This window comes from Lycorma delicatula, chromosome 11 (genome assembly GCF_047948215.1).
Source record: "Lycorma delicatula isolate Av1 chromosome 11, ASM4794821v1, whole genome shotgun sequence".
Classification (NCBI taxonomy): Eukaryota; Metazoa; Arthropoda; class Insecta; order Hemiptera; family Fulgoridae; genus Lycorma; species Lycorma delicatula.
This window is the reverse complement of record NC_134465.1, coordinates 36,647,025-36,707,972: the sequence shown is the minus strand read 5'-3', so window position 1 is coordinate 36,707,972 and position 60,948 is coordinate 36,647,025. Positions and strand designations below refer to the sequence as shown.

The 60,948-nt window shown below is 29.4% G+C and overlaps 2 protein-coding genes across 4 annotated transcripts in view; one reads left to right on the top strand and one right to left on the bottom strand.

The window, feature by feature from the left end:
• Positions 1-1,938: 1,938 nt before the first annotated feature.
• On the top strand, positions 1,939-28,618 carry LOC142332068 (uncharacterized). Its single transcript, XM_075378250.1, has 4 exons — positions 1,939-2,192; positions 9,613-9,653; positions 19,564-19,742; positions 28,423-28,618. Exons 1-4 carry the CDS (start codon positions 2,096-2,098, stop codon positions 28,451-28,453), a joined length of 348 nt encoding a protein of 115 aa, XP_075234365.1. The 5' UTR covers positions 1,939-2,095; the 3' UTR covers positions 28,454-28,618.
• Positions 28,619-51,201: 22,583 nt separating this feature from the next.
• Ten-m (teneurin transmembrane protein Ten-m) overlaps positions 51,202-60,948 on the bottom strand; it is an 887,841-nt gene continuing 878,094 nt past the window's right edge. For all 3 annotated transcript variants that reach the window (XM_075378109.1, XM_075378112.1, XM_075378111.1), the window contains 5 exons: positions 59,083-59,277; positions 58,282-58,430; positions 56,404-56,564; positions 55,342-55,614; positions 51,202-54,655 (listed from right to left, as the gene is read on the bottom strand). In XM_075378109.1, coding sequence (XP_075234224.1) covers positions 54,215-54,655; positions 55,342-55,614; positions 56,404-56,564; positions 58,282-58,430; positions 59,083-59,277 — 1,219 coding nt within the window. In that variant the 3' untranslated portion in view covers positions 51,202-54,214. The remainder of the gene's footprint in view (positions 54,656-55,341; positions 55,615-56,403; positions 56,565-58,281; positions 58,431-59,082; positions 59,278-60,948) is intronic.

The following is a 60,948-nucleotide window of genomic DNA, read 5'->3' as shown; positions in this document are numbered from 1 at the left end:
GTATTAAAATTTACTGTCCTCGATTTTTTAAACACTACGTCATGGATTTCAAATTATTGTTAACTGGTGTTTGTTTTAATTTGCATTGAGGTATATTGGCATCACTGATAGTGTTTTCATTACTGTGACAGTTCATGTTTAAGTATATCGTTATGTGTTTATTTTCAACTGGTTTTTTTGTACAACGAGTGCATTGTCATTAATTTGTAATTTTTTATTTGCGGGTTATCCTTTAACTTATTAGATTACGTTTGTAAGTATTTATGTTAAAATTTTTGTATTGATGATATCAACCAGACAAGGTATGAACTACCTATTTGTCATGAGATAAGTCAGGCCCGTTAGAATAACCGTGCTATGTCAGTCTTATTTATATACAGGTATTAATTTAACCCAGAAATGTAGGAGATAGCAAGTCCAAGGATAGCAGATTATTCTCTTCTTCCTCTTAAAATAAGTGTATTACTAAAACATTAAAAAATAAGTTAGTGAATGTAAAAATTGTAGATTTTTTAATTGAAATTTGGCAATCCCTGTAACAGGATGTATATATACATCACAAAAATTTTTTTAAAGATATTGGAGTAATTAGTGCGAGGAATTCATTATGGATTAGAATAGAATTACTGTCAACCACGTTTTGATTTTATGACGTTTAGAAAAGAACTTTCAATTTTTTGCTTTTCATTGTAATTTTTATGCCAGTTTGTAACTTTGTATTAATAAAATAAATTGTCGAGTTACTTATACTCTTTTTTAATTGCGATGGTGTTATTGATTACACATTATTTTGGTACATACATCTTCAAAATGCATCAATCATCTTTTTATTACAGATTTCATAAAAAAATTAAAGCAACTATAAGTTTAATGAATTTGCTAATTAAAACCAATTTACCATTGATAAAGTTATTTATATATTTTTTAGATTTATTATTTGTACTATTTATTTCAGTAGGCAGTATATGTTAGTAAGTCTGTATGCATCAACAGGTAATTTTGTAAAATTTTTAGCTATTAGTTTTTTTTTTATTTTGATATTAATCCCACTTTTAATATCCATCCATATAATCTTCCAATTCAAAACTTCTCATTTACAGATTCTTTGATTTGTAAAAATTAAGATAAACATTTTTTATACATCATTACATTTAAGTTTTAATGAAAATAAAAATTAGTTTAATACATTGTGCAATATTTTCTTGTTTTGTAAATGAAACAACTTCAGTAGTGCTTTGTTTTCTTTTTTTTACAATTTTATCATTTCTAGGAACATAAAAATACAAAAATAAATAAAATCTCATTAAATATTATTTGTAATATATTATTTAATATTCTTCCTAGAAATATTCTAGGATTCTGTTTGAATAAATAAAAATATTTGTTGATGTATAAATAGACTGTAACCATTTTATTTACTTGAATTATAAAATATAATACTGCATGATGATAGAATTAGTGTGTGAAATTACTTATGAATATACGCTGATGTGATTGTATTAAGATATAAAAGATGTTCACCTTGCGAGTTAGTAACAACGAATGAAAATTATTGCATGCTACAATAATGTGAAAAGAATAATCAACTCAACTGATTAATAGTTTTTAACACATACTGTATTATATTATGTAAGTGTATAAATAACTTTTTAACAATATAGTGTCGTATATGATCAGTCAGCACTTTGTTGAATTATTGTAGTTTATTGTGTAGTACACAAGGGTACTTACGTATTAACGCCACCGCAGCTACAGCTTTATTTAAAAAGAAAGTAATCAATCGGATTTCGGTGGAAAATGAACAGTCTCTTTATTAATTATAATAAATGGTTTTATTTATTTTATAAATATAATTTAACCAAACTTAATTTATGCTCGCTTCGCTCGCTAACCTTGACTAATTAACACCGTAATTTTTGGAGTATTTATTTAATAATTTCAGTTATTATTGCAATTATTTATTATTTAAATAATCAAAACACTCCTGTTAATTAGTCAAGGGTTAGCGAGCGTAGATTAAGTTTGGTTAAATTATATTTATAAATGGTTATAAATAACCATTTATTAAAATTAATAAAGAGACTGTTTTGAATCTATGTTAAACTCTATATCGGCCCATTTTCCACCGAAATCCGATTGCCTACTTGTCAATCAGATATTAAATAAAACTGTAGCTGCGATGGCGTTAATACGTAAGTATCTATACAAGTCAACTGTAAAATCTAAACCAATGCAGAAGTTTTGTTTATTTATGTCTATTCATAAAAAAAAATTTATGTATATGTGGTAGAATTCCTGTTCTTTTTAAATTTGTATTCCGTTGTAACTATATTTATTAATTAACATTAAGTAATATTTATTTTGTTAACTGAAAGAGAAAAATTATTAATACTGATCAATTGATTGAATTATGTTTAATAATTTAGTTAGGTATTGATTTTTTTTTATGCTACTACATAATTTTCACATGTTCTCTCATACTTATGCTCAGGTTAACATCTGTCATCTTAGTAAATTGCTTTGTATATGAAATATGTAGCCATTTTAAATTGGACTGATGATTTTTAAATTACTCGAAAAATTAAACCAATTTATGTTATTAGGATAGACCATATATTTCTTATATTAGCAATCCTAATGTTAAAGGAAGCAAACAAAACTACCAAATAGATTTACATTTTACATTTACTTATGGACTATTGTATATAGCCATTTAAATGTGATGAATTATATATTATTGTTATTTTTTTTGTGGTTTTTGTTTCTTCATTTTATTAGAAAAATAGAATTTTATAGAGTCTATCATACCTTTTAAAAGTAAAATAATTAAGGTAAAAAAGAAGGCTACTGTGTTAAAAGCTCAAAACCTGTGGAAAAGTTGTATTCAGCGTAGCTATTGTTTGTATTTTTCAGGTTTAAGTGAATAAAAATTTGGTTGTTATTTTATTTTTTCATTTTTTACAGAAAATGAATGCATCCATTAATAATACATTTTTTGATGAAGTTCCATTAAACACTTCTATTGATGTTAAAACAGAATTAGAAGAAAGCATACCTGATGCAACAGAATGTTTATTTTCAAGATACTTTATTAATATAAATTTTTTTCTATAAATTGGTTTTTTATTTTTTTTTATTCAAATATGAAACATACCTATGCTAAGCAAATCGTAATATTCTGGGAAATGTGTGCTAATAGGTGTAGTCAAATTTATTTTCCCAATGCTTAGTGTAGGATGAAATATGTGAAAATTATCGAACAAATAAAAAATTTTTGGCTGTAAATTTTGTCTTATAGTAGCGGAATAGACTAAATTTAAATTAATTTAAGACATTATCAAAGATAGTTTTTTTTTACAGTTTAAAAAAATAAGTCAAAGATAATTTTTCGACTTCGTTTTTGATTTAATCATAAAATAAAGATAATGTTTTTATCTAAATTGGTCAGAGAATATAGTAATTTCAGACTAATTTAGACAAAATTTTATAACTTTATTAAAAATGGTTTTACTACAGGTACGTAGATGTACATGAGTTAATCGATTCCTGAAAATAGAATATACAAACCAATTTGGGCTTCCTGATTACACTCTTCCTTTTTATTTTGTATTTTTATTGATTTTTAGGTTTTATTATCCAGTTATAATGATTTATAAACAAACTTTGAGCCACATACTACAGTATTATGCAATGGACAATGATAATCATTGACTGTTGTTCAGGTTTTAATAACGGTTCACCTGAGTAATTTTTGAACTATTGAAAAATTATGTAAAAATATACTTCTAAATTTTTTACCGGTAGGTTTAAATTTTATCCCAAAATTGAAATTTGATAATTAAAAATGTTTATATTATAGGTAATATTTTATACATTATATGTACGAGACATATTTTTATGTATTTCAAATAAATATTTCTGTGATGGTTGTTGAAAAAAATAAATACAATGTCACTCTTCCAAAACTTTATTTTTCTTAATGAATATAATGATTAATATTTTTATATAACTCGTTTAACTATGATTAAAAATATACATAATGAAATCTATTTTATATACTAATAAACAGTAGAATTGTAGAAATAGTTGGTGAATAAAAAAAAAAGGTAATTTTATGTGTTGAATTTTTTTTTTTTAATACAGGACACCTATTTGTTTAGATTATTATTATTGTTATATTTAAGAATGTTGATATAACAGATTTATGAAATCAGTTAGCATTATATTTAATGTGTTTGTTGTGATATGTATGTTGTTGTCAAATAAAAAAGAAATTACATTTTTTCTGTTTTTTACAATTTATCATTTATATTGAGTGTTTACACTTGTTTTATATTTATTTAAAATTACCTGTGATCGTAACTGCATGTATGTGTTCTTTCAAAGAGAAATCTTATTACAAGATTGTGAAAAGATAAATTTTGACAGTAATATGATTAAGTTTGTGTGTAATTTTAAATTATTACCAGTTAATTGATATGCATTTAAAACTATCACATCAAGATTTCAAGTCATTTACATTTCAAGATCTCTAGGCCACCATTTTGGGTTTTTCTTGTACAATAAGTTGTAACTAACTGATATTTTTTTTCATCGATAAACAAACCAGACTATTTAGAAGTTATACTTTATTTTATAAAGTATCTAGTTAAAAATGACAGGCACATCAGGGAAAGTCATGTAATACTTTACCAGCTTTTATGATATTCTGTCAAGTCTTCAGAAATCATTGTTGAATTTGAACTGGTCAGCGGTTTTTATCATCCTTGGTTCATGAAGTAAATACACATATAGCTTTTTTCATTTTTGGATCACCATACCATAATTTTTTATAAATTAAAATCCACCAGATTTGTAGCTGAGAGGCACTCTAGGATGAGTCACAAGAATCTAACAATTTTTAAACCAAAATAAGTTGGCAACCCTGATGTGTTGACAGGAGTCAAAATGACTATGACCTTACATTGCAAATGCCATTTCAGTTACAATGTAGTAGTAAAGTGTTGTACATTGTACATTAATGATTAATAGTGGAGACATATTTAAAAATAGTTATTTGGTTGTGAATACACAGCAATTATTGCATCAGCATTTCAATTTTACATACAAATCATGTTGCTGATTATAGTTACTCTATGGTAAAGTGAATCCTGTGAGAATCTAGCTCCTGTGAGAACTTATCCAAACACTTTTTAATGTTTGTCAACCAAAATAGGTAAAAAAATTTGGTACTTAGGTATTAACGCCACCGCAGCTACAGCTGCTGTTTAGGTTATGTTGACTTCGTGTACTGACAAATCGTACGTATATCAAAATAACCCAAATAAATATAACCTACGCTCGCTAACCTCTTATAATTAACATTAAATATGCATAATATATATACAACTTATTAATAGTATAACCTTAACGTTATAGCACCGAAATCCGATTGACTACTTTGTTTTTAAATAAAGCTGTAGCTGCGGTTGCGTTAATACGTACGTACCAAAAATTCTTTCTTGCTGTTGACCGGTGTAAACATGCTGTTTTACAATTGGTCAAATATATTCATAATAGTAACTGGTGTGAAGATGTGGTATTTTGACTTTTTGAGAACCGTATAATCTCATTTTACTGGACGAATCAGAATTGCACTATCTGAAAGAGTTGTATGTCCGAGAGAGGTAGTTGTCTAACTTCAGTGATATGCTAGGAAAGAATGTGTGAATTGACATTAGTTAATGTCTATATGTTTCTTTTTATGACGATTAGAAACAATTATCATGGCCAAATCATATTTTATGTAATTTATGCTTTTTATTTTGTTGTTACAAATGAAAATAAATTCTGTACATTTTTATTCAATTTATATAATTTGGAGTATAGGTAATCTTAAATATTTTTTATTCATACATATATATATTATGCACAACTGATATAAATTTCAAAATTCAAAAATTAGTACAATTACATCTAAGTAAAATATAATTTATGTTTCTGATTTAAATATATCTGTTTCTGAAAAACAAGTTGTGCGTAAAAAAATTCATTCTTTTTAAGATTTAAGAAAGAATTAAGCTTGGCAATAATATTTCACATAATCTTAATGAAGATAAATAAGCGTTTGCCCAAGATACTGAAAATTAGTTGTCACATTTTTCAATTTGTGCTATTAGTGGTGATTGTTTTGTTTTTCCGCAACAAAAATGAAGTATTGTTGATGTAATTTATTCTTTCCTACATTCAGGAATTTCTGAATGATTATTCCCTACATTCCCAATGATTACCTTGGCTTGACTAAGGAAACAAGTATTTTTTTTAATATAGTAATTTTTGATATATTGAATCTCAGTGATTTTCCAACTTTGTAATATCTTCTGTTTAATGCAATTTGTCCAGCTCTGCAAAATTAGCTTTAAACTCATTTGAAATGAGTATTCGTCCTGGGAGCTATTTTTTCAGGTTTTGGAAAAGGCAGTAATCGTTGGGAGTCAAGTCAAAGGAATGCATTACATATGCAAGCACTTCAAAATGTAGTTCATAGAGTTTTGCAGAAACAACATGTGTGCAAATGCATTATCATGGTGAAAGAGAATTTTATTTTTGCCCAGATCTGGATGTTGAGTCTTCAGTCTGAATAGCACTCTTCAGTCAATTCAGTAGTGAAGCGATGATGGTTCTACCTTTTTCCAGATAGTGTACGAGCGAGCACTGTACTATAAGAATTCCATAAAAACGTACCCATGATTTTTTCCTGCTGTGATACTGTTTTCGCTGTTTGGTATACTTTCACCTGTTCCTACCCACTGTTTGGTCTTTGGCATATAATGGTGAACTTACTCGTATGTTTCATACACGTTAAAAATTTCGAAAAAACTCAGCGGAATCACATTTAAATAAATAAAAAGCTATCCAAAGACTTGGAACATGATTTATGGAATTTGGGATACGGGAGTGAATTTAATATATGATCTTAATTACCTAGTTCTATTGTGATACTATCTACACAACATACTGATCATTTTTTTATGTGCTTAACATAAAGCATACAGTGTTCCCAGATTGAAAATTTATCTTTTATGAAATTACTTAAATAAGTAATTTAATTAAGCGACTTTGTAATTAATTAGTTAGGCTTCTAATTAACCAAAATGAATAAATGTTATGACTTGTCAGTGCTCTGAAATTTCTGCAGTGTCTTGAGATTATTTTTATGCCGATGAAATATTGTATCGCAATAGAATAAAAATCTGTCACCAATGAACTACTCATTGGTGACAAATTAGTTCATTGGATTTTAGATACTAATGCAGCAAAACAGGAGTAATAAAGATTTTATATTTTCATTGCTTCTATCCCCTACATCATTAAGGAACAAAGTAAGGAAAATATTTTTTTCTAGAAAAAAAATTAAATTAATAATTTTACAGTTTAATCTTCTAAACATAATAATTATATATTTTTTCATTTTCAAATTTTTCTAAATTAAATTCCTTCAGTTATTATTAAATGTAAATGTAAATATTTAAGACTATATATGTAAATATTTGGTAGACTATATCTGTAGTCTACCAAAAAAATATTTATATTACTCACTAAAGTGCGAGAATACTTAATTAAATTTTGATAATCTCATATAAATGTTAGAGGTAATCTAAAATATACTTCTAATTGGTTGTAAATAAACTGCCATGACAACACAGTATTTTAAAAAGTAAATCATAATTTACCAAGGTCAATCAATGTTTGTATTAATATTGTTAAGAATGACAGTTACTATGACAGATTTGAGAAGGAGCCCAGCTGCGCTTTGCAGTTTTGGGAAAGGGTTTTACTCATTTGTGACCAATGAATTCATTAAATATGTTTTAGAAGTCAGTTGAAAAAAAAAACGTTTGTGAAGAAGTATTTTCTTGTCCATTATGTAAGCAGTTAAAGTTGGAAGGAAATTTTTTATGATTTTCCTTACAGTAAGCACTTGGAGTAAATCATCAACCAGGATGAAGATTTGATTGGCTTTCCCACACTTTGGAATCATTAAGGATCTGATAAATGATATTGCTAACTGGCTTGGTACTCTACATTGGTTAGTTATGTTCTTCAATGAGGGGTAACAATACCTGTTGCTATTCCAAGTGAAGGTGGAAAAAATGTGGAGAAATAGTTATATTTTACTTTCTTGTACAAAGTAAAGGAAGTATTGTGATCGCCAAAAATTTTGGTTTTCAGATTTCAACAGAAATATCCATTTTGACTAGTTTCGATGTGACATCTGTATGTATGTATGTACATATGTATCTCACATAACTCAGAAACAATTAGCCATAGGATATTGAAATTTTGGTGTTAGGACTATTGTAACATCTAGTTGTGCACCTCCCTTTTTAATTGCAATCGACTGAACAAAGTGTCCAAAAAAGCCCAAAATCCAAACAAAAATTGGATTTTGGACTTTTTCTTAACAGCATTAATAAGCCTTCATTATGATCTTTTCAAATATATATCATTCATTAGTGGTACTTATTTTCATTGGTTCCAGAGTTATAGCCAAATAAAATTTCAGTACTTACGTATTAACGCCACCGCAGCTACAGATTTATTTAAAAACAAACTAGTCAATCGGATTTCGGTGGAAAATGAACAGTTTCTTTATTAATTTTAATAAATGGTTATTTATTTTTATTTATTTTATAAATATAATTTAACCTACGCTCGCATCGCTTGCTAACCTTGACCAATTAACACCGTAATTTGTTGAGTATTCTTTTAATAAATTCAGTAATTATTGCAATTATTTATTATTTAAATAATCAAAACACTCCTGTTAATTAGTCAAGGTTAGCGAGCGTAGGTTAAGTTTGGTTAAATTATATTTATAAAATAAATAAATATAAATAACCATTTAAAATTAATAAAAAGACTGTTTTGAATCTATGTTAAACTCTATATCGGCCCATTTTCCACTAAAATCCGATTGACTACTTTGTTTTTAAATAATGCGGTGTTGTTAATACATAGGTACAAAAATTCTAATTAATGAAATATCTGGATCTTAGAAGAGGAAGGCACATCAGTTTGAATCAGACTTCATCTCCTTTTGTTTTTACGTTTTTTTTTCTATTTAAATATATTAATTTATTAATAATTGTTAACCTTTGATTGTAAAAAAAAATTTCCAATAAATAATTCAATAATAATAAAATAAAATATATGAAAAAATATCAGAAGTTATTAATGAAATAAAATTTTATGTACTTTTCATTTAAAAAAAAAAATGTGTATATGTAATTTAATAGGTGGTCAAGGAAGTCATGTGGTGCCCATATCAACTTTCTTTGTCACAATTTTCTGCTAAATTATTATTTACAACACTGCTTATATTCAATAATTTCTTTTTAAAATCAGAGGTAAAATGTTATAAACTAGCACAGTGCGTTGTAATATCTAATTCCACAATTATCACAAACTAGTTTTCAATTTATATTCAGTTAATAATTAAATATTTCCTTGTGATGATTATAGTTTATTTCCTATATCCCTTTTTTACTAATTTTTAAAATTTTAAAGATAGATTTATAATTTTATCACATATCATTAATTTTCTTTTGTTTGTTTTTCTTTTTTCTTTAGGTTTCAAAGGGTGCTGTTACAAGAAGCAGAAGTACAAATATGTAAATAATTATAACATAAACAAGGATAATAATTAGCAATGTAATTGGTATATTGTACTATATATATTTTACTTATTTACATTGTTACCCAATAAAATATTTTACAACCATTGTCAAAACAAAATATACCAAAAGCTACCTATTTTTGTGTAATAGCTGTGACTGCCAGTGTATAAGAATTCAAAGCTAAATATTTGTAAAAAAAAATCATTAAAATTTTAACTGAATTTTCTTTTTAATATTTGCTGGTTACTTTCATACTTTTCTTTGAATAAATTTTCTTTTATTTTAAATTGTTTTACCCAATTGGTTATTGGTTTGTAATTATCAGTCAAGGCATTTCACATTAAAATGAAATGTAATTTTTTTATTACGTTAAACAAATAGTTAGCATTAGATTTCCCTTGTAGGAAGAATTTGATAGTTTGAGGTCTGGCTGAAACAGTTGTATTATTATGTTAACAGCTCTTACGTACTTTATCAGGTCCCTGTTCTGTTTTTGAGGTTAATAAATATAATGTCCTGAGTTAGCATAGGTGTAAAAGGTTGTCAAGAACATTTTGCTTATATGAACAACATGCAGCTGCCTAATTAAGAAAGTTTTACTGGCTATCCATAAGTTTACATGGATATAAAGGGCAGTAGGAAAATTTCGCAAGACTAGTTTATTATTATAATTTTTCATAATTTTCACCACACATGGGTTTCTCCATACTTCAAAACCAGTCCTCAAAAAAACTCTGTCATGTTTTGTGATAGATCTGGGCACATTAATCGTCACAAGCCTGTCAGAGATCATAATCACTTGTAAATGCCTCCCTTTCAATCTGTTCTCCACAGGGGGAACAGCGTGAAGGCACATAGAACAAGGTCAGGACTGTAGGGTGGGTGCTTTTAACAGTTTTTTTTTTTGTAGTGGTGGCCAAATTCTTGGAGCAAACTGGACTGGTGTGCTGGGAGGTTATCATGGTGAAGAAACCATACGCTCATTCTTGATTTGGGCACAGCTAATTGGACAGATTTGATAACTTTACAAAGGCATTCCTCAGTAAACCACTTCCTTGGAACTGTCTTTTGAGTTTCCAACACAGCTCAGTCTAAAATTCCCTTTCCTTTAATTATGGTTTTCATTCTCTTCTTCACTGGTTTGAATTTTCGAACAGCCATGAGGGTCTTCTCATTTTCAAACATCCATACTTTGTTCTGAGCCTTGGTTGGAACATTATAATAGTACAACTAAGTTTTGTCACTAGAATACTGTTCACATAGAGTTCAGTTCAGTTCCCATCTTCAGCATTTCATGGCACTATGAAAAATAATGTGCCATCTAATGGTTAGTGTTTTGCATCACCCAAAAAGTACAAAACTTTCAATCTTGAATGTGATCTTGCAAAATAGTATGAACTGCTGATGCATTAATGCCCAAGGACCTCTATTTGGTGGTAGGTCACACATATGTTTATTTTAAACAATTTTCATTCTACAGCAATGTTTTCTATTAGTCACAAATCAAGATGGTCAACCTGACTTAGAGTGCATCCTCACGGGCAATATTTCTTCTTTCAAAGTTGCGATACTATCTAAATATTGTTATACAAGAAGGACAATCCTCTTCAAGCACACAAGACATTTCCGCTAAACACTGATCAACAATTAAACCACATGCAAAATTGTCCGGTATTCAGTTTTTGATCATGATAATATCACTACTTCATTTAATTAACACAGCTAAAAAGCAAATGGTACTGAGACAATGACTAGGGCAGTTATAGTATAGGTTAGGACTTCTCTTAACAAGTGCTTACTTGTAGCCTGTGATTATCCTTTCTGTCATTTCAAAACTCCTAGTGCCCCTTGTATACTATTACTATCCATAAGTGTACATGTTTGTTTTTTTCTCTAGAGTATGACGATTTCTTTACGTATTTTAAATTGGGTACATTCCTGATCAGATCATGTGTTATGCCACATAGATCAGGTGATTTTTATTTCTCTTTGGTGGATCGCACAGACGACTACAACTGGCAGATATTGTTTTTGATTAGAACACTGGGGATCAGGTATGCAATAGGGTTTTTTATTTATTATTATAGTAGGCAGTTAGAAAAGTTGTGTTGAACATCATCATATAATGTCCAGTTTTTATATAGTTTTTGATGTCTGTATTTTTTTCCTTCCGAACTGATATAGGTTCAGAAAGGATGTCACAGAACTGATAATAGGAAGAAGAGATAACTAATTAGAAAAAGGTCTGAATGATAGGAAAGTACAGTCTTCCCAACAAAACCCATCAGGTTGGTCTAGTGGTTAACGCGTCTTCCCAAATCAGCTGATTTGGGAAGTCAAGAGTTACAGCGTTCAAGTCCTAGTAAAGCCAGTTATTTTTACATGGATTTGAATACTAGATCGTGGATACCGGTGTTCTTTGGTGGTTGGGTTTCAATTAACCACACATCTCAGGAATGGTCAAACTGAGAATGTACAAGACTACACTTCATTTACACACTCATACATATCATCCTCATTCATCCTCTGAAGAATTATCTAAACGGTAGTTACCAGAGGCTAAACAGGAAAAAAGAGAGAGAGTGAGAGAGTGAGTCTTCCCAACAGGTTAGTTTATTATTTTCTCTGGTTACCAAATTTGATAATTATTCTAATTTTCCATTTTAATAGTAATGTATTATTACATTTTAAAATTTATGAAAAATCTCCATCATCTGCTTCATATTGTTTATGAAACATGATCCTCATTTTGTAAATGAATTAAAAGTAATTCTTTTAATTTTGCTATTCATATAAACAAATTTTTCAGAATTATAGATTATCTCAAGAATTACTTACTATCACTTTAAAAACCAGTTATAAAATACGTTTTTTGCACATAATTGAAAATATATGAATCAGACTCTAAGAAAGTACACAATTTGGTAATTTTACAGAAAATGTATCTACATGAACTGGTTTTACAGTTGAATCTCGATAATGTGAACCTTGATAACTCAAAATCCTTTGTAAATGAATTTTTTTTCATTTCCCTTGAGAAAACTTGCTCGAAAAGAAACTATGGTTAATTCAAAAAAATTATTGTGGGAAATTGTAAATTATTGTTGAAATTAAGTTGAAGTTTTCTATTGATTACTTCTGTAATTTGAAAAAAAGATGTCTAAATTGAAACCTTTTACAGCGTTACCTTTATTATTGGAACATTACCTCTACATCTAAAAATTCTTGCCATGAAGCCTGGCTGACTTGAATCTATATTCTGATAAACAAGCATATTGTAACTTGATTTCTGTTGACAACTGTCAAAGTAGTAAGTTCTCACTTGTGCTTGATCATTATCCTAATGTTTGGCTTGTTACCTTTATTTATAACAGTTGTGGTGTAGTGTGCATGTAGTATACAACTTATTGAAATTAAGTACATTACAAAAGCCTACAAATCATTCATTTCATCCACTGAAGCAATACCTAATGGTAGTCTCAGAGGGTAAAAAAAAAAAACGTAGTGAATGCAGTGGAATGGTAATAAAGAAAATTGTTGCTGAGTTTATTATTGCATCTAACACTTGTCTACATTTTAATTTACCTAAACATACTTTTAGATATATTAATTTTCGCAAGTAATATTTGTTAAGTACTTAGTTTTTTATAATCATTTAATCACAATACAGTACTTGGAGATTTGTTGTTGCTATAAGAAAATACAGTACAGCACAAAAGTTTTACCTCTGTCTCTCAGGTTGGTTATTTAAATCTCTGAATCTTGAAATAATGTATAACTTCTTTTGTAACTAAAAAAATTAACCTCTGTAACTAAGTAATTTCTTGTTCCCTTGAGATTTGAATTATCAAGAGTCAACTATATTATAAACAATTTGTTTTTTGGATTTGTGAAAAATAAACAAGACTCGTATATACTTTCAGAAAATCAGTGGTTAATTTTTAGAGATTACAAGTTTATAAAGCTTTCCTTTAGACTTTGTCTACAAAAAACCAAAAAAGCAAGGTACTGTTCTAGAAATTTTAATTATCACTCATAGGATTAAATAACATAATCTGTAAATGGAACTTCTCAATAATGGTTTATAAAATTTTAATGAATTAATGTTTATGGAGATATTTTTTATTCGTTGTTTGCACCTGTAAGAAATTTTCAGAAAATTAATGAAAAATAATATATTTAAAGCATTAGATATTTACTTGCCATGAACTATTATTGGCAATACAATTTTTGGTTAAAAAAAATCTGTTAATCTAAATAAATATGCCTTTGACTGATGCATATACTGATACAGATGAATATTTAGTACTTTATATTACTTTGCATAGCAACTAAAACCATCCTTTTTTTTAAATTCGCACATTAAAAAATGTTTTGTTTGGTTGTTACAGTATCATGTGTTCTTATGTATTATATTTGGATTTATAGGACCTTTCTTTTCTGTTTAGCTTCTGGAACCACTGTAAGGTATTACTTCAGAGGATGAATGAGGATGATATATATGAATGTAAATGAAATGTAGTCTTGTACAGTCTCAGTTCGACCATTCCTGAGATGCGTGGTTAATTGAAATCCAACCACTAAGGAACACCAGTATCCACCATCTAGTATTTAAATCCCTATAAAAGTAAACTGCCTTTACTAAGATTTGAACTGTAGAACTCGACTTCGAAATCAGTTGATTTGGGATGATGAGTTCACCATTAGACTAACCTGGTGGATTTAAAGGAGATTTTTTTTCTTTTACCCAGGAATTTTTTCCTGGTTTTAGGAACCAGGATTAGAACCTGGGACCTCTGGATGAAAGGTCGAGACGTCTACCATGGAGGCCGGTGAATTGGAGGCTGGATTTAAATGTTTTTTTACTTTTTTCACTAGGTCCCTCTGGTTCAGTCCGACTTGCAGGTATAACTTAAACTTTCTATTTATTTTTTTGATGATCCTCTCCACTTACCAGCTGTACATCTGGCATGGCAAGTCAGCTTATCGATCAGATCCGTTATCATTTTGCTAATTTGATGCCATACCCAGACATAATTGCGCCAGACACGGCATCAGGTTTTTTCAATATTCATTTAAACCCTAACTGCTACCTTGGAGTCCCCAGCTGATCATCAAAACTGACACACTGGAGCATGCCAGCCCTCCCAGTATTTCAATATGTTCACCTTTTGAACCCTTTGTCCATCCACAGTCAAGTTGATGGGGCATATGTCTCTCCATTCTGTAATTCCTATATATTTTCACTTTTGTTGTGCAAGACAACGGCCATGTCCTCTCATCCACTAACTAACTAACTCTACTAACCTCTAATCACTAACCATCATTAAGGATTGACTTCCTCTTTGTTCCACCTCTTCTTCATCACAACCTCACCATAATGCCATGATCATCAGCGTAAGCTGTTAACTCAACAGCTTGGAGTATGTAAATAAATTATTAACAAATCAATATAATTAAATTAAAAAAAAAAGTTAAAAAAGAGATGAAGTCTGATTTGAACCGTTGTGACTTCCCCTTGTAAGATCCAAATATTTGATTAATTAAAATTCTATTTGGCTATAACTCTGGAACCATGAAAATAAGTACCACTTATAATATATCGTTGAAAAGCTCTCAATGAGGGCTTATTACTGCAGTTAATAAAAAGTCCAAAATCCAAATGTCTTTGGATTTTGGGCACGAATCCTTACCACGATCATTAATCCTTACCACGAATCCAAAGACATTTGGATTTTGGGCTTTTTTGGACACTTTTGGTTCATTCGATTGCAATCAAAAGGGGATGTGCACAACTAGATGTTACAGCAGTCCTAAATCCAAAATTTCAACAGCCTACAGCTAATCGTTTTTGTTATGCAAGACACATATGTATTTACATAAAGACATCGCTGAAACTAGTCAAAATGGATATTTCTGTTGAAATCTGTAAACCAAAATTTTTCGCCATCACATACTTCCTTTACTCCGTACGAGGAAGTAAATATTATTATTTTAGATATGGCTGCATTACTAAGTTGATTTTCATTTAAATGAAAGTAAGAGTGTAACTATTCAAATTTTTAAAAAATAAGTACTCTTAATTATTAAAACAAAGAAAGCATGGCCTGAAGAATTACTAGATCGATAAAAAACAATTTTTAAAAAGTTATTTAATAATATATATATATGTATATATATATATATATATACCTACCACCTTTTGTATTCAACCATCATCCATTTAAAAATTTAAAAATTGTTTTTTGAAAAACCACATATATTTAATTTTTTTTTTAAAGAGTGTTATAACTTCAAAGCTATATTTTAATTTTTGTTGCATTTATGTTTAAAAATTTTAATTCTCAAAATATTTTCTTTAAACAGTATCTTATACAATCTTATACAAATTTGTATGATCTCTCTTTTTTGTTTACATTTGTGAATAAGATTATTTAGTTTAATGGATTAAATTCATATCATGAATGTGTGAAATAATACAGAAAGAGTGATTGCAAAATTGGGTTATATTTAGTGAACTTGTTGTTTGCCTGCCAATAGGAAACAGTATATTTTTAACATCAGTTCCAAACATGAGTAATGATCTTGATTTTTCAGATTTCATTCTTGGTGTAAAACCTTCCCAGTATTTTTTAGACATGATCATGAGAAGTACTTTGTAATCTTGAGATCACAAAAAATTAGAATTATCTTGAAAATGGTTGATTAATTTATAAAACCTATGATTTTGGATGATTCAGAACATTTTTTTTTGGGGGGGTACTCTATGGAAAACCTTTTTCTCCATAACACAAATATTCTAAAACAACATACGCACGCATGTGTTTTGTCAAGATTATGATATAGTATATTGCTTCTTAAAATAAATTGCAGTAACAAAATATTTAAGCAAATTCTTAATTATTTATTCTCCTGTATTTTTTTCAGAGTTTTGATCCAATTAATTTTTTAAGAAATGTTTCATTGCAACAGGTAAATACACCATACATGTTCTTAACTGATATTGACTTTTTGCCTATGTTTGATCTTTATTCATATCTGAAAAAATCAATCCAGTTACTGGATCTTGAAACTACAAAGAAGATAAGTTTTCATTTATAAAATTTATTTATTTTTGTTAAAATTATTATTTAATAATTGACCATTCAATTAGTATATAAAATTGTTTGAAATGATGATGGAGAGATGGATTCTGGTAGGAGTGGAAGGAAGACTCAGAAGAAACAATATTGGTTTCTGATACATTGACTGGGTGACCTTATATTAATAATGATAGAATTAGAAAGGGGCTATGAATACGGGAAGGATTTGCTGATGGCTTTCTGGATACTGAAAAGGCATATGACATGATAGCTTGGACAAAAGAAAAGCATGGAAGGCATTAAAAAGAAAGAGATTAGAGAGTGAGATTTTAGAAAAGGTAAAAGAGAATTAAGAGAATTGTTGGTTTTGTAAAGATAGAAAAAAGGCAGCTTGGCTAGAACCCTCACCTATGCTATTTATTGTTATGATGGGCAATTTACAAGGTCTGTTCGGAAAATAACTGAACATTTTTAATTTGGTGCTGACAGAGAAATTTAGTGACGTACAGTTGGCAGCATTGTGTTCCGCCTAACTTCCTCTGTAACCACTTGTTCTTGGATTGTTATCTCATGTAGTTTTTATGTTATTGTTATTTAGTTTCTAAGTGTTTGTAGCGATTTTGTGTAATTTTCAGAAGTGACAGTACAACATAAAGTTTTGCATGAAACTGGGGAAAACTTCCACAGAAACATTTCAACTTTTGAAACAGGTTTATGGAGATGCCAGGTTTATGGAGAGTACCTCTGCGTCGTACGCAATGTTAGGTGTGGTTTTCACAATTTAAAGTGGTCATCAGTCAATTGAAGATGACTCTTGACCAGGAAGGCCTTTGACTTCAACTGATGACACCTACGTTCAGAAAATCAATGATCTGGTGTGTGCAAATCGCTGATTGACTGTCAGAAAACTTGCACAAGAGATTAGCATCTTAACTGGATCATGCCATGACATTCCGACTGAAAAATTTAACATGCATAGAGTTGCAGCAAAGTTTGTTCCTTGTTTGAAGACCACACAACAGAAAGAACATCGAGTGGACATTTGTCTGCAACTTCTTGAACTAGCCAATGACGATGAAACATTCATGCAAAGGATCATAACGGGAAAGTTGGGTTTATGGCTACGACATAGAGACGAAAGTTCAATCATCACAATGGATTGGCAAAGGATCTTTACCCCCAAGAAAGCACGTCAAAGGACCTTAAAGGCTGTTTCAAATGAAGCTATTTAGGACTGGTTCGTGAACTGGAAACACTGCTGGGTAAAGTGTGTGAGTAGGGGAGGAGTACTTTGAAGGAAATTGACATGACATGCACTGAAGAAGTTGATAGAAAAGATTGGAGTGAGAATAATGAGAGCATTTTTTTTTTGAAGATAAACTGCTGATATGGATAATATAGAACAAAAAGTTCTGAATATATGGACAGAAATTGGAATATGTTATGATAATTATGTAGATGGTATGAGATGGTAATCAAAACCAGAAAATATAGACCTATTTCTGTTATAGTGATTGAAGTTTCAGGAAGAAAACTGGTTGAAGGAAATGGAAGCGTTTATACAAAAGAAGGAAAAAGACTGAAGAAGAGAGATTGTGGAACAGTGATGTTAGCTGTACAGGAAAAGATAGAAGCTTTTTTATAAGTAAACCTGACTAGTGGCTGGAAACTGTACTTATGATTTTTAGAGTGAATTTTCTCACATTAATCATTAACTTCATAGGAGTTACCTTTTATCTCTAGATTGTGTAATATTGCAATAATTTTTTATGGTAAAATCTTTCCTCAGTTATATTATTATTTTGATTTTTCTGATTATTCTTTTGTTTTAGAATATTTAAAATTTTCATTTCACTTTTATTTCATGTTTTAATCATTCTTTTAGTATAGTATCTAATGAGTTATTTCTTTGTTCATTGAATGATATTTATCCTCATCTGCAATAAGAAACCTCCAAAATTAAATTTTTATTATTTTTATATCATATTATTTTAGTGATTTCATCTATAATGGAGCTACTACCGTTTTTCATATTTTTAGTGGTAAATCTCTCTTTTGACAAGTTTCAACTTCATATATTTCATTGTTTGCAATCTTGAGTCTCTTTTCTTCTTACTATTTGTAAGCATCCAAAATCCTTCTTCTTCCTCTCCTTCCTTCCAATTTTTCTTCTACGAGTTTTCACAGAACATTTTTTGTAGAATGTGAAGCACCATGTTTTCCCCTTATTACCTTAACCGCTTCATCTTATCACCTTAACCTAATTCTGATCTTCCCCTATTCCTCTCATTAATCTTTCATTACTTTGTTGATTTGTCCATTATTTTTCACATAAAATTTCATAAGTATCATTCTACTTCTCTTCAGCTTTCTGATTGCTTATGATTCAAAATCATTATATTGCACACAGTGTTTGATAACCTTTTTGTCAGTTATTGGGCTGTTATCATTTTTACTTTCTAAACCTCATTTTCTTATAAATATACTATTTGTTACTCTTTTCCATGCATCTTGCAAAGTCATCTTCAACTAGGAGCTTTTATAGTGGAATTCTATGATTTCAAATCTTGATTTTTTTCTTTTCTATAATAATTGCAACATTTTTAATGTTTATTATTATATAAACTTTGCTTGCTATCATAATTTATGATCTAAATTAAACCTTAGAATCTTAGTTGTATCTATGTTTTTAATTAAATATACATGTATGATGTGTGTGTGTGTGTGTGTGTGTGTGTGTGTGTGTGTGTGTGTACATGCGTGTGCGCGATATTCATTTATTTAAAACTTAATATTTTACCTGATTAGTGTTAATGTTACAGGTTCTAGTTGTACCAGCATTTGAAACTCAGAGATACAGGACTCATTTCCTCATAGTAAAGCAGAACTTTTACGTATGCTTGATATGGGTACATTGTTTACATTTCGTTATCATGTATGGACTAAAGGTCATGCTCCAACTAATTATGCTAAATGGCGATCTGCCACTACACCATACAGGGTAAGTTTTTGATTTTTAACATTTTGAACTTAGATACAAATGTGATACATACAAGGCATACACATACATACACACTCTCTCTCGCTCGCTCTCTCTCTCTCTCTCTCCACGTGTGTGTGTGTGTGTGTATGAGAGAGAGAGGGGTGGATGAAAGTCATTAAATACTTTTTTTGCCAACTGTTGATAAATTAGTTTCCTAAGAACATCAAGCAAAACTATTTTCCCTTAATTAAGTGCTGATTTAAAAAAGTAAAAATTTACAGAACTGAAAACATCACTTTTTACTTTTTAGGGTAGTTAATTTGAACCTTACTCTATAAAAGTAACTCTACAGTTACTTTTATACAGATTTGAATACTAGAGTCTAGATATGAGACTCTAGACTCTAGATAGTGTTCTTTGGTGGTTGGGTTTCAATTAACCACACACATCACACAAAAAGGACAAAACTTGCCCCTTTTTGGGTTTTTATTTATTTTTAAAGTTTCTTGATAAAAATTGATAAAAGTTTCTTGAAATATTTCATGGAAGATTTTGGGTTTAAATTTTGGTCAGGTTTTGAATTTTTTTACACGTTACAATACAATTTTAGTTCAATATTTTAGATACAATTTTAGTATCTTCATCATTGATAACTTTAAATGGGTTTCACACCTACAGCTACTTAAAATAATAAGTACATACATTTTATTTAAAATTATTTAGTTACGTCTGATATCTGGAAAGTAAGTACAGTTTTGTTATTAAAAAATACTAAAAACTTCAAAGAGGATAGTTTTATTATTACATGGAAAACATACCTTTTCCAGTTTTCTGCATAATCTTCACCATTATTAAGGCACATTTCATATCTTGTAATCAGTTTTTTCATTGCATTTTCAAAGAATGGTGGTGCCAGTGAAAATAACCTCTATTGTAGAGCATTTTTCTTATCAGCATTGTCGTCATAACACTGACCAGCAAGGGCTCACTTGAGATAGAGAAACAAGTGACAATCATTCAGCGTCGAGTCAGGATAAGCTGGGTGGTTCCAATTGATTCCAACCAAATTGTTCATTCAGACTTGAGTTTCCTTGGCAACATGTGGATGAGCATTGTCATGAAGCAATATTGAGCATGTCTCTCCTTCTGTTTTACATTCAAGATGCAGTATTTTTAGTATCAATACAAAATGAAGTATTTATAGTCTCTTCTCTTGGCAAAAAAACCAACCAACAAAACCCCTATCTTATCCCAGAAGTTGATTCCTACATGATTTTTTGTCTTGAAGTGGTTGTTTTGAATTTCTGTTTTTATGGAGATTTTTGTCATCATTTCATAAAACGCTGTTTGAATTTTGCAGTTGTGTGAGAGACCCAAATCTTGTTACTTGTCACCATTTGGCTCAAAAAAATAATCTCCATTATTTTCATATCAAGTAAAAAAGACTGATATGCCATCCATTATCCTTATATGCCATAAATTTGCCTGTGAATTTCTGCTGCAGAATTGTTTTTTGCCGTCAAAAATCATATTATACCTCATACTTAATACTTGGCAGGATCTGAATTGTAGCACTCATTATATATATATATATATATATATATATATAAAACTAATAACAAAAATAATAAATTGTTTCTAATATCTGGCTATTGTTTAAAGTAATTGAGGTATGCAAGCACCGTCTGTTTACATCACATATATAAGTGGTAAATTTAAGACAGATCGTACTTTAAAAACACTTCTCGTTACTACAGAAGAATTATGTCTCTTCATCGTGGATTCATGGCAGTCATGTAGTTCAAAGCACAGAGAAATGTAACATTAGTGAAAGTGGAACATCTCAATTTGAAAACTCAAATTGAAAAAAATTCAACTTGAGCAACAGGCTTCCCAGTAATTTTTTGACTGTGCAGTATACAAAAGCCCGTGGATGATCCGAACTAATAAAAATTCGTATCTGTTCAGATAACGAAAAGTTTGGATTATCGAGAGTTCAATTGAAAGATACAGGATAAGGTATCGAGGAGAGTTTTGGAACTCGAAATAAGTGTCGAAACTCTTTCTTTTAGTATTTAAACACGCTTTTATTATTGTATTAATATTTACTTTCTAAAAATGGATTATATTACTGTTTGTTTAAAATGTCGGTGATTTCTGCCTGTTTCATTGAAGTTAGTGATTTTTCTACTGCATCTTTTCGTATATGAGCCAATACTAGTATAATTTTTTTTTTTTCAAGGGTGAAAAACGTCTTCACGTTATCATCGCCCAGATTTTTTTTAATGAAAAAAAATAAAATAAAATAAAAATAATTAAAACTAGTAGGTAAAAGTAAAACTTAAAACAATCAAACTAATAATAAAAAAAAAACAAAAAAGAAAAGCAGAAACAATTTAACAAAGTCCGAGATGGGTATAAAGGCCCATTCTCGGGTAACAAAAGCACTAAAATAATAAATTTACAATGCAACGCCGCATAACATATGCAGTCCACGAGTATGTGGCGCACAGTCATGCGGCAGTTGCATCATGCGGATAGGGGATCACATGCGGATAGGGGATAGACATCATGCGGATATTATCCTCTTGTCATCAGGTACTCGTCTGTCCTATCCGCAACCGACAGAGGACTACTTCTTCACGCTGAGATTTTGAATATGAGGAGTCACATGGCAACACAGAATCTTTAATCTTCCGGAGTTTATTATCTACAGTAGCCATCCAGTCACCTTGCCACCTTGATCTTAAAGATTGTTTTACATAATTAGTAAAATCAGAAGTAGCAACTCGGGTGGTTAAAGGAGGTTGATTGCATGCATCTTTGGCAGCGGAATCTGCATGTTCATTACCTGGAATCCCTACATGGCTAGGGACAAAGCAAAAACTTACTTCTGTGTTACGATTATTCAACTCGGAGATTGTGTTGTAAATTTCAATGACGATAGGATGTTTGGAATAAAAGTTTTTTAAGGCTTGGAGAGCACTACACGAGTCACTGCAAATAAGAATTTTTCTATATTTAGGGTTAATGATGTTTAGAGCCTTATTTATAGCGTATAGTTCAGCGGTAAACACACTCGTAATACCGGGTAGACCAAACATATAAGTTCTTTCATTGACAACAAATGCACAACCAACGGTATCATTTTGTTTCGATCCATCAGTGTATACAACTGCATCTGGTTTCATCTTGGAGAGAATACACTGAAAGATTTGCTGGAAGATAATAGGTAGTGTTGATTGTTTATTGTATGTCGTAAGGTCAAAAGTAAAATTTATAAGGTTTATTCTCCACGGAGGATATGAGCAAGGATAAGTAGGAAAGAATGACGGTGTGTCAACATTTATATGCTGCAGCAGATGCCGGGTACGGTCACCTACAGGTGCAGTACGACGTGGATGGTCCTCATCCTTTCCTAGATTAGGATTTCTAAATACTGAGTCAAGAACCGGGTGATTTGGCTGTCCTCTGAGACGAGCAAAATAAGATAATAAAAGCTGGTCTCGTCTTTCCCAAAGTGATGGTTCATCACAGTCTACAAGTAACCTTGCGACAGGACTTGATCTAAACGCGCCTGTCGCAAGCCGAAGGAAAGCACGATGTACACTATCCAGCATTTTAAGCACGGTTTGATGAGCTGAAGAGTAGGTGACACAACCATAATCTAAATGGGAGCGAACAAAGGAATAGTAAAAACGTATCATACATGACCTATCGGCTCCCCAGTTGGTGTTAGTAAGGACTCGCATCATATCTAGAAGTTTGGAACATTTTGTTTTTAATTCTTTTATATGTCTGACCCAAGTAAGACGGCTATCAAAATATAAACCTAAAAACTTGACGTAAGTAGAGATAGTAATAATCTCTCCATTCAGGAAAACTTGTGGCATAGAAGGGTTTTGTAACCGAGAAAAGACTACACATTTTGTTTTTTCGGATGAAAAAGTGAAACCAGTAATCCTGGATCAAGCTTCAAGGTGAGATATAATGTTCTGCAGTAGTCTCTCTGCTGTGGGTGTTGAATGGCTTGCAATGTAAATAGCAAAATCATCAGCAAATAGAGAACATGAGATAGGAGCCTGCACACATTTGGGTAATACTGTTTATGGCTGCTGAAAATAAGGTGGCACTTAATACACTACCTTGAGGCACTCCATTCTCCAAGATGACACTACCTGAGAGCGAATCGTCAACACGAACACGAGCCGTTCGGTGATTTAAGAATCCCCGGATAAAAGCAAGCATATTGCCCTTGATTCCCCATTCTTTGAGAGTGTTAAGAATACCACGTCGCCAGGCTGTGTCATATGCCTTTTTTATATCGAAGAAGATAGCAACGAGATGCTGGCGATTGAGGAAAGCGTTTTGTATGGCTGTTTGTAGTGACACTAGATGGTCAATGGAAGATCGTCCTTGTCGGAAACCACACTATTCTGGAGATAGAAAGCCATGTTTCTCCAAGTACCATTTAAGCCTGCAGTTTACCATTCTCTCCATTATTTTACACAAAATGCTTGTTAATGAAATAGGGCGGTAGCTTGAGGGATTGGTTTGGTCTTTATCAGGTTTTAGTACTGGTATAATAAATGCTTCTGACCAGCCGGGTGGGAAGACTTGTTTGGAGAATAAATCGTTGAAAATATTCAAAAGTTGTTGTAGTGCCGAATTAGGAAGGTGTGAAAGCATGGAAAGGCGAATGTTGTCCGGTCCAGGGGAAGTGTCCTGTGAGTTTTTAAGGGCATGTAACAATTCCTTAAATACGAATGGGGTGTTTAATTCACCAACCAAATCACCAATGTTTAACGATAATACTTCTATCTGTATCTTGTACCTTTGAAAATCATTATTATACGATGAGGTGAGAGACACCGAGCGGAAAGATTTTGCTAGACTATTTGCCACTGCTGAAGGTGATGAAAGGAGTTCTCCTTCATCAATAAGATCGAGAATAGATTGTTTCGGTGATCCGAAAATTGCACTAATTTTTTTCCACACAGTAGACGTGGGAGTAGTGCGTGAGATAGTGCTCACGTATTTCGTCCATGAATTCCTCTTAGAATTCAAGAATACCCGACGGCACACTGCTCTAGCCCTGCGGTATAAATTTAGATGTTCAGCTGTAGGCCTATGATTAAATTTGCGTAGTGCCTGCCGTCGATTCCTAATAGCATATTTGTAATCATCGTTCCACCATGGAACGAAAGGACGTCTAGGATTACCTGATGTTTGTGGAATACATCTGTTGGCATTCTCAAGTATCATGGACATAAAAGAGGAATATTGGTCAAGGATGTTCGCATCATCGTCATACTGCAATTGGAATGCTTTATGGTATCCATTCCAATCCGCCTTTTCAACAATCCATCTCCGTGGCCTTCTTTTAATCTCGCAGTCTACATCGAAACCAATAATAATTGGTCTGTGATCACTACCGTGAAAGTCATCACAAACAGACCAATTAAAATGAGGGAGTAAATTCGGTGAGCATATGGAGAGATCAATGTTAGATACAGTACTAGATGATAAGGACATGAATGTGTGTGATCCATTATTCAGTAGACAAAGGTCCAAGTCTTGTCTCACTCTGTTTATCATATTTCCTCGAGCGGAGCAGAAGATTGAGCCCCAGGAAATATGATGGGCATTGAAATCTCCTACTATTAACAATGGAGATGGTATTTGCGTGAGGAGATTTGAGACATCTAGAGCACTGAACTCAGTGTTCAATGAGAGATACAGATTGCAGATATGCAATTTGAAGGGGATAGAGAGCTTTACTGCAATAGCAGGAATGACAGTGGTTAGTTGAATTCTTGTAACCGACACCCTATTCTTCATGAAGATAGCCACTCCACCACTCTCCCTACTGTCTACTAGGCAATCGTATCTCTCACAGAACTATCCTCTGAGTGTAATTGGGTCATGTTGTAGAAGGTGAGTTTCTTGAAAACACATGATTAGTGGATCATGTGCATGCGCCAGTACTCTAATATCTTCAATGCGGGACCGAATACCTCTAACATTCCACAGAATAATGTTCATAAGCGTAAAAAAAATAAATAAAAAAAAATTAAATAATTAAATTTTGGAAATTATATAAAAATTAGCTGTACGTGATCTGGTTTTTATTTTTTGTATTTTTTATTTTAAAGAACTCTGATGCCCTAGGGTCGGGTGGTTCTTCAACCATATCCTCAAGTATATGAGGTGATGGTGGAGGAGATTTATTTGAATGGGATGCTGCAGTTGACATCCCAGAGGGGGTGGTTATGTGGGTTCCCTTTACGGGGAGCTTATTAGGTGGCTTACTGCCAGCTGTGATAGTCGCTACTCGTGCCGGTACGACTTTGGGAACAGGGACTTTTGTATGTATCACACTGTTGGATTCACTAACTGCGATGGAGGACTTTTTATTCATTTTTGTCAGCTCTGAGATAGTGGCTGTAAGTGAAGCTACTTGTTCAGAAAGCATCTGAACAAGTTGTTTAAGCTCATTGCACGATCCACACTGCTGATTATTAACATTTGTAGGAAGTTAGATGTAGAGGTTAGATGTAACGGTGGCAAAAGATACATCTGGTTTAACCAGGTTCCGTGAATTGTTTATCTTTTTATATTCTCTGCGTGCAGCCGGGAAAGATAGTTTTTGCTCCGTACAGATTTTGAGAATTGCCTTTTCTTCTTTAAAAGTTGGGCAATCTCAGGAGCTGTATGTGGACCACTCCAGTTTGCACATTTTTCACTTTCTTCGCAGTTAGTGTCATTGTGACCTTCAGCACATCGAGCACAGATCTCAGTTTTCATGCAAGATGTTGTAGTGTGACCAAAACCTTGGCATCTGAAACATCGCCGTGGGTTGAGTATGAATGGTCGTACCCGAACCGAGAGGTAACCCACTTTAATCTTCTCTGGTGGAACAGGGAGATTGAATGTTAGTATAAGAGACGGTGTCGGTTCTTCTGTTCCGTTCTGTCGTTTCATTATACGTTTCACTTCAACAACATCTTGGTGGCAAAGCTCATCAACTATTTCAGAGATATCTATATCTAAGAGGTCTCGACAAAAAATTACACCCCGGCTCGTATTTAATGTTTTGTGGCTTTCTGCACTTATATTTATACCACCCATATTACGGAGATGTAAGATAGATCGACTCTGTTCATCATTGAATGTTTCAATCACAATCGATCCGTCACGTAATTTCCTGATATTCTTTGGGGAGCCACTTGCACCTGTTATGGTTTTGTTTATTAAGAAAGGTGAAACCTTTTGAAGGGAGTCACCTTCCTGACTATTTCTGACAACAACAAATGTAATAATTATAATAATAATCTAATTTTTAGAATTCAATTCTAATAATTTGCGGTTCTCTTTGGTAGGACTTTTATCCTCATCAGACAAAGCTGACCGAGGTCTCTTCACAAGACTAGATTTGGTGGTTTTTTCAGATGGACCACCAAACCATCATTGTGTTTGTTATTGGAACTGAAATTTTGGTCCCACGAGTACCGGAGAAAAATGGACCACTCCAGCAGAGCGCATGCGTACTGGAGCTAGAGCTAAATACAACTAGGTTCGCCCTGGTGCCCAGTGGACATCGTTCGAGACTCACTACGTAGAGCCATTCACCCATCGGCACGATTTGTTCCCACCTTGGGTTACGGTTGCGTTTCATAAGATGTCCCAACACCACCGAGTGTAGATGTAAGAAATATAAGTATAGGTTGTTGTGTAATTGTGTTAAGTGTGTATGTTGTAATTTATGTAGTGTTCTTGGTGTAGTATATGTGTATTATGTAAAGTGTTCTGCAGCTCATTGTATAGTGGGAAGAAAAGCTGCAGAGGTCAAGAAAAAATTGCATCTTTATTCTGGACTACATTGGAGCATTCTCCATACAGTCTGGACTTATCGTCCAGCGATTATCATTTGTTTGGACCACTAAAAGTAGCACTTGGAGGACAGAAATTTGAAGAGGATGCTGCTGTTGAAGTGTTTGTGAGCAATTAGTTGACATCATGCTCACCTTCATTTTACGATAGTGGGCTCAAATGTTACCTTTGTGCTGGGAAAAATGTGTTTTCAAAAGAGGAAATTATGTAGAAAAATAATATTGTGCGTATATTTTTATTATCCAATTATAAAACAAAAATTCTGGTTTATATTTGATTCACCGTCGTATTAAAAAATAATGAATATATTTATTTTCTATATTGTTAATAGTCATACAATAGTTTGCGGTAAAGTGAGTGCAAGTTAATTTTTTTTTCAGATATAAGTAGCTTTTTTTGTTTTTCTTTTGTGAACAGTCAATCATTATGTATGAATTAAATAATAAGTGAATTAAACAGAAGTACATGAATAATTTTTCAAGTTTAATTATTCACCCCAATATTATTAAGTTTTAGATAAAGGCCCAAAAATTAATACCTCTAAGGTTATATTAAAAATGTAACTTTAAAATTTTACAATGGACAATTAAGTTAAAGTAAATGTGTTGCATAGAATAAATACTAAAAAATACAAGTCAAATATTGCATTTCACATATTATAAGGACCAAAACCATATTATTGTTTGTTAATGTTCAGTTGGGTCATTTAAGTTGTAATCTGTGAACAAATATGGTAACTGATAATTTGATGTGTCTTTAAATTAATTTTTTTGTTAAATCACCTTTTATTTTTATTATTTTGCAGTTGGTTATTAGTAAGAATGATGAGCTGTTAAGTGAAAAAATTACCTTGCTGGAAACTGAAGACAATTTGATAAACAAGGAGTCGGTTCCTTATTCTCTTCAAACTCATTATAAGTAAAATTAATTACATAATGAAAATACATCAGATAAAATAAATTATCCAAATAAATGTAATCTCATAACATTTTTAATAAAGTGTTTTCTAAAAATCTGTTTTTATTTATTAACTTAAATCAATTTTTGTAGAATTTTCTGGTATTATTATAAAACATTTACAAAAATATTGTTTGTTTTTTAAATAATACTAACATTTTAATTTTTATTTTAGAAAAAAAAATTAGACAAGAAAAATACATATTAATGGCTTTAACCAAATTAATCACATAAGAGAAGATATTAATCTTATTGACTGAAAGAGTATTGATAAATTAATAAAAAAAAATCATACTTGCAACTAACAGCAGACATTCTCTCTCGACTTCTTCAGCAGAACCAGAAAATTCAGTTGTTGAACTAGATAAATTCAACGCCTTACTAGCCTGTGATATTACTACCTGCTGACAAGATATCTGTAATAAATAAAAAGATATTTTTGTTAAACGTTACCATAAGATTTAAATTTATTTTCAATAATATTAACTAATATGGTAAAACTCATTTTTAGTGTTACCATTTCTATCAATTTACTGTTCGTAACTCTTACAACAGGTAAGACCTGTCCAGGCCTGAAAAGAACAATATTAATATTTCACACCTCTAATTGACATAATTGTACATATTAACCTAATGACAAAAAGTTATAAAGCATTTTTTGATGTTCCTTAATGCTTTGTTTCAGATTTAAGTAGCAGTTTCTGTTTTTCTCTTGTGAATCATTACATGTGTGAATTTTTCATAATTAAATTACATTTTTCAAGTCTTTTCCCTAATATTAAGTTTTAGACCAAATTTAATTTTTTGTTTCTAGAAAGAAAAATGAGTACTGAAAAGGCAGAGGTAAATTACACATCTTTGTAAGTTGTTTAACCTCTTCAAGTTGATTAACAATGGTAATTAATTAGCAGCAGCAGCAGGTGCTTTAACATCTGGCTCAGTGAAATTATACAATGAATACATAGTAATAAAGATAGTTTTGCTTTTTATCTTTCATGTTTATTGATATTTAATTTAATCAATCAGTGTCGAATAAATATCACTGGTAGAGATGTGCTCAACCTACAGTATGATTACAATAGGTACATAAGTACGTAAAATGTTGGTGTTTTTTATGGCAAAGAAATTATGTAATTATGCAACAATGTTATTATTAGATTTCCAAATTTATAAACATGCAATTAATGATTGCAATTACTGTAGATACTAAAAAAACAAAGCTTTCTTTTAAATGCCGTATAATGTAAACAGGTCCAAGGGTAAGACACATAATTCAATATTGTGTAGAATAATAGATAATAAAATTAGGTTGTTCTTGAAAAATCATTTTATTGAATGTACAAATCATAACATCTGACAATTTCTACTGACTTAATTTGTTATGCATTTTTAGTACAGCAATTACAGAAAGAAATAGATAAATGTATTAACTTGATTTATATATTGGAATAATAAGAATAATCATACTAAATTCAAACAAATAGAATATTTTACTTTATAACAAAATCACTTAATCCCCCACTAACTTCATGAGAGGGGGTCAAATCCCATCTACAGACACTTTCACTCTGTCTCTCTCTCTCTCTCTATTCTCAAGGTCTTAATTGCACTTAATATTCTGCGTATTAAGTGTAAAATTTCGCAATTTGTTAAATGCTAATGAGTCAGTATATACAGTAAAACATCTATCACTTCTACTAATAACTTAACTTTAAGATTAATCTGTTTCCTTTGAGAAAACCTCTAAGCATCTTTTAATTTAAGTTTACAAGCATCTACTAATTAGCATAGCTTTACAATTAATAACAAATTTTCAAGAGGAAAAAATACATTTCAACATTATGGTAACACCCAAGAATTAATTAGAAACAGCAAACCTCCTGTTGAAGTTCAGCTATGCTTCTTTCCACTGCCTCCTGTTGCTGACAAATATCTTCATCTGAAGATTCTTCACATTCTTCTCTGAATCCATGATGTACAACATGATGTTTTGGTGACAAAGGCTTGTGGCTCTGGAACAAAATAAAATATTTGCACATTCATTCTGGTTTAAAAAATAAATTATCAATTACAAGGTGAAATATAGATATAAGAAGAATTAAATACCACACAATCCTTAATTTCTATTAGATCATCACTAAAGGAATAGAGATACAAATGAGTGAGTAGTGCTTGGCGCTTCTCATTTTCATTGTATTATGAAACTCAAGAACCATTTTGTGATATTAAAAACAAACACATTATTTTTATGAGTACTTCAGCAATATTGAGACTGATAAAGTGAGTTCTAGAAGAATTTTTATAGTGATATAATTGTAAATCAGATTTTTATAATTAGTATACCTGATTCAAAATCTGTTGTTTTCCCATTACCTAGTAAGCACTTTATATGTTCACAACTAATACACACACACACACACACTATATATGTATATATATATTTTTTAATAACAAAATATTAAGGAACGTGGTGAAAGTAAAGAACTATATGGTCTGACAAAGGAGATAATTTAAAATATTTTTAGTTTATGAAAAAAGTGTGCAAAAGAGTAGCAAATGAAATTTTCCCCTGGGAGTCTTTAGAAAAAAGGAGCAAAGAATTTTAAAGGAAGCATTGCTTAAGGCAATTAAGAACATTACTTCCTGTAACCACACAAAAAGCAACCACAAGAAATAAAAACATGGCATGAACGATTTTGTTAAGAGTATCATACCAAGTTTCTCCTTACCAAAGATAAAAATTACAACTTTTCTTCCTGTATTAAATTTCATAACCAGAGAATACTCTATATAGAATATTAAATTTAGCAGGAAAAATCTAGCGTTTACCAAAAAATTGAAAAGCCTAATACCTACAAAGATAACTTCTCATCTTTGGGAATTAAAATGTAAAAATGAAAATTTTATCCATGTTTACATAGATAAAATTTGCATTTTAATAATAAATTCTGAGCTCTAAATATAACATATAATAATTGAATTTTTTGTTCCTAGCAGTAATAAGAATGGTTTTGTTAAAATGATGTGTCTCATCTTCAAAATGGTTCAAAAGCCTGGAAATTACCATGACGTAGAGGAGCTTCTTAGATGAAAATAAAAGTTGATAATGATGATAGATTTGGTAGTCAAAAATCAAGTATGTTGAGGAAACCAAAAATTATTAATATAACCATCAATCAATCCATTTATGTAAGGCATATTATCTTCGAATCAATCTATTGAAAGATATAGTAGAAGCTCAATGATAAAGTTGGTGATGATTGTACAACTGATAAACTGAGGGTATGGAAATCAAATTAAATAGCATTTAACTTGCAACATTAAAATGTTTCTATATGAGATTATAAAAACTCCATTCCATAAACTTACACAATTAGCACTTACAATAATTAACACTGATTCTATTGTTTTTGCTATAGTTTTTTTTTCAAGGGATGAGGTATTTAGAATCAATTTTTAATGAATATGCAACAACCTATATTCTGATTTTTTAATTAGTCCTTTACATGTAAACACTATTGGCGACAAATAATTCCTGTTATTTCCTTTGTATATTCATCTCCAAAATAAAATCATAAATTAAAGCGGTCACATTTTTCACACTGTAATATTAAGCAAAAAAATAAAATCTTCCTGTTAAGGCTAACATGTACTTCTTTGTTTACATTTTTTTTATTATTATTTTACTGAACCAGCAATCCAAAATTATTAACAGTATTGTGAATTAGCATTTTAGTTATTTAGTAATGGATGATGTATGTTTTTTGAGAACTACAATCTCTCCAAATTCATTCATAGAAAGCAGTAGTTGTTTTATAGAATTTGTTTTTACTTACAGCTTTGTGAGCTGTAAGTAAAAACAATGAGAACAAATAAATTTCAATATTACCTTCCATGGTAAAATAATATTAAGCATGTTGTGAAATAATAATTACTTGTTATTATGCACCTTCAATAAAAAATCTTTAAGGATATTAAAAAAAATTATCTTGTTCCTCTTTTAAAATAAAATGTTTATGAAATAAGTTATACTAATATTTTAAAATTAGTACGATTATTAAATGAAGAGTTAAATAAAGTTCGTAGGTACAAGTATGTATTAAGATATACAAGTTCAGAACCAATAAAAAAAAAGTAGTGTAACCAAACAGGTATAGGTTTAATTTTATTGCCAGTAAAATATTTTTGTCATTAGCAAAAGAGTATATAAAAAAATGAAAAAAGACTATGTCATTCATTTAACAGAAAATCAAGAGGTTTTTATAAACCATTGGCGAATCCATACACAAAATTCCTAACAAAGAAAAATTTTTAATTGATATACTTTATGAAAGAAAAAAAAATTGCATAAAAGATACATAACTTAATACCTATCAGAATACAAAAAATTTCCCATACAAATAAACTACTGTAGTTGTCAATTATCATTATCCTAATGGTTTAAAAAATTTAATTTTTCCACTGGCTGCATTACTTTTCCCCTCATTATTAAATACTTTTACGGAGATCTCTGCTTTATCATAACATTTATATGGAGACTTAAATTAAAAATATAGGTTTTTTTTTGTCTTCAGTCATTTGACTGGTTTAATGCAGCTCTCCAAGATTCCCTATCTAGTGCTAGTCGTTTCATTTCAGTATACCCTCTACATCCTACATCCCTAACAATTTGTTTTACATATTCCAAACGTGGCCTGCCTACACAAATTTTTCCTTCTACCTATCCTTCCAATATTAAAGCGACTATTCCAGGATGCCTTAGTATGTGGCCTATAAGTCTGTCTCTTCTTTTAACTATATTTTTCCAAATGCTTCTTTCTTCATCTATTTACCGCAATACCTCTTCATTTGTCACTTTATCCATCCATCTGATTTTTAACATTCTCCTATAGCACCACATTTCAAAAGCTTCTAATCTTTTCTTCTCAGATACTCCGATCGTCCAAGTTTCACTACCATATAAAGCGACACTCCAAACATACACTTTCAAAAATCTTTTCCTGACATTTAAATTAATTTTTGATGTAAACAAATTATATTTCTTACTGAAGAAATATTCGTTTAGCTTGTGCTAATGATATGCATCATTAACTGCTAGTTCCATGTAAAGATTAAAAAGTAACGGAGCTAGGGAACATCCTTGTCAGACTCCCTTTCTTATTACGGCTTCTTTCTTATGTTCTTTAATTGTTACTGTTGCTGTTTGGTTCCTGTACATGTTAGCAACTGTTCTTTTATCTCTGTATTTAAACCCTAATTTTTTTAAAATGCTGAACATTTTATTCCAGTCTACGTTATCGAATGCCTTTTCTAGGTCTATAAACGCCAAGTATGTTGGTTTTTTTTTCTTTAATCTTCCTTCTACTATTAATCTGAGGCCTAAAATTGCTTCCCTTGTCCCTATACTTTTCCTGAAACCAAATTGGTCTTCTAACACTTCTTCCACTCTCCTCTCAATTCTTCTGTATAGAATTCTAGTTAAGATTTTTAATGCATGACTAGTTAAACTAATTGTTCTGTATTCTTCACATTTATCTGCCCCTGCTTTCTTTGGTATCATGACTATAACACTTTTTTTGAAGTCTGATGGAAATTCCCCTTTTTCATAAATATTACACACCAGTTTGTATAATCTATCATCGCTTCCTCACCTGCACTGCGCAGTAATTCTACAGGTATTCCGTCTATTCCAGGAGCCTTTCTGCCATTTAAATCTTTTAATACTCTCTTAAATTCAGATCTCAGTATTGTTTCTCCCATTTCATCCTCGTCAACTTCCTCTTCTTCCTCTATAACACTATTTTCTAATTCATTTCCTCCGTATAACTCTTCAATATATTCCACCCACCTATCAACTTTATCTTTCGTATTACATATTGGTGTACCATCTTTGTTTAACACATTATTAGATTTTAATTTATATACCCCAAAATTTTCCTTAACTTTTCTGTATGCTCCGTCTATTTTACCAATGTTCATTTCTCTTTCCATTTCTGAACACTCTTCTTTAATCCACTCTTCTTTCGCCAGTTTGCACTTCCTGTTTGTAGCATTTCTTAATTGCCGATAGTTCCTTTTACTTTCTTCATCACTAGCATTCTTATATTTTCTACGTTCATCCATCAGCTGCAATATTTCGTCTACCGGTTCTCTTTATTCCGCCTAAGTTTGCTTCTGCTGATTTAAGAATTTCTTTTTTAACATTCTTCTTCTACATTTTCTACCTTATCTTTTTTACTCATACCTCTTGCGATGTCCTCCTGAAAAATCTTCTTTACCTCCTCTTCCTCAAGCTTCTTTAAATTCCACCGATTCATCTTACACCTTGTCTTCAGGTTTTTAAACCCCAATCTACATTTCATTATCACCAAATTATGGTCGCTATCAATGTCTGCTCCAGGGTAAGTTTTGCAGTCAACGAGTTGATTTCTAAATCTTTGCTTAACCATGATATAATCTATCTGATACCTTGCAGTATCGCCTGGCTTTTTCCAAGTGTATATTCTTCTATTATGATTTTTAAATTGGGTGTTGGCAATTACTAAATTATACTTCGTGCAAAACTCTATAAGTCGGTCCCCTCTTTCATTCCTTTTGCCCAGCCCGTATTCACCCACTATATTTCCTTCCTTGCCTTTTCCAATGCTTGCATTCCAATCTCCAACTATTATTATCATCTACATTTAACCTATCCATTTTCCTCTTTAAATTTTCTAACCTACCAATTTGTTTTAAGACTTCTAATATTCCATGTTTTGACTCATAGAATGTTATTTTTTAATTTTCTGGTGACCCCTTCCTTAGTAGCCTCCACTCTGAGATCCAAGTGGGAGACTAGTTTACCTCCGAAGTATTTTACCAAGGAAGGTGCCTCCAACTTTGTTACATGAAAATGGCGGGAGCTACATTTTCTTTGAAAAAAAAAGCTGTACTTTTCCATTGCTTTTGATATGGCCATTTAAGTCCTCCTGACCTACACCCTTAACAACTACTGAAAGAGCTACTGCCCTCTTTCAGGAATCATTCATTCATTAGTCTGGCTCTCAACAGATACCTCTCCGATATGGTTCCACCTTCGGAGAGGTGGAACCTCTACCTCATCATCATCATGGGCGCTTGTAGGCATATAGACGTTAACAATCGTTGTCGGTTTAGGTTTTGATTTTATCCTTATTACATTGAGGGTTGTAAGGTTCAGTTTATCCTGCATTCTTCCACAGTTTATTTTATTAACTCTCAAGAAAAATCTATCATTAAAAAAATGTTGTGGCACATTCTCATAAAGTCTTTGCCATGATCCTGCCTCTGTTCTGCCTACTTGATGCCAGTTAATAATAACATAAAATCAATGAATTCTAGATGAAAAGTTTGAATTTTAAGTGACAAAGCCTAGTGACAATATCATAACAAATTTTTTTTTTTTTTGTAACTTATTTAATGGAAAATTATAAGCAGAAGAAGCCATTTGCCATTCTCAGAGGTTAGACGTGGGAAAGGAGCACCTGATAATGTGGGAGTATATCTAAAGAACATTGCTGATGAATTTGTTGTAACAAATACATTCCAGACACTGTCACTCTTACTGCTTTGCTAACAAATCACTAAAAAAAAAAAATCATCAGTTCACCACTGATGATTGCAAGTTAGTAATATCAACAAAAAATTACCCCTGCTTGACGTATTGATTTCATTCAAAGAAATTCTGAATGTTCCTTTAACCCTACCGTTTGTTACTGAAGGAAGATGGTTAAGTTGTAGTGACTATAACAGCATTTAAAAATACGTTCACAATGAAATTTATCTATAATTGAGCTACCAACTAATAGAACAAAATCATTTATAGAGAATCAGAGGATGGATTTATTCTTTTAAACTACTAGAACATAAATTGAAAATGTTTTAAATAAAAAGTTTACAATTCTTAAGTTTATAATTTACTTAATTTATTTTTAGTTTTAGGGCCTGTTAACTTTAAGATCTTCTACAATTCATTTTTTTTAATTATGTAAATTAATTAAATATTTATTTAGAAACTTATATGATAAAGGTTTAATTATTTTTTTCACATCAAACAAGTTGTTTACTTTTATACAAATTACAGTAAATTTACCCTTGACACATTCATACATATCTACATCACCTCTTAGAAGACTATGTTTTTAAATTCATCATTATTAAAAACAAATGTATGCAAATTTACGCTTTACAATCACACGGAATATAATGTGATAAGCTAACAGCTTTATAATAAGCCACTTTTTTGTTACAAATAATTACTTCTTCTGAGAATGAGCCATGCGAGACACTTTTTGGCTTTGTACTGTCAATCATACTAGATTGTTTTACTTTCTCTTTATATTAGAAATATTAAAGTAAAAATTGTTTTTGCTATAGAATAGACTCCCATTCACAAAGAAGAGCAAAATTCAATTTCTGTTACCATCAGATGGGGATACTTTGGACACTGTATAATTTTTTTGTTAAATAATATTATTATTAAAGCCTCTGAAAACAGAGAGGACTCCAAAAGAAAGATCGAGCATTTCAGCCACCTGAAACATCCCAGCGAGCGTTACATCCAGTCTCTAGGATTGGATGCAATATTCTCGTTCCAGTTTAGCTTTTGTTATCTGGTTCCAGTATTAAAGCAAAAAAAATTAGAGCATGCTCTCCACCACCCTCAGTGGTATCAGAAGAAAAAGCTTTATCTCAAAGATCTCAGATACACTGTGCTTTGAGGTAGAGGCCGTAAGTTGTATGGATAAAAGGAGTATAAAAGGTTATCTTAGGATAAAATTAGGCAATAAACCTAGAGAATCATAATTTTAAATCAACAAGATTGTTTTTAATATTTATCTTTTTTTATACTTCAATAGGTTTTCTAATATATTTATTTGTAAGGATACTTTAAATAATGTCTAGTTCTTTCTATAATAGTGAGAATGTTTATATTTTTATTTTTTTTCATTTTCGTTTGGGAAAACGGCAAATGACCGTAGCAATTAATGTTTGTAAACCCAAAGAAAAAACTACAAGAAAAACAGTTAAAAAAAAAATTGTAATAATTCCTTAAAATTATAAAATATTTTATAATGTTTTTCAATGTATATGTATAGATAAATTTGAATTTATCCTTTATAAAACACGTTTACTTCTGTTTTGTAACATACACCATAAAATCAGACAGATATTATAACATAGTAAACTTAACAGACATGTACATTCTACTACTTGCAATTTTCAACTGTTAGTGCAATTGATATAATAGTATTTCAGAAATACAAACGTTTAATTACCTACAATTCTGGTGAAAATAGAATCAACATATTGCAAGTGATAAAGAGGTTTTAACAGTTATTAAGATTCTATACAATGCATATTTGTAAAGGCAAATCCAGATGCAAAATACTACGTTGTTCTCCCAGTTGTAATGCAGTTCCAATTTTGGGACTCGCTCGTGACTGCCGCGATATGGATTCCGTATCGCAGCAGAGCCCAAGTTCAGAGGCACAGCGCAAGTGAGGTGTTCGTTTGGGTCTGCTGTGATGAAGTGACAATTTTTAGTTGTTAGCTCACCCCAAATGACTTGATAGCGGATTTCAACCGGAAGTTTGACGCGCTGGAGGATGTTATCCTTGCTGCTGCTGGTGGATTAGTGGTAGCTGGGGACTTCAACTCCATAAAAATATCAAAACAACTCCATAAGGAAATACATTCTGAACATGGCGGCACATACTGGACTCGTGATACAGGGAACACGACGACGTTCCGCTGTCCAGGATATTTAGAGATTATTCCCGATATTTCTCTCGCTTCCAAAGAGGTGGTCACGCTGGAGAGTTCTTGAGGATTATACTAGCGACCCCCAATATATCTCGTTTAGACTGCTAGATGCTGCATGGGAGCGCCCGGGGCCCCCACGGCTGGTAAAAAGATACTACATCAATAAAATCGACGAGAAGAGATTTAAAGGAAAGATCTCCTCAAGGGTGGTAGGCTCTGAAAATATCACCACCGGAGGGGGAATGCTGGTGCTGAAGCCGTAGTTGCTTCGAACATGCGGCTGATCGCCTCTGCATGCAACGCCTTCGTGTCCCATGGGGGGGGGGGGGTCGAGGTACCGGAAGCGACACTATAATGTAGGTAACAATAGAGATAATACCAGACTAAGAAGTTAAAGAACAGGCACCTACAGAACCTGCAAAAGCCTAGAAGGCATCAAAGGACGGGCTTCAGTCGGGCCAAATATGTCACTAGAGATCGAGTCGAGTTTGGAATCAGTAAAATCCATGCTGACCGCTCTGTCTAAATTATCATCACCAGATGTCAGCCGTAAAACATTGTTGGTATCTGAAAGGAAAGAAGATGCCATGTCCAACCCTTCAGACACATTGTCATCTGAAGTAGAAGCTGTAAGGAGGATGGAGAAAAAATTCAAAAAAGGTTGGCCAAAAGGAAAGCCTAGGAGGTAAACTAAATAACATCAATTTGTATGTTAAAGAATCAAATTTTTTCGTAAACGTTTTCTTTATTTTGTTCGTGCAATTCAGGATTTAAATGCAGTGTTTAGTTTTGTGCAAATGTCACGATTAAAGATTACTTTTTTATTTTTTTTGTTTTTTCTTTTGATGTGGGAAGGGGCTAATGACCAACGTTGTCGATGCCCCTCAAAACCTCAATGTAAAAAAAAAAATTTTTTTTTGGGTGGAAGGAGGTGAAAATGAGTTAACGCATGCAGAGTTGAGTTCTCACTGATGGTATTATGTAATAACCATCAGCAGAATACCAACTAAAACCATCCCCCTTTCTATCAGGACTCGACCCAGAACCATTTAACACATTACTTAAGACCGAGTCCTCCTATACTAGCCTGAGAAAGCCGCTACCTAATTTTCACGATTATTTAGATCACCCTTCTTGGTCCTAAGAATGCTGCCGACGAATCAGGCCACACTCTCCCAGCTGCTCAGGTTACGGAGCATCATTCCAACAATGTTGTGGGTGCTCTGTGTTCCGAGATCCGCCTCTAGTGTCCCTTGATCTGCCGCCCATCAAGTTTTGCAATAAGATATTGACATAATTCATAAATGGTCAGTTGATAACAGAATGCCACTTAATTTTGAAAAAACAGTTCTTTTAACTTATTCTAGGAAAACCCTTGTGATGAAATATACTTACAAGATTGGTCAGCACTCTGTACAACGCGTTGAAGGCATTTCTGATCTTGGGGTTTACTTTGATTCAAAGTAATTTTCAGTGAGCAAGCAAGGAAGATAGTCTAAGTCCAGAAGGAATTTTGGTTTGCTTCTTTAGGCTAGTCAGCATTTCCAGTATTCAAATAACATCTTGCACTTATATAAGACTATGGTTAGACCTATTCTTGAATATTGTGCCATCATCTGGAATTGTGTAAGGGACTACACAATGTGAAATAGTATAGAAGCTACTAATCTAAATGGTGCATCTTTGCTGTAATATCTTTTCTTTTGAAAGCTACAAGGTTGAGTACTGTTTTTGGAAGATGCAGTTGCTCAAGGTCTGACACTATACAAAAGCTTGTCTTTACCCATAAAACAGTTAATGGGGTTACTGAGTGCGATTTGAGAAACAAAACCATATGTTTTTCTTTTATTCACTCTAACAGGCACTGCCTGTTGGCACAATAGCAGGTTGACACCTTTAGCTAGGTGTATTAGAAGGCTAACGAGTATGGTCGGGTGGTCGATGTGTTTTGTGTTAACCCTCTGATATAAATGAGTTTATTTGAGTAAGATTTCTTATTAGTGCTTTGTTATGTTAATATTATTTCTTTTGTATTGTTAGTTACATTTTTTATTTGATTATTTTTTGTTACTTGCATGCATGATACTGTCTTAGTATTTCTATCATACTGGCTAATGTAGGACTAGCCATACCTGGGCTACTACTGTCTGAAGAAAACAAGAAAAGGTAAATGACAATAGCCTTGACATTTCTCAATCGATATAAGCGAGAGGTGATACATTTCTTTATTATATTATTACTAATGAAATAAGGATTTATTATAAAACTATTAAAATTAATAATGTAGAATCAATCGTGCGGTAAGCTCATTCACACACGCTATTGTAACAAATGGAGTAGGATTTTGTGGATCTGAAAAATTTATTTCTTATTGATTTTATGTCAAGCAGAATAAATGCACTGACTTACTTTGAAAGTAGCAACAGGTTCCACTGAGTGATTACAATAAACAATACAAATTATTGTCAGGTGCCTTTTATTTCAATTTGGAATTTTTTACACTTATCTTTTGGTGCTAATATTCATAATATTATTACCTTAAAAGCAACATAATCATCAATGAATTTCTGTGTCCTTCTACTTGCAAAAGTAATCATATCACATACCTCACAGTCAGTAGTACAATGACAGTTTCCAGTTTTCAATGATCACTACTTAGTACCATCCTGATCGTGTAGTGGAAAACACCCACCATGTGATGTTTCTGGTCGCCACACCACCCCCTCCATATCTAGCCCTGACGACTTTACTAGAGGTCATCTTCAAAAACCTCAGCAATTGACAAAATTCAGTCTCCCCTCAACCAGGATGTCACTGATGTGAATGCCAAAAACTACATTCCCATTGGTGTACTACTATCTAAGGTGAACTCGTGGAAAACAAAACTCAATTGAAGTCTTCAACAAGACTGAATTACATAAATATTGAGTGAAGGAACTAAAATCTAACTACCCAAATAGATAAAAGCATGTTTGACACACAACTCTACAACAAAACAAAACAAAGAAACAAAAGCAGCCCACTCAGGACTCTACACCCCTTCTGCAATTCTTTCTTTAGCAAAGGAAAATCATAAATTCTTCCACTTAACCATTTTGCGTGGTTTCTCCAATTCTGCTGAATATCCAAAGTCAACCCAACAAATCACATCAGTGCACTTCTCATTGAGAAAACTTCTGACTGAGAAAATAGTTGTTCAGAGAAAACAAATTAATGCTTAAACACAATTATTAATTAATTTCTTGAATAAAAAATAAACAGCTAATAAAAATAATAAAAAGCTTGAATAAAATAAAAAAGCTAATGGTTCAAGTTTATTTGGATGAATCATGAACTTTAATTGCATATTCAATTTAAAAGACCAGTTAATAAGGATGATTGTTTAATAATAAACCAAGCCAGAGGAAGAGAGTGGTTTGTTCCAAATGTGATGTTTACTTGGAAAACCAGTTCAAATAGCTGCAACTATTGTGACAACATGAACCTAAACAATTTTGTGAAATGAGTATCTGAAAAATTAGTTTCTAATCTTTCTTCACAGTCAATGGTAATTCTTCATAATGCCTCACATCAAACTCATTACATAGTTGATAAGCTTTGAATTCTAACTTGAAGACACATGGGAGAACTGAATGGCTGAAAAAAACCATATCTCGTTTACTTTATCAAAACTAAAAACTACATCTATGTAAATCAATTAAACTTCATAAGACAAGTCAGTTCACTTTGGATGAAGTTGAAAAAAAAAGAACATACAGTTCTTAGAATTCGGCCTTTCCTTCTTGATTTGAATCTAATCAAGATGGAATGGTCGCTTGTAGGATGGTATGGTCGAAAAACATGTATATAATCATAATACAACATTTTTGATATCAGATGCTTTGAAATTAATTGAAAATAAAATCAACACAATGACTGAAGAGGATTGGAGATATTACTATAAAAAAGTAAAAAAAACAAAGTTTACTTAAAATCTGAACTGTCAATAGATGAAATGATGGAAAAAATGATTATATGTATAAAATGATGTATTTATTGCATTTGAATGAAATAATAAAAAAATCTGTTTAAATTTATTATTTCTTACGACATAATCAAAATTTTAAATAGGTTAATTGAAGAAGGCTTAACAGTGGTATCATTAATATGAGGGTTATCTTTTTCCAAGGTCCAATCGGTTGCGAAATAATAACCCGCAAAAAAAAAAATTGGATGAACCTTTGCGCATATGTGTTAAGCAGCGTCTCTAGTATGGCCTTCAATCACGCCAAGTCACTTCGTTTAGTTCTGAACACGCAGCTAGCACATAAACATGTTTACAACAATAGCATCTCCCGCCAAGTGTGAAGTGCGTGCGGTAATTTGATTTCTTCAGGCTGAGGGGTGTAATGAAGCTGAAATTCATCAACCAATAAGTAATGTGTATGGTGAAACTTCAATGAGTGACAGCAAAGTGCGACAATGGTGCAGGAACTTTAAAGCAGGACCTACAGATGTTCATGATGTAGGTGGTCAAGCCGCACACTGTAGCTGTAAGAAAGAAGCTCTTGCAGCGTTTTTATTGGGAAGTGTTTGATCACCCACCATACAGCCTGGACTTGGGTCCATCTGATTTTCACCTCTTTCCTCACATGAAACGCTGGCTAGGAGGACAACATTTTGGCACAGACATCGAGCTGCAGACCAACATAGAAACATGACTGAAAACACAGGCAGCTCCGTTCTATGACGAGGGTATTGGAAAGTTGGTACCACGCTACGACAAATGTCTAAATCGGAGTGGCGACTATGTAGAGAAATAGCGTAACTATGTAAGTACTTGTTACAAATAAAAATTTGTTTATTTTCACTGTGGTTTTAATTTTGTGACTGATCGGACCTTAAAAAAAAAACCCTTGTAGGATATTGGTACTATTATTATACTACCATTTAGTAAATAAAAATGAAACAAATTTTTGACATTTTTCATTTTTCTATCTTTTAAACATAAATAATTATTTATTTTTAAATTTAGAATGAAAAATATTATGTTCATTAAATTTTTTTTAAAAACTTACATTTTTCTTAGATGTTGCTTAACCATTTTGGTGAACTCTATGTAAAATATCTTATCTTTAAAAGATTAGCAATAGATGAATAGGACTGGGAAAAATAAAAATGTTGAGAACAAGTATAAATAAAAACAAACAAAGCTATTCTGTTATTTTTTTTATTCAATTTTCTATATATATTATATATATATGTATATATAATATATATTTATATATCATAACTGGTTTAAAATATACATTGCATACATTTCATATCTTTATTATTTTTTCTTTTTTAATTATCGTTTTAAAATCTAACTATTTGCTCCATTCTTATTTACAAGGTTTTTTTAATAATAATAATAAGAGTAATAATAATAATCATAATAACTATACAAAAAGTTATTAAAATACATCAAGTCTCAATTCTTTTCAGAGTGAAATATCAGAATTTCTGCTCAACTTTTATATTAAATAATTATATACTTTCTGTTTGGACTGTAAGAAGCACATTTTCATCATTTTATATAATATACATATGTTTTAACCTATATTTTTTATTCTACATGAAGAGAAAAAATTTCAACCGTTTTTTTAATTTTATTTTTTTAATAAGTGTCTCTTTTTTCCGTGCCAGTCTGTACTATAAAAATTAGTTTAAACAACAAATTCCTTAAATTTGAATAACAATTAATTAATTAAAAACAGTAATATTTAATTAATACATAAATAATGTACTATGTTATATAAACCATAAAGAAATTGCACAAATAAATAAATAAAGAAAAATATTAAAATTTTTTTTAATAGTTTACATATCATACAATATATTCGAATAGGACCTTATTTAACATTAAGTAAGTTATTGCTTTTTATAAGTGTTACACTTAGAAATTAATTTAAATATTATTAAATTATTAATTAATTTAACTAATAATAATAATAATAATTACAGTAATACAATTATATATTTACTAATAATAACATGGTTTTAAAAATATCTCATTGCATAAAAAAAATCTGTCATCTCATAAACAAACACACACTTTCTTTTTAATATTTATTCCCATAATTATAACTATAATTTATAATAATAAATAACCACTGACAAACAAAAGTATTAACAATATCATAATCATCAATCTCTTCTCTTTTTACCGTTTACACAAAGATTAACAGCTCATTATACAGCATTAGGATCAAAGGAATCCAGTATTTCAGTCAGTATGCACCATCACATACATATATTATATAATAATAATAATTTATAAAGAATTTATTTATACATAAAAACACAGTACTCACAAAATAGGTACTGTCATTGCATTCTCTTAACAAATAAACAAAAAACTAAACATACACATCTGATTATAATAATAATAATAATCAATAAATAAACAAAAGAACACATTAAAATGATTATAAACCTATATTAATAATTAACATTTGAAATGGCATATTTCTTTCTAAATTATCTAAATCTTTCCTTTTTTCAATAAGTATTATAATTACCAATAATAAATAATAACTTCATTATATTTAAAACAAGTAAACATTTAACTCAGGACAAGACTCATTTTTGATAACAAAATGAAGAAAAATAATCAGTTTTGTGAATTAAAGAATTCTCAGTACAGAGAATAAACTGATAAGTCTTAAAAAACAAAATAAATAAAAAAATAAAATATACTTTTTTAGACTATGAGCTGAAATGGAATTGAAAAAAAAATCTTAAAAATAATAAAACTTGCAAACAAAATTAACATTATATTTTGACATTTTTTTTTCATCAGTTCATCAGTACCTTTAAGCATCTACATAATTGTGCTTTTTTTTTTAGAAAAAAAATTCATTATGCTCTAATTAACTAATAATATGGTATTATTAATTATGCTAGATCAATGCTGATTGTAATTATGCTAGATCAAGTCGTAGATTAATATGTTAGATGTACAATATATTGAAGATATACTTGCTTTTGTGTAATTTACTTGAGGACAAAGGATATACAAATAATTATACTATTTATTAAATAATTTCAAAAGATTTAATAAAAAATGGTTGGTTTAATACTATTGATTATAAAATTTGGTAATTATCTAAGTATGATTTTAAAAACTACAATAAATTAAAATTTGTAATAAATTATTTTGAATAAGAAAATTTTTTATTCAAATACACGCATACCTGAGGTAATATTAACTGACTAGTATATGTATATATTTATTCGTAGTTTATGCATGTATAACATAAATAAATCAAATAGAAAAAATTATGACGACTTAAAAAAAATCTGTTTAATAACTGGATCTATATGAGATTTTCATTAATAATATATACATACTGAACAAAAAAAAAAAGCATTTTGAACAATAAGCAATTGTATATATATTCATTAATAGTGAACACAGTAAGGTTTTATACTGCAAATCTGTAACATAACAGATTATGTAAACAAAACAATTTTACTTTAAAATTTTTATAGACTGTAATAGAATAAAACTATATGAAATCTAAACTTTCTGAATATTTAAAAAAAATGTATTAAAATTACATAAATGGTAAATATTATATTTGGTTTATTAATATACAACAAGATTCATACCCACAATCATAAACATATGGTCATTCACACACAATTACGGGTTTAGGGTGAATATTATTTATATTACATATTTGCACTCAATCTAAAAATATAAAATGGGACATACACATTCATATTTTATATACATGCATACATGTTATGACACAACATAAAATTTAAATATTAACATTCACGCATAATATTTACAAGAGTCATTTTAACATAATTAATTATCAGTTTTGCATTGCAAAAAATAAAGAAATTAAAATTTGTTTCTAAAATGAATTGAGGCAAGTAGAAAAAACTGTATAATTGAAGTGTCAGTAAAAAAAATTTAAAAGTTTATAAAAATTAGGTGAGATTTTCTGTAAAATAGCAAACGTTAATAGTTTTTCAAACTTCCTTCAAAATTTTATATCCACGATCTATTGACCTACTGCCATTTTTCTATTAATTTGATAAATAATAATTATATTAATCAAATTAAAAAAATATCCCACATTACCTGATTTAAAAATATATATATATAACCAACATATGCCATTTCTACAGTTAATTAACATACAAAACTGAAAACTTAGTAAATTAAACAATAATATAAATTAGTAAATTGAATGCAATAAATATTATGTTCTATTATAACTTGTAAACAAATTAATAATAATAAAAGCAGTATACCATCTGTGTCAGGAATATCGGAAAGCACCAATAAGTAAATAAATACACATACATAATCACTAGTAACCATCTGAATAAAAAAAATTATATATGTATTCATGAAAAAAAAGAAAGAAAATTACCTGAAACTTAACCTTGGAAGAGTAACGGTGGCAATCGGGTATTTTGAGTCGCAAGGGAAATAATTAAATCTAATTGTATAACTTTTTTGTCTGTCCATAAGTTTATCATATATATGGACTGTAGGAAAACTGTAACCATCCATCTTTGGTAATAATATATAATCCATTGTAGTTTATATATCCATTAATTTATTCATGTGTTTGTGTGTGTGTTTGGTTTAAAACCATACCAAGATAAGAGATATTTTTGCCATAGTTTACAAAGCACAAAGGAAACTAGGTTGGCCTATATTATCAGTTCTTTTGCTCTAAGATGCATACTATTCGTCCATATATTTTTGTATGTTCATACTGTTTTTCAATTCAGCTTTCAGCTGCAATATAAAACTTTCAGCTGCAATTATAACTTTCAGATACCTTTAGACAATATTTACAGGGTAGATACCGGTTCCTTTCGTAACATCAGAAGCATCTATTATCAACTAATGACCAATATATTAAGTTTTATACTGTTATGAATAGTATTCATATATAAAAATTGTTTAATAACAAATCATTACCAACAACTGTATATGTTACAATCATGTAATACCTAATGCATAGTAGCCGATTAAGTTTAATGAAGATTAAATTTACTAAACTAATAACTTTTTCTATAATTCAATATATCTTGCCAGAGTTATAAATACAAGGTCAAGAATTAGGTAAATTAATACTGTTTTAATATATATTATGAAGAATATCAAGGTCATTAACAGGGTAACCAACTAGAGTAATAAAGTTTATCAGTAAATAACATTGAGGAATAATTTAAAAAATAATAATCAGTAATACATATATATATATATTTTTTTTAATTTTTAAAAAATAATAAAATTATTAATTGAAATTAATTCATTTTTTATTTTAATTTTAAACATTATTGTAAATATTAAATTAAATTTATGTAAGTAAAGTAGATAGATACAGGTAAAATTAAAAATATAATTCATTGAATAAAATATATATATTTAATTTTTTAAATAACTAATAAGTTTCTTATCAAGTATTTGTGTAGTCAGAAGTACTATAAACCATAAAAAATCTTTATAATCAGAACTGATAGAAGAGGATTCAATCAGCTTGTGATAAATACACTTGCTACATATGTTAGAACCATAGTTACAGTCATTACTCTCATTTTTACTACTAGCCTTTAAATTCTTAAATGTTGGGCGAGTCCAACAGAGAACCAGGGAGCACGTTAAGAAATATACTTTTAAAAAAATTGAAAATACGATGAAAGCTATTTAAGTCTAAATAACAATATAAAATGAAAAATTTATAATAACAAAATTGAAGTATCACAAAATTATAGCAAATAAATATATTACGATAGATGGATATACATAAATTTTAACTATAAGCAGAAAAACAGAGCACATTGAAAAAATTTGAGAGCTAAGGGTTAATATCATAACTTTCATTTAAAAATATGTCATTATTAACTCATAGGCAACAATCTAAGTATATTTTATCAATAAATAAGTTCAGTACATTAGATATTTTGCTACTCTAAAATTTTATTTTTAAAATCTGTACAATTTCTGTGAACAGATCACTAATTGTTATACTAAAAAGAAAATATTATCAATGTATACAATATTTGAAATGTGTAAGGAATTATTTCTGGTACAAAACAAAATAACTCAATTTTTTAGCTTTTGTGCGAGTTTTCAGTTTTTTAATAGAACTTTTGATATAAAGGTTATATATATAGTTTAGCAAGAAAAACAGATATTTCTGTATAAAGAAAGTTTTTCCTTGTCATTTGAAATGAGTTGGTTAAAATTTTTGTTCTGTTTTTTTACAAATTAAAATTTTTCACTATTCTTGTCTTTGTCTTTTTTCCAAGTTTACAAAATTAATGTGTTTTATCAACTGCTCATCATGTGCTTAAAGTTAGAAAAAAGTGTATATGATTTACTTTATAAATACAGTAAATCTTTTCTAACAGCACTGTAAGGAAAAAAAAGATGAAATTATATAATATAAAAACAATCACAATTACCTTCTAAAAACAAATGTATATTTGTTTATTTTAAAAAAATATTTATTTTTTATTTGCATTGATATCTTACCTCTGCGAGAGAAGTGGAGAAAATAAATATAGTGTGTTTTTTTTCATTAACTTTGTATGATTTTTGTATCTCATAATACACCTATCTACTGTGACAGAAAGTATAACTCATTTAATTTAGACTACAAAATTCTTTGTTCTATTAGGAAACCTCTATCAAATTATATATAATATACAACTTTCAGTGAATAAATCAAGAGGTTTTTTTAGTATTTTTTTTGAATAATTCAGAAAAAATTAATTTCTAAAAAATTAAACTTCAACAAAATAACAGGAATTTATAATTACACTAAATAAGCAAATAAAAGAATAAAATCGCTCAAATCAAAAGAGCAATGCAATACCATGCTGTTAATAACTATGAAAACATTTATGAAATTATGGAAAGAAGCTGTAAAAGATGTTCAAGAAGACAAAAGAACAATTAAAATTTAAAATGTTTTATGTGATAATTGCAGACAGTGACAATTTTGCATATGTTGATCTTTTTTACAATTCTGTACCCATCCCATTTGAACATACAGTTAATATATTTGTCTGACCAAGCTCTTTCAAAAAATATTATGTAAATATAACAAATGTAAAAGTAATTAAAAGAAAATACAAGCTGAAAAAATAAATCTTAAAAATATTCTTTTATGCTGGCTAGGTTAATTAAACTGTTAATACTTTTTGAAGATTTGTCACTGAGCATACAGTTTTATATATATATATATATATATATATATATATATATATAAATACATTTGCGTCATGAATTGAAATAATTGTGAAAATTTGGGAGGCAATTGTTCTGATGTGTAATATTGGAGATGGAGAAGTTATTTTATATTAATTTAATATTAATGAAATATTTTTAAAAAGTGTGCTTTTCTATAGCTTTAAAAATTGATTTTTGAAAGTATTATAAAGGCTATATTTATTTATTATAATTATATGGCCAACTGACTAAATTAAAAGTTAATTTTTTTTTAATATTGTTTGATAAAAAAAAAAGTAAGCTATATTTTATCATGATAGAAAAAAAAACACAAATAAATGCTCCTCTATTAAAATAACTTATGAATATATGTTACAATCCATCTATCATATTTTATATATTATTTTATCCTGTAAAAAAAATATTATATATATAGACAGCAACAAACAACACCTGAATTTTTTATTTTTTGACATTTTTAATGATAAGTATATAACATTTTATCTTATACTTAATAAGTTTATCATTTTTTTAGAAGTATTAAGAATAAAAAAAAAGTTATTTGAATTTAAAAAAATTACCTGTATCTAAATTACATTTTATTATGAAACAATAGTAATTGATATAAAAAAATATATTTGTTTTTTTAATTAAAAAATAAATACATTTTATCAAATTTTTTTTTGTATTATGTTTTAATTTAAATTGTTTTGCAAGTTTCTATGATACATAAAAAAATGATAATAATTATATTACCTGTAATTAAAATTCATGCAACATATAAATAAATCATACTACCCTGTTTATATAATACAGATAATAATAATAATAAATATCACTGTACTACAATCCAATGAGAGATGTTAATATGATAAATAAGTGAGACAGCATAAATATAAAATTAATAACGTGATTAAAAAATAGAATATATATTAACTTAATGATCCAGATATTGAAGAATAGGCCGCTCCTCTCAATAAAATAAAAATAAAATTCAAAATAAATTTATAGATAAAATACATAAAAATAACATTAAAAACATGATGAAACATCACAATAAAAAAAAAAAAATGGAAAAATAACACTGGATTGTCATTAAATATTTCTACGTACATACCTCTATACAAATATATACCTTATATATTAAAACAGCACAGACAATCATTGATATTAATAATAATAATAATAATATTGGAAATTACTCTTTTATTATTAATATTATTATTATAATAATTATTTTTTTCTAATAATTTATTACAAAAAAGTCACGCCTTCTAAAAGCTCTTTGGTAACATAATAACACGAGATGTAAGATACAATACAGTACAATACAATACAATAATTATTTATTAATAATAATAAATTTATAATATATTTATCAGTTCTTCTTAAAAATAGTTTATTAATTACCTTATTATTTAATAATTCATTTTACAAATAATCACAATATTACATTCAGTATTCAGTTTACTTTAAAAAATGAAAAAAAAGCAAATGTACATATATATATTTACACACATACTAAAAATAAAAAAAATATGTATTATTATATTAAAAAATGTCAAAATAATATACTTTTTATGTAAATGTGATTTAATATTAATTATGTAATATTATCTAAAATATTATATAATGTATTATTTATGTAATATTATACATTTATATCTCCAATGTATAACATAATATGGTATGACTTCATTTATGTAATAATAGATTCATGTATTTACATGTATTCATATATGTAAATGCTAAACACACATTACACTGTTTTTACTCACAAATAAATATAAGTCTGTGCGAGCACTTGTTTTCTCTGATTTATACAAATGTTTATTTATTTTCCTCTTATAATAAAGTAATTAAGTACATCTTATAATCATACAAATAAATAAAAAAGAAATAAAAAAACCTGATTTATCATTTACAATTAATTAATTACACAATTATTACTAAAAATAAACAATATAGACAATTGAAAAAGTCTACTAATTAATAATAACTTAACAAGAGATAACGGGAGTATTTTAAAAATTTATTATTAAAAATGTCTCAATATATTTTATGTACATATTTTCTTTATTTAAACACATAATACATCATTAAAAAGAAATAATTATAAAAACGCACAGTATAATTAAAACAGCACCAAATTCTACAACAAAAAAAAAAATTAAAATTCAATTAAAATAAATCATAATAAAATTACAGTAAAACCTATTATATTGCTTCTAGTTTATGTAATTATTTCTTAAGAGTTTTATAATATTAAAATTGGAAAAAAAACACTAAGAATAAAAATTACGTTTTTGTTTTATTTTAATGAGTATAATAAATATTTTAATAAAATAGTGCAAATAAAAAAAACTAAATGTAATAGTTTCAGTTTTAATACATTAAGCTGCAGCACTACAGAGGTAATCTGCACCAACAACCCAGACATTTATTTACGTTTCCAATGCAAAATAAGGAGAATACATTATTATCTTGTTTACATCCTATTTAAAAAAAAATTATATGTAGTGATATTAAAAAAACAATAAGTAATTATTATTTTTATCTCATTTTAATGTTTAAAGTTTGTTAATGTAAACATATTTTATATTACCTCCTCTCATACATACAAGCAACCATGTTTAATGTGTATGTATGATAAATAATCTAAAATAATTTGTAATAATCTAAAACAGACAGTTGTGAAGATATTTTGCCTCCACAGAATAAATTAATGTTAAACATCTGTTGAGAATTAATAAAATATTAGCATATAAAAAAATATGTCTATAATATACAGAGTATTCTTGATGACAAGCCTTATGAACATAGTTGCTACAATGAGTTACTTAAATAGCACAATTAAATATATTAAATATAAACTGGTATTTATTATAATTTAAATATGACATCTTGGAAAAGATAAAAACTTTTTTTAAAATAGCAGAGAAAATAATTAAATGAAGATAAATTTACTATAAATTTTACTAGCAAAGTTTTATAAGTGTGTAATGAAAATGGATAAATCAATATACATATAGCCAACTAAGTTTATTGCAGTTAATATATTCAAGGACAGATCCAGTAAGAGAGAGCATTGGGCGGATTTTTATTCACATAATAGTTTTTTAATTTTTTTTAATTTAACACTGCCTCCTGGAACCAATTAAGCATGAACAAGGTTCTGGGAGGTGCCTTTGCTTCTACCTGCCACATAATAGTTGATGAAATTTATAATTTTTATGTTTTTGGATATACATGCATTAATTTTTAATAAAATATTAAATCATTTTTTAACTTATAGCTCCATGGAAATTTACTATAAAATTTTGAATTCAAGTAGAAATTTCAATTAATTGAGTAAAAAACAAAGCATGTTTAAAAATCAGATTATAACAGAAAAAAAAAAAAAAACTTAAAATAATAGCTAGGAATATGTCTATGAAATTAAAGTTTTGTGGATAACTTAACATCAGTGTATTCAATCATATTATTTCAACTATGAAAGATACTAGTTATCAATTGTTTTTCAATTTTAGAAATGTTTACGAACCCATTTTTTGGTAACCAAAAATCAAATTTGGGAGATAAATACAAACTAGTTAAAAGGCCGTTGATTCAACATTATGTATTTAATGCTCAGAGTTAAATATTATGATATGTTTAGGTGATTATATTTGGTTCAGCCAGTTCAAATAATCTCTATTTATTCTTCTTTCAACTGCAAATGACAAAAAACTAAAATTAAAAGTAATTTTAAACGAGGAAATAGATTTTTCACAGGATTTTCTTTTTCATATTTTATTTATATAATACATTAATTTAATTTTCATCAGTTTTTAATTATCTTTCAGTTCATTTGGCATGAAGTCATATAGAGAGATGAAAAATGTCTTCCTCAGCCTTATATACAGACTACCTCACAGATCCGGTCATCTAGCAATCTTTAATAAACTAGTATTTGTAAAATATAATGAATAAAAATAAAAAATATTTTGATTATCTAGATGTTATGTTTCCAATCATCTTTACTTAAAAAGATCCACAGTTTATAAGAGTAAATATCAGAAAACATGTCCTAGATAATGTTTATTATTTAATTCTACTTTCTTACTGCAACATTTCTTAATACTTTTTTTCTTCTAACTTCTTAAAGAGCATTATAAATAGGTTTTACTGGGATAAAACAAAAGTAACTTTTTTAATATAATAACAATAATAGCAATATTGTTATTATTAATATTAAACTGCCTATACTACAGTAGTTATTTTAAACAATATTTGTTATACTAAGCTGCAAATAATAATCTGGCACGAAAGGAAGTTAATTTATTTTTCTTTCTTCTTTTTTACGAAAATTATTACATTTTTTTTATTACAATAATAATAAATGTGATGTTATCATATCATTCACACTTCATTAAAAGAAAAAGGTAATAAAAATATTACATACCATTTTTAAGCACTTTTTTCAAAAAATCATTTTTAACAGTTAATTATTATTATTATGTAATATAATACAAAACAATACATATTGTTTTTTTTTTTTTTTATTATTAATCATCAAGTGAAAAAATAAATGTTGTTTTTATCACAATTTTACACAAAGAAGAAACGAAACAAAATTTTATTTTCATGTAGAATCTTCATGTCGATGTGTTCTTCGTTTACGTTTCCTACGAGTATCTTTACGAAAAGCGACATTACCAGGATCATCCGCTAACTGTGGATATCTTTGAACACTATGAATATCAGAACCATCGTAACCGTCGACTCTACCACGTAATATTAATTCTTCTCTTTCTTCTTCGGTCCATTCACTTCTTCCAGAAAGTCCAGAAGTGACTAATGTTTTTTCTATTTCCCACGCTCGTTCGACAGCACGTTTATGTGCGTGTTTTAAAAGTCGATGACGTTCTTGTTGTGGATCAGCACCATATCTTAATGAGACAACAGCATCAGCACTATGAAGTCGAAGTTCTTTACCATCAGATGTCTCGTGAGTAGATACATTAAACATACCGCCTAGTCTTCGTAATTCTTCTAGATCATCTCGAAGTTTCAAAGCATTATCCTGTTACAAAAACATAATATCATTGAATTCTTGAATTAAAAAGATCACTTAGTACTTTTAATTGATATTAAAAATCATTCAATTACTGCACTAAAAAAAATTAATTACATTATTTTGTGAGCCCAAATAAATGTATATATGCTAAACTGTTTTTTAAATTTTTATTTAATTACAACAGTAATTATCCAATTCTGCTGATGAAAAATTAAACAGATTACACTCCCTACCCAAAAAGAAATTTATATTTTTAAGCGATATTCCTGCCTATAACCTCAGAAACACATTTTCTAAAACAATTATTCAATACATTTCAATACATTTTCTAAAAAAATTGTTCAATAAATATCCCATAAAAATAAATTCAAAATTTTGCGCAGCTGTAGGTAACAACTTTAAACAAAAATTTGTAATATACTGTACTTTAAAATTAAAGGGCAATGAAAAAAATAATCTTAATTAAATTATTTTATTTCCTAGTAAGAGTTCTCAAATAACATAAGTGACTAGTGTTTTTTAAAAGATGTTAAAGAAATAAAAACCACTACAAAATAGATGAATATACTAATCTAACAACATAAAATATTGAATATTCACTGTCTTTTGTTTACTGTGTTTAGAATGTACTGAAATGAAGAAAGGGAAAATGGGAAAAATAATAAATAGAAAAAAATAAAAATTATACTTACTTTAACGAAGTAGAAAAGATCTTGATCATGTTGCGTAAAGTGGAGATCAAGGAAATGCGAATTATTGAACACTGAAGTAACAACGTCTTGTACAACACTATTAACGCCATCGACTATTGATACAAGAGCTCTACCACCTGATCTTGATATTAACAAACCTTCACCAAATACAGCTCTTCTATAGGCGACACGAGGTAACAAATTTCGTGTTCTGGCTTCCATTTTCAATAAAGGTTCAGCCACAAATCCCAATGAACCAAAATTACCAGTTACCTGAAAATAATTTTTTTTTTAATTAAAAAAGTAATCGTAAATTAATAACAATACTACTAAAAAAAAATTCTAAAATTAAATTTTCCATAAAGAATTGCTATTAAAATATTTAAACCATAAAACAAACTTTAAATTCCATATTCTGTAATAAATGAAAGTATAGATTAATACAACATTAAATTTACTGACGTGAACATTAATTTATGAATATTTTAATATGTTGAATGTTCATAAGACTTTTGTCTTAAATACTCAAACATAATTTTTTTATTTATTTTAATTTTATATCCAATTTCTGTTTAGTGATATTCCATTTTTTAGATTATTTTTTTAATTTTATTTTTTAAAAATAACTTTAAGCTGATCAAAACCTACATTGAAATAAAATTCAAAATTTTGCAATTGCTTTCTAAAAGTTTCTCTAGAAACTAGATTCTATGACTGATTAAAAACAAGTAGTTAGACATTTCAAATAACTTATATACAATTTAGTTTCTACTGAAATCAGTATATTTTTTAAACTATGATTACACTTTTTATTTGTAATTCCAGAAGATGAGAAGACTGAAATGTTAATATTTATATAAGATATATAAAACATATTATAATATATTCTGGATTTTTATTTCAATTCAAGACCAATGATTTTAGTTAAACTGTCAATCAATATTTAAAAAAAAAATATTTGGTTTGTTCGTTTTTTGATAATTCTACGACATATAAAGATAAATAATAATGTATACCATATGTAAATACAACACAACAAATAAATAATTATTGTTTACTTACTTTACTAACAATGCACTGTAAACCAGACATAACTCCAAAATCTGGTGCTAATTGCGGCGATGTCACTTTAGCATTAGGTTGATAGATCATTTTATGAGTGTACAATGATCCAAGCATATTTGTTAAATCATAACCATACAATTCTAACCAGCTCTTTAGATCTATAAAAAATATAAAATAACATGTTTACAAATTTATTTATAAAAATATATACATATAAATGTACTTTTTAATTAAAAACTAATACTAAAGTATAGAATGTTAGTGTAATGTAATTACCAACCAATTTATTAACTAACCACTATTGAACATACTATCATAAATAATTGGAAGTAATATCGCTTTTAGATGTTAAAGCATGTGTTATTAACACTATTTGTACAATAAAAAATACAGGAAATATAAAGAGATTAATTAACACTGAATGACTGAAACAGACTGCCTGATAGTAAATCTATTACTTTCCGGGCGAATATAGCTAGAGAATAGCTATATTAAAGGGGAAAGTACGGTGATCATATCAAAATGGGATATCAGGTTTCTTGCAAATCTTTACGTTTTAGGGTCCAACTAGTTTGTTCTAGTCCAAAAATCATTTGTTTGTATGTGTGTGTATCACACTGCTTTTGGCCTTATGTCTCAGGAATAACCAAACTAATATTTTTCCAATTTTTCTCAAATATTTCTATTTATGGGACATTGATCATGTTAACTTTTTTCAACATTTTTTAAGTGGGCTGGGGATATTGCAAAAAAGATCAATTTCAATTTTCTTCAGAAGCATTTCAGAGAAAACCTTTTTAAGCAAATTTATTACCTAAAATGCATATATAAATAATCAAAACAAAGTTTTTCTTCAGAAAATCAACCACCACCTCCTAAAATTGAAATGTACATTTTTTTGTTTTTTTTTGTTCTATCTTCCTTTGGTTAAAACATTTGTCAAACAATTTTTGAAAGTTTATACTTCATATATAAAACTATCAAGGTCTACTATCTTTTAAAATTACAGACCCCAGAGCTAAAATGCAGAAAACTTTCTTTGAAAATTATTTTTTTCTTATTTTAGCCTTTATTGAAGAGGGTGTTAAAGAAACCTTACTTAGGCAAATTTGTTAAGCTTAACCTACATTTGAATATTTTCGGAAAAGTTTTTCTCAAAATTAATTCCCCATCTTAAAAAAATATATATTCTGTTTTTTGGCTCAACGCTTTTAATTTTTATTATTACTACCTGAGAAAGTCATGCAATAATTTGCCAGCTTTTTTTTTATCATGTTCTAGCTAGTTAAATTTTTACATTTTTTAGTATCTTTCATACGTGAAAGATATTCTTTCTATAAAGATATTAAACTGGATGTTATTCATATATATTTACGATGAAAACAGATGATACGTTGGATAAATGTGGCTAGAATACCATAGGTTGATGAGAGCCTGTCTTGAAGACATTGATATCCAAAACATCATTTGTCAAGAGAGGTGGTCAACTGCAATATTTTTCTTACATATACCTATTTTATGAAAACAATCGACCGTTAAGAAATTTACATCTTGTTTGGCAGAAGAACTTGAAAATCTTTTTGAAAATGTTTCTTTAATTGGCAAGATAGTATGTAACAATGAATAACTGTTGTTTTTTTTTTAATAATGAACAACTGTTGTTTTTTCATTTTTTTTTGTAAAGTATGATTATACACACCAGCACTAAATCTAGTTAAAACCAATAAACTGGTAAAAAATTAAAAAAAAATCATATTTTTGGTAAAACTTTCAATGCAGTTAGTAATAATAGATTAAATTCAATCAAAATGTAATTAAATATCTACCTAAACTGCAGATAGGAAATAATGTATAATATTATAAAAAGATACTTACCTGTCATATAATTGATAACTTGAGATTTAGGTGGATTAATAGGATCATTATTCTGGAATCTATATATGAACACATCAGTGGGGGCTGTTAATTCATTAGCAAGCCGTTCCCAATCAGGTGTCATCCACTGACCGACAGAAGGATCATACCTGTTAATGACATAGAATTAAGTATAATGAATGCAGTATACAGGTGTATAAAATAAAATAACCACATAAATTTTTTATTTGTACTTATTTCCTAATTGTTATTTTCTCATAACATGAGCTTGAAATTCACAATAAGGCTCCAAATGAGGATTATCAGCTATGAAAAAGCTTCACTTTTCATCGTAACAACCAAAACACTTAACAATGAAAGACCGTCGCTCTTTTCTGATTTGATATATAACAATCTAATTTCAATAACTATAAATCCTTAAATAAATGTTCAAAAATGTACAACAATGCTTTACTAAATGAACAGACACAGTTCAAATCTGACACACTTTTTCATGACTTTCTATTTTTTCATAAACACACATTTTTAAAAAACCACCAGCAGTTATAAAAGCAAATGCCAGTATGAAAACAGCAGCACCAGTCACTAAATATAGGCACAAAGATGACTGAAAACATTATTAAAATAATTTTATAAAATTTGGTTCAGCTTGTTGTAAAGTTTACATTTTAAACTATAATTCCAGTTCCAAGCCTATTTATGATTTCTACTTCAGATACTAATAATATACAAAAAAAAGTTAATAATGTTAAAAAAAAAATGTTACAAATATTTTTATTTATAGCATAAGATTTAACTTACCATCGTTTATGCAGATAAAGTAATCCAGTTTGTGGATCTTGTATGCCACCTTGATAATCGACAGGCAAAAAGAAATCTGGATTAGAATCTCTAATAATACGACCAAATGGTGTTCTTCTAATTTCTTTAATAATATTACCATTTGTGTCAAATAATGATAATGGTGAACCATTCTGATCAGAAGCCACATAAAATCTAAAAGAAATAAGCCAGAAGAAATTTTTAATATAAGAATTTAATTAAAAAAAAAAAAATGATTATCAAGATATAACATAACATCGAGTACTCATTTTATGTACGTGTTAAAATTTAATACTAGCACATGAAATGAAATAGAAAATTCAAATATACAATGAAAAATAAATCATTAACTTTTAAATAGAACTGTTAATTCTTGGTGTTAAAAGAATAAAGAAATTAAAATACTGATAAAATTAAGGTGTTGACAATCTATTTTAAAAATGTAATCGTGCTTTTCCCAATAATAAAAATGTAAAGAGCATGGATACGAATGTCTTTTTTTGCTTTTTTTGAAAAGTGATCAAAGTTAGCAATATATTTGCTCTATATTATGAAAAAGCTGATAATACATCAAAGAGGCAATACTTCAGTTTTGTTTTTCTTTATCATCCCAATTTACAAATAGTGTTTAAAATCTACTTTTTAATTTTATTACTTTTTTATGTAGATTTCCTTACACTCATTTATAAATTAATCACCTTAATTAATAACAAGAATTAATTAAATTTCAAAATAAGAAAGAAAAAGCACAAAAATAATTTACAATACTGGATTATATTAACGGGATCATGAGGTTTTTCTAACTTCAGGAGGAGCGGCACATACATCAGAAATAATGGCACCTTTGAAAAACTTACTAAAACAAGCGCTTTTAGTAACTTTTGTAAGCAAGTACTGTTTTTAATTTTATTTAAAAAAAAAAAAAAGTAGTTTATGGTTAAAATTGTTAGTTGTACAACTTGTTACACAGATAATACAGGGTGTCCCACATAAAACACAACCCATCAATCACTCATCCATGAAATTTCAAAAGTCAAGATTCCTCCTCTACTCATTACTGAAATGGACTCGTCCAACATCTGAACATCGCGGTGATGCAGTAGAACACTACCGATAGTTACAACAATGCAATCATAATGTTCAGTATATTGCTAGAGACAAGATGGTGTTTCGCTAGATGAACGTGTTTTCATTGTCGAGTCGTACTTCAGTACGAAATCAGCGGTTGCAGTGCAAGATTTGTTACGCCATAAGTACCCAGATAAACCAGCTCCTATGAAAACATCAGTATTAAGGTTAGTTGTAAAATTTAGAGAAACTGGTTCTGTTAATAACAAGGAATACAAAAGATCTGCGTCAGTGTTGAATACAGATACAGTCACTGAAATCAAAGACCGATTACTTGCCTCGCCAAATAAATCGATCAGACCTTTGTCTACTGAAATTAATTTGTCTAAATCAACTGTTCATCAGGCGACCAAACAATTACAACTACGAACTTATCGCATTCAAATGGTTCATCAACTTCTTGAGCCTGACAAAGAAAAACGGCTGCAATATTGTCAACGGTTCCGTCGATTTCTGCGTGAGGGAATTAATGTTATGGATTCGTTATTTTTCACAGCTGAAGCACGGTTTCATTTGGATGGCTATGTAAACAGCCAAAACAGTAGAATTTGGAGCGCTGAAAATTCCCGCGTTTATCACGAAAAACAATTACACCCGCAGACGTTGGGCGTGTGGTGCGCGATATTGTGGAAGAAAATAATCGATCCTATTTTTTTCGAGTACACCATTAATGCAGAACGATATCAGGATATTTTGTTTCAGTTCATTGCACTCTTG

Excerpts from the sequence above, each read along its gene's own strand:
- LOC142332068 (XM_075378250.1), top strand. The coding sequence starts at position 2,096 with ATGTTAAACTCTATATCGGCCCATTTTCCACCGAAATCCGATTGCCTA. Across the intron at positions 2,193-9,612 it reads AGCTGCGATGGCGTTAATAC|GTTTCAAAGGGTGCTGTTAC; the intron begins GTAAGTATCTAT and ends TTTTTTCTTTAG. Across the intron at positions 9,654-19,563 it reads AGAAGCAGAAGTACAAATAT|GTTCTAGTTGTACCAGCATT; the intron begins GTAAATAATTAT and ends TTAATGTTACAG.